Source organism: Helianthus annuus, chromosome 5 (assembly GCF_002127325.2).
Source record: "Helianthus annuus cultivar XRQ/B chromosome 5, HanXRQr2.0-SUNRISE, whole genome shotgun sequence".
In the NCBI taxonomy this organism is placed as follows: Eukaryota; Viridiplantae; Streptophyta; class Magnoliopsida; order Asterales; family Asteraceae; genus Helianthus; species Helianthus annuus.
In genome coordinates, this window is record NC_035437.2 from 80,776,004 (window position 1) to 80,848,092 (window position 72,089).

General features: G+C 38.7%; 2 protein-coding genes across 2 annotated transcripts; both read right to left on the bottom strand.

The window, feature by feature from the left end:
• Positions 1-40,966: 40,966 nt before the first annotated feature.
• LOC110943155 lies at positions 40,967-46,127 on the bottom strand. Its single transcript, XM_022184911.1, has 2 exons — positions 44,684-46,127; positions 40,967-44,625 (listed from the first exon to the last, which is right to left on the bottom strand). Exons 1-2 carry the CDS (start codon positions 46,125-46,127, stop codon positions 40,967-40,969), a joined length of 5,103 nt encoding a protein of 1,700 aa, XP_022040603.1.
• An 8,832-nt stretch (positions 46,128-54,959) lies between these two features.
• LOC110943156 lies at positions 54,960-57,492 on the bottom strand. Its single transcript, XM_022184912.1, has 2 exons — positions 56,034-57,492; positions 54,960-55,933 (listed from the first exon to the last, which is right to left on the bottom strand). The coding sequence occupies exons 1-2, from the start codon at positions 57,490-57,492 to the stop codon at positions 54,960-54,962; spliced, it is 2,433 nt and encodes an 810-aa protein (XP_022040604.1).
• Positions 57,493-72,089: the final 14,597 nt, after the last annotated feature.

Sequence of the window (72,089 nt, forward strand, 5' to 3'; positions counted from 1 at the left end):
CATTTGCTTCTAAAGTGTGGAATGAAGTTAAGACTATGGTTCAAATGGGTAATGTTGATAGCTCTTGGCAATCCATTATGACGTGGATGGAACGAAATGCAAGTTCAAAGAAGACGGATCATATTATATGCAAGCTGGTTATTGCGGCCTCGACTTACTTCATTTGGCAAGAGAGAAACAATTGCCTATTTTCCAATGTTTTGGCTGATCAGAAAGTGGTTATTTAGAAAATCGAGGAAGCTGTTCGTTTACGGTTAATGGGGTTCAAGTTCCGAAGACAATCAAGTATTGAGAGTCTCCTTAGGACATGGAAGATCGGGTCAAATGATACAAATGATCCGGGCTAGCTGATTTTGTTCGTTTAGTCGTTCTTTGTGTAGTGTTGGCCGTTTTTGTGTTAGCTATGGTTTATTGGTTGTGATTGTGGGTTGTGTTTTTTTTTGTCTTTTGTCCTAGGCGTTGGTATGTCAAGCCTAGTTGGTGTGTCCTTGTCGGGCATGCCCTTGTTCTTATTTTGGCATTTATAAAATTTACCTGGGGTAATCCCTTTACCCAAAAAAAAAATTAACTAGTTCTTGTCTCGTTTTAAGTTACTAAGGCATAGGTCCGCCTAAGTATGTCTTTTTTTTTTGGGTAAAGGGTTACCCCGGTGATTCTATATATTCACAACCAAAAAACACAAGTAGTGTAGAGAGCCTACACTAGTTCAATCATAGGACATGCCCTATGAAAGCGAAAACCAGAGACAAACCAGACAAACGACAACCAAAAAAAATGGAAAACAAACCACTAGGCTACAAACCTAGACTCAACAAGAAAAAAAATTACAAAAACATCCTCAGCCGCCATCATCGTGCACATCCGAAACTTCAATATCCCAATCCCTTAAAAGCTTTCGAACATTTTCGCACTTTTTCAACTTTGCTCCAATCAGCTTGTACCGCACTTGTTGTATAATGGTTTCACTTAAGGATTCCGGGGGCCTCACTTGGTTTCTAAATAATCTGGCATTCCGCTCTTGCCAAATGAAGTAGGCCGTAGCAGCCACTGACAGTTTAGCAACGTAAACTGACGCCAAGTTTGACTTAGACCGATCCAGTAACCAGTTAACGATGTCATCCCAATTAGCATGCACCGAACCCATACCCGCTTTTTGTCTAACCAGCATCCACACTTGTGACGAGTATTTACATTCAAAAAACAAATGCGTATGAGAGTCATGATTAGCATAGCATAATAAACAGCACATCATATTCATATTTTTCCTGCGCGATAAATCCCAACTCAAAATCTTATCTTGAGTAAGCAGTTTCCTTCTCATGATAAGCCATAATAAAAAAGCATGACGCGGAATACACTGACCAAACCACACAAGACGGCACCACTCCACCTCCACAGCATGATACCGAACCGAATCCCATACTCTAGACGACGAGAACACATGCTTTTGATTACCTTGACGCCACAACACTTTATCCGACTTATTCGGCTGCAAAGAAATACCATCGAGCTGAATAAGAACCGGATACAAGTCCCGCCACGCAACCGGCCATCTCCAAGACGAATCGGAATAGACATCGGACACCTTTGACTCCATATTAAAACCCGCGCTAGCAATCATCCGGGGAGAAAGGAACTGATCCAGAGGACCTATCTCACTCCAATTATCGTGCCAAGCAGAGGTAGCCGAACCATTTCCAATCTCGGACCAGAAAAACTTCCTAACAATCGGCCGTAACTGAAGAATCTTTCTCCAAGACCAACAGCAGGAAGCTGGAACTTTGCAAACCCAAAAGCTTTTACCTCGCAACCTATAAGAGTGAACCCACTCAACCCAAACAGAATGACGCCTCGTAAGAATGCTCCAAATATGATTTGTCATAAGGGCTACATTAGCATCACTGATTCGACGAATACCTAAACCACCCTCATACTTAGGAACACACACTGTTTTCCAAGAAACTTTGGATCGGCCTTTTTGAAACGCACTATCATGAGACCATAAAAAATTTCGCATCAAAGCCTCCAGCTTTTGAATCACCCGGTTCGGTAAAATAAACACAGAAGACCAGTAAATATGCATGGACGATAAAACCGAATTTATAAGTTGCAATCTACCTGCAAAAGAAAGAAGTTTATTGCGCCAGTGCATAATACGATTTTCAAGCTTCTCCAATAACAGAAGACAATCCTTTTGGAGCAATCGGGTCGAGATGAGCGGCACACCCAAATATTTCACAGGCAACGAACCTTCTTTAAAAGGCATTAAATTTAGAATAGCAGCTTTCACATACGATGGCACATTCGAGAAGAAAACAGTACTTTTCTGAACACTAGGTAACAAACCCGACATTTTAGAAAAAGAATCCAGTGCCTTCATAATACATCTAGCAGAAGCAATCTCACCCTTCGCGAAGATAAACAAATCATCGGCAAAACACAGGTTGACAATTTGCTGACGTTCGCATTTATTATGAAATTTAAACGAATTGTCAATCCTAACCGTATGCTGTAAGATGGCCGTAAGAACTTCCATGACTAGCGTAAATAAATAAGGAGAGACCGGATCACCTTGCCTCAGACCCCTACTACCCTTAAAGAACCCATGAACCTCGCCATTAACACACACCGAGTACGATGTAGTGGAAACACATAACATAATCCAATGAACCATTGTAGGATGAAAACCAAATCCCATCAAAATACCCTCCAGAAAGTTCCAATCGACCGTGTCATACGCCTTCTGAATATCCACTTTGAAGGCACATTTCGGCGGGCCAACATGACGATGATAGTTATGCATCAGCTCTTGAGTAAGTAAAACATTGTCCGATATTCTCCTGCCTGGCACAAAAGCTGATTGGTTGATACTGACTATATCATTCAGACCCACTTTAATTCTATCAGCAACAATCTTACTAATGCATTTATACAAGACATTGCAACAAGCAATCGGACGATAGTCCGTAACCACTGACGGGGAGGTCGTCTTGGGGAGAAGAACAATAAGCGTGTGATTCAATTCCCTAAGAAGTTTACCTGTCACAAAGAAATCAATCACAGCATTCGACACTGCACTACCAATGATAGGCCAGGCACCTTTAAAGAAACCAGCAGTAAAACCATCAGGGCCCGGTGCTTTATCTGACCCAATCGAGAACATCGCCTTTTTAACCTCATCATGCGTAACCGGACGCACCATAAGACCCGAAACTTCACTCGATAACCTGTTTGTGAATAAATCAGGAGCCGGACTAATCGAAATGTCACCTTGATTACCCAAAAAGTTCTCATAATGATTAACGAAAGCAAGCTGGACATGCTCATCCTCATACACCTTACCATTAGTGTCCCGAATAACACTGATGCGACTAAAATGAACTCTATTCTTAAGGGACGAATGAAAGAACGCTGAATTCATATCTCCGACCGTCAACCAGTCCACCTTCGACTTCTGTTTCGGTAAAACGCAATAGCCATAGCCAGAGAGAGAAAGAAAAGTCGACCATTACGAAGAGAATTAGGGTTTTCTTTACCATTACGAAGAAGAAGAAAAGTCGCCATAGCCAGAGAGAGAAAGAACGCTGAATTCATATCTCCGACCGTCAACCAGTCCACCAGTCCGCCTAAGTATGTCTTGATAAGTCCTATGCATCATCTCCTGAAAACACATGGAAAATAGGTACGTCAGCATAAAAATGCCTGTGAGGTACATAGTTTTTGTGAAAACGGAATTCATGACTTATGTTTGAGAAAATGTTTAGTCATGAACCTTGTAATTTGCTTTGTCTTGTAAATCATTTGAAAAACGGTAAGATCAGATGATATGTATAAATAAGAGAACAATGCATGGTTAACTGAATAACCATGTAAAATGAGTTTGTATAAGATATGTTGTTTGTAAATCAATGTCTTGTGAAAAGCATGTTATTTGTATAAAATGTTCTATGTCTCAAATTGAAATGATTCAAATAACGCTACGATATGTAATACCATACAAACACTTATATATAGGAAGTACCAGCGGCGTATCCACCATGCTTGTATCATATTACACATGCCTCGTTACTTAAATCACTTACTCAAACCAAACCATCAAGATGAAATGTTTAACAACGGTAGGAATGTTTATGTATAGTCAAATGTCTATTGTCAACTGTAAGTCATGTCAACGGATACAACTGGTTTACACGGTTCAATGGTTACAAACGGTTCATATAATCGAAGGGTTAAGACGGTTCACATAGTCAAATGGTTACAACGGTTCAAAATGTAGTATAATGTGTTCATATGCTGGATGAGCATATGCAACAGAAATGCAATGTGAAACAATGTACTACGTATGCACACAATGGGCGTACGTAGCATGAAATGTATTGTAGAGTACAACGGTTCAAAATGTAGTATAATGTGTTCATATGCTGGATGAGCATATGCAACAGAAATGCAATGTAAAACAATGTACTACGTATGCACACAATGGGCGTACGTAGCATGAAATGTATTGTAGAGTACAACGGTTCAAAATGTAGTATAATGTGTTCATATGCTGGATGAGCATATGCAACAGAAATGCAATGTAAAACAATGTACTAAGTACGCACACAATGGGCATACATAGCATGCAATGTAAAGCAATGTACTAAGTACGCACACAATGGGCATACATAGCATGCAATGTAAAGCAAATGTACTAAGTACGCACACAATGGGCATACATAGCATGAGATGTAATGAAATCGTGTACTATAATGTACTAACGAACATAGCAGGTATATGATGTGAAAACATGGAAAGCATGAAAGTAACAGGTAGGCACATGTGTTTCACCCCAAAACAGTTTGGAAAACAGTTTCGTATCTTCATATGAGGCATTCGTAGAAGGATATTCAAAAAGGTACTACCTTAAATCTTTATTGGGCTTCTACATGATCGTTAAGACCCTTGGATTGTATAGTACCACCCCACGATTCATAAGAGACCCTTTTAGTGGTCTAGTCAAAAAGATTGATTCAAAAATCTGGTTAAGAATGACATGTGATGGTATAAGCTGAAAAGACTCCTTGGTTGTCTATTAAAGTCATTTATTGATTTAATAAAAAGGGACCCTATGGTGGTCTAGTCACAATAATCACAGGCTCGTTCATTGTTTTCTTCCCCTACACATTTTAAGATGCACTACGTGACCATGCAAGGAATTACGTAATTATGGATGCATACATAATTACGAAGTTCAGTGCACGGAAACCACAGTAAGACTTATTATGTGTAAGAACCGATAGTGACAACCATACACTCGTTTCACATCTGGCTAGTTATTCGAAATAAGCTGAAGACACAGGATCGGTTATCTGTTTGGGAAGCGGGTAGTGCAACAAATTTAAATCTCATGTGTTGCCCTTTATGTTGTTTTAACAGGGACTCAAGAGATCATTTATTTTTTGAATGCTCCTTTGCGGCTCAGGTATGGAATGATGTAAGGAAGATGACTAATATGGAACATGTGAATGGAGATTGGTCCGAAATAATGGCTTGGATGGAGCAAAATGTGAGCTTAAAGAAACCCGATAATGTCATTAGCCGCTTGGTGGTGGCGGCTGCTTCTTATTTTGTGTGGCAGGAACGGAATAACAGATTGTTTACTCGGCGCCAGCGTACGGCTTCGGTAGTTGCTCAGGAGGTTATTACGACTGTCCGTATGCGAATTATCAACCTTAAGTTCAAACGGAGATTTGATAATAGAAGCTTGATGGAGAAGTGGCAGATTCCTAGAAGCAATATAGACTTGGAACCGGACTAGTGTAGAGTTTTCTATGTTTCCTGTTTGAGTCTTGGTCGTGTGTGGCTTGTGTGCGGTTGTGGCCTTAGTAGCCGTGTAGCTTTTTGTTTCTTTGGTCGTTTTGTTCTAGTCTTGGTATGCCAAGGCTATTAACAGAGTGGTAATTCAGCCACTCTCTTGTTTTGGTTTGTTTAATAAAATTCACCGGGGTAACCCTTTACCCAAAAAAAAAAAAAATAACGAAATGTGAACAATGTAATTGAGGTAAGGTGGACGCACCAATGACGCTTTATATACTTGTATATAAGTGTCCCTCTCACATTATAAGCATGATGTTATTGAAAAGTTACTAGAAGTTCAGGACGCTAACCAGTGTTGTTTGATCTTTTCAACTTCATGTTTCAAGCTCTCACAAGTTTCCTCTAAATAAATTTCGGGACGAAATTTCCTAAAGTAGGGGAGACTGTGACACCTGGGTCACTGCGACCATCAAACAAATACCAAACCAATGAAATATTGTATTTCATACTTGGGGTTTGTACAAATATGTGTATCATTTGCACATATCAATTCTTGTTCAATTTTGGTGTGACACCTGTGTCACTTTCACCATCAAACAAATGCCAAACCAATAAAATATTGTATTTCATACTTGGTATTTGTAAAAATATGTGTATCGTTTGCACATATAAATTCTTGTCCGATTTCAAGCTTTAAATCGCTTTCTAGAGGGTTATACGCGCACTAATGCGTAAATATAACCAGTTTAATGCAACAAACACTCCGGAATAGTGAAATAGGCTTAACATACCTTGAATAACCTCCACATAACTTAGAAATAAGTTTTGGATGGTTTGGTGTGTTGAAATCAAGTTTGTTCGATCGCAGGGACTAATTGTGTCAAACTGCGAAACTATACCGATTTGTATAGTAACGAACCTTCCGGAACTTGATCATAATTTAAACATACCCTAAATATCCTTTACATAGCTTAGAAATAGGCTTTGAGGGGTTCGGTATGCTAAAATAAACTTTATTGATTAATAGGGACTAAAAGGGTCAAAAAGTGCACAAGTTTGCATTTTCGCGCATATCTTACGTTCTGAATATATCCGGACATCCAAAAATTTATGTAAGCATTAAAATATTTTATTTTAGTGTTTGGCATGATAAAATTCCATTCGTCGCTTAATTTGGATCGTTTTTGCGTTCGTTACGACTTCCGTCGTAATTAAGCGAATAACGCAACCGTACGACCGAACGAACCGACATCCGGCATATTTTTGAGCATGTTTCATGTCCCCTATACTTTAACATCATTTTAGAGCCTTGAAATGAGGTTAACGGGGCTTAAACGTGCCAAAAATGTATCAAAACACATGTTTCTAAAGTTCAGGGACCAAAACTGCAATTCTGTAATAGTTGGCCAGGCGGCCCGCGTAAGACTACCTTAACTCTTACACGGCCCGCGTGAGAGGCCCAGTTCTGCAGAAAGTTGTTAACAGCCTGTTTCCAGCTGTTGCACCTAGTTTTACCTCTTGCAAATGGTATTTTGGACACCATGGGCTCATTCTAGGGGCTCTAATGGTATTACAAAACAAGGGGCACACATGGAGGGCTAGGATCGAGGCTCGTTTCCCGATAAATGATCCTAACGGTTCTAGATTTCCTATAAATACTCCTACCATTTCATTTCCCCACCTCACATTTGATCTGATTCTTGCTCTCGAAGTGGAAGTTTATGCTTCTTACCTGAGAGTGAATCGGGTCAAATCTTGCGGGGACCTTCTGTAAGTATTCTTTCGCATTTTTCATTCGTTTTTATTGTTAAAGTCAAACTGCGTTTGACTTTCTGCATTGACCAGTTTATGGTCAATGCGAAGTTCGTTTGAACTTCATAACGTGAGCGTAATCACGATGGTTATAGTCCCTAGTGACTATACCTACTGATTACCACGTTATCTAGGTGTAGTGACGAGTCGTAGTTTCGGCCAAAATACGTATTCTTGCGTATTTTGTAACCAAACTACTTTTAGGTATCAAAACCGTTTGTTTTGATATCAAAACTGTTTTCTAAATTCGTTAAACATAACATGTTTTGCTCGTCACTTTAGGTTTAGTGCTTATATATGGTCGTAAGGTAAGCGATCTAATCAATCGCTTATACTTCGAACCCGACCCGTTTGGTCGATCTTTAGGATCCGACCAAATACATTAGGTGACCATAGTTGTATAGGGAATAACCTTTCGAGGTTATACCTTATGGTCACTTCGTTTAAGTAGTTGTATGATAGGTAGTTTATATGCCTTAGGAAAATTACCAAAATACCCTTTCCATGCATAATTGATATTTAAGCATATGTAACCCAAACTTTTGTCATTTAACTAATTATGCAACATAATTAAGTATGTTAGGGCATGGACTAGTTAGATGGTCCAAACGCGTTGTAACAACTGTCACTAAAATCCATAATTAGGATGGTAATTAGCTATTAAGGAAACCCTAATTAAGAAACCCAAGTAATTCTGCACTAAACCCTAAAATTTCCAGAACAATCAGAATCAGGATCAGGGCCCCTAAAACTCAGGGGGGGATAAACCCTAGCCAACAATTATCTTCATAACTCTCTATCAAATTCGAAAATTGAAAAACTGTCGACACAGCAAGCCTAGTTACACACGTAGCTACCCTATGAACATAGGTTACCACTCGCGTAGCGCGACACCTATAGGGGGTACCCCTCGCGCTACGCGACGGTGTCAAATTTCGGGTATAAATAGAGGGGGTTGGGACTTGAATTCTGTCTTTGGAACGACGTAAAAACTCGTTGTGTACGTCGAGTTATGGCAGAAACAATACAACAAACACACACGATTCACGAAATGCTGCCTCAATCAGGGTATTAACTTGATCGCTATTACGATTCATTTCCGGGATCAATATATCCAAAGAATGTCTAAGTGCCGCCCACATTGGGCTATGCTTTGTCGTTTGTCGGTAATCCGATAAATGAGTTGAAGCATTGTACTTTGTCGTTTGTCGATAATTCGATAAATGAGTTGAAGTACTATACTTTGTCGTTTGTCATTTTGATAAATGAGTTGAAGTATTGCACTTGGGCGTTCATTGGGAGAATTTGATCTCGTAAATTATCGTAATTGTTGTATTGATCATTAACCCGGTTTTGTGTGCATCATTTCCTAAATTAGGATTATTAGTCTCAATACACTTACAATCAAAGTAGATGATAATTCTCAGAAGAATCTGAACCATAAAGCTTGTTAATTCAAATACTGCATGCTTATATTGTGAGTCATTCTCTTTTTATCAATTGTTTTACAATACTCCAAACCAATTTTTCAAAGTTATAATTACAGTGATTAAGTTTATGTAATCACCAAATTACAGCCGGTATGTGGGGTATTGTGCACAGTATTATTATTGTTTTAATCACATTAGGTGGGCGAGCCTAAAAGAAAGTGATATACGTCACTCATTGGGCCAGCCAATGGTGATATGACCACAGTCACAGAGCTGGTCTGTGACAAATACCTATTCTTGAATGTTGGTTGATAATAAACATATGTAAAAACTCTTAATACTGTGAATTATAACAAATGTGTCGTTTTCAGTAAAATGAATGAACTCACTCAGTATTTTCCGCTGACAAAACCTTTTTAAAACGCGTTTCAGGTAATTACAAGTAGATTGGAGTAAGGATTAGATCCAGCACTGAAAGACTTCAAGAAGTGGCTTATTTCATTAATTAAATCAAAATTAAGAAATATCGTTTTTATATTAAAAGCTACCTTTGTAAAACATGGGTTTATCCCATCTATTTAATAAATAAAATCCGGTGTTTTTAAACTCTGATATTTTTCCTAACTCACGGTCCTGATGAAATTTCCGCTGCAATGTTTTTCAAAATAATCACCGGTACCACTGGACTGCTCGCGACTTCCGATTCCGGCTAGGATGGGGTCGGGGGTCGTGACAGAAGGTGGTATCAGAGCTAAGCCATTGCTTTAAGCCTATAAGTGTTGTGATAATAATACTTAAGCTTAAAAGAGTTAGGAGATTGCTATTAACTGGTAGCACATCTGATAACATTTAGACTTGAACATAAGAAAAGATGCCTTAGTATAAGCTAAGTCACTGGTTTACACAATTAGATATTATAATAATACCTAAGTTTAAACGGAAAATTAGAAGCTTAATATTATCTGATAGCACTCCGGATAATATTTAGACTTGAATTTAAGAATTTTGCCTTAAATAAACTTTAAAGATAAATTACTTATATAAGTACAATATAATGGATATTGGTATTCCATAAAAATGACAATTAGCAGGCAATATCATTGCTTCTCGCTTATTGATATGATTTAGGGAAATACAAATTTCCTTGATTCTGGATAAAAGCCCTAAATGAAAAAGGCACTTTTAAAAATCTTGAAAAGATACTATTTATGGGAAATAGAAAACTTTCTCCGGCAAAACTGGGTGTAGAGTAGCAGACTCTCCAGCTTGTCCGGACATATTGAGATTACCGCTCCGACGCGAACCGGATAAGACGGGGTAAATGATATGTCAAATCAGTAACAAGATTTCCCTAAATAGTATCATGACCAAATACCTGAGTGGTTCTTGGAAATATGAATCTATTAAATACATTGACCTGATAAATGGTATGTTTATTTCAGCATATGAAATATGTGATTATATAGATAGGTATATCTATAAGAAAATCCAAAAACCATAAGGATTGACAATTTGAAATAAAGCACTAGCATCTGTGTCTAGATTTCTTTATCAGGAATCTCTTTTCCGATATCAAACATTTTTTTCCGTTTGATCAATTGTCTCGTAGCTCGTTTGACAATGGAAACCCATTAAGTCAGAACATCATTAAGAGTAAAAGAAATTCTAAAAAGAATTACCATATACGAATTGTGCTAATGCAAAAAGCACATGAAACTTATTAAATTATATGTCCACAAACGTCGAAATTTATCACATACGACTTCCAAGGCAAGACCTTTGGAAATTATAAATTGGGCACTATGACATTAATACTATTTCCGCCAGTAGAAAAACGACTAATTAGAAAGAAACACTCTTGCCACACGATTCTACAAACGAAACAAATATCACTAAGGTACGTTGTAACGAGATTTCACAAACATCGGTACACAGTTTAACCATAATCACACTGCAAAAAGGAATCACATACCTTTGTAAATTCTTTATTTTATTTTCGATATTCCATAATAACATCACACTAGTTATCACACGGAAATCCAAGTAAAATTTTTATATTATTAAAATTCTGACTTTTGCCTATAGTAAGTTAACTTTCGTGTTTCTACTCTTTCTAATAGGCATCATACCATGTGGATTTCTTTCATAGTAGCAAATTTTTCCATTTCTTGGTAAAACCACACGTTCATTGTACATATGGTTCATTCAAATTAGGAAGACCATAGGAAGACATTATACCAATTGTTGTTTTATCAAAAGTTCAAATATCATTTCGCTATAATTGATCTTTGCATAGTAAAACTTTGTTTTACAAAGCAATGACTCTTTAATATCAAATCAATTTCTTGAAAAAAACTCGATTTTCCAGGGTTTCTGTTGTAATGATGTCCGAACCTCCTTATTACAACTCGTTTTGTTCAAACCCAGTTAAATTGTTCGTAATTTGTATTCAATTCCAGGTCCCATATGATATTTTAAGCCATCATATTCAAATCCAAAATAATCCCAATAAGCACTTTGATTCTCTTGAAACTATAACATGTTTTTGGCCTTCGACTTCACTAAAATGTTTCTTTGATCACGATCACCCTCTGGTGACATTTCCACAAAATCTGAAGATTACGCTAATCTCGGATTTACTTATTTATTTATTTAAAATTATTTATATTAAATTTGTCTTATTAATTTATTCTATATCAGCAATTTTAAAACAATCATATACTCAAATAATGATACACAAATTCACCTCCTATTCCGATATACTCCCATTTAAGTTTATGATAGTTTCATTATTTGTAATAATATATCAGTATTTTAAATACTCTGGTTATTGTCAGGAGCAGATATTGAGTAGCCTAGCCTTATTTAGGCATGGACTGATCACCTATGCTTAAACAAGGCAGCACTAACCAATATCCAACCATAATAATAACCATTTAATGTATATAAATTAAGTTATCATACTTATTTATTCCAACAGTCAAAAAGAACATTGTGAGCATTTGCATGCACTCTTAACTTTGTTAAGAAAAGAGAAGTTGTACGCCAAATTCTCGAAGTATGAATTCTGGCTACAGGAAGTGCAATTCCTAGGTCATGTAGAAAATCACGAAGGTATCCATGTGAATCCTTCTAAAACTAGAAACAAATTACTAAATAGAGGGTTCTGCAAACAGCCATAAAAGTTCGAAGTTTTTTTAGGTTTAGATGGATACTATAGACAACTTATTAAATATTTTTCTAAGATAACTAAACCCTTAACTAAGCTAAACCTGTAAAATAGTTAAGTTTGAGTGAGGACCTAGACAAGAAGAAGCTCTTAAGATATTAAATCAAAGGTTAACAAGTGCTTCAATTTTAGCATTGCCAGAAGAAACTGAAGATTTTGAAATATATTGTGATACTTCAAAATTAGGAATAGAATGTGTGTTGATACAACGCAAAAAGGCAATTGCGTATGCCTTCAGGCACTTGAAAAAGCACGAGGAAAATTTTACAACTCATGATTGAGAATTAGGAACTATAATTTTGCCCTTAAGATTTGGAAACATTATCTGTAGATACAGATCACAAAAGATAAAGGTACGTATTTGGGCAAAACAAACTAAACATGAGGCAAAGAAGATGGATGGAAATCCTAAATGAGTACAACTGTGATATCCAGTATCACGAAGAAAAGCAAATGTAGTTGCAGATGCTTTAAGTCATAAGTATCATGAAAAGCAAGAGTGAGTCCATGCTCTTAGATTAAGATCTACAGTTAGATTTAATGAAGCAACTAAAGAAAGTTCAAGAAACAGCAATCGAATACGATGCTAAAGGAATGAAAGGACAAGCCAAAGAATTAAAACAAGGAAGTGATAGAATTTGGAGATTCCCTAAGAAAACAATTGGGTACCTAAGCAGGGAAAATTAAGAAATAAGATTCTAGATAGATCTAGGTATACCATGTACCCAGGTAACAATCAGATATACCAAGATTAAATAAATAACTTTTGGTGGATAGGAATAAAAATGGACATAGCCAGTCATGTATCTAAGTGTCTCACTTGTTCACAAGTTAAGGCAGAGCACTAGAAACCTTCAGGATTACTCCAACAATTAGAAATGCCTATATGGAAATAGGAACTCTTAACAATAGATTTTGTTACTGAGTTACCCAAAACCAGAAAAGGTAATAAAGCGATTTGAGTAATCATGGATCGATTTACCCAAATCAGCTCATCTTCTAAACTATGAAAGAAACCTTTAGCATAGAAAGGTTAACCAAGTTGTACATAGATAAAACAGTATCCTTACATAGAGTTTCACTCTCCGTTGTATCGGACAGAGATAGTCGTTTCACTTTTCCTTTCTGGACAAGTTTCCAAATAGCAATGAAAACACGACTAAATTTAAGTACAGCTTATCATCCCCAAACAGACGAACAAAGTAAAAGAACCATTCAAAACCTTGGAAGACATGCTGCGAGCATATGTAATAACCATTCAAGTAGGATAACCACTTACCCTTAATTAAATTCTCTTATAGCAATAATTATCATTCAAGTATCGAAACTGTCCCATTCGAAGCACTGTACAGACGCAAGTGCAAAACCCCAGTTTGATAAGCAGAAATAGGAGAAAGTTAATTATCAGATCCTAAAATTGTACAAGAAACCCCTGACAAAATAATTTAAATCAAGGAAAGACTGAAAACAGCTCGAGATCGTCAAAAGAACTATGCAGATAATCGTCGTAAACCTTTAGAATTTCATGTAAGAGATCGTCAAAAGAACTATGCGTTGTAACAACTGTCACTAAAATCCATAATTAGGATGGTAATTAGCTATTAAGGAAACCCTAATTAAGAAACCCAAGTAATTCTGCACTAAACCCTAAAATTTCCAGAACAATCAGAATCAGGATCAGGGCCCCTAAAACTCAGGGGGGGATAAACCCTAGCCAACAATTATCTTCATAACTCTCTATCAAATTCGAAAATTGAAAAACTGTCGACACAGCAAGCCTAGTTACACACATAGCTACCCTATGAACATAGGTTACCACTCGCGTAGCGCGACACCTATAGGGGGTACCCCTCGCGCTACGCGACGGTGTCAAATTTCGGGTATAAATAGAGGGGGTTGGGACTTGAATTCTGTCTTTGGAACGACGTAAAAACTCGTTGTGTACGTCGAGTTATGGCAGAAACAATACAACAAACACACACGATTCACGAAATGCTGCCTCAATCAGGGTATTAACTTGATCGCTATTACGATTCATTTCCGGGATCAATATATCCAAAGAATGTCTAAGTGCCGCCCACATTGGGCTATGCTTTGTCGTTTGTCGGTAATCCGATAAATGAGTTGAAGCATTGTACTTTGTCGTTTGTCGATAATTCGATAAATGAGTTGAAGTACTATACTTTGTCGTTTGTCATTTTGATAAATGAGTTGAAGTATTGCACTTGGGCATTCATTGGGAGAATTTGATCTCGTAAATTATCGTAATTGTTGTATTGATCATTAACCCGGTTTTGTGTGCATCATTTCCTAAATTAGGATTATTAGTCTCAATACACTTACAATCAAAGTAGATGATAATTCTCAGAAGAATCTGAACCATAAAGCTTGTTAATTCAAATACTGCATGCTTATATTGTGAGTCATTCTCTTTTTATCAATTGTTTTACAATACTCCAAACCAATTTTTCAAAGTTATAATTACAGTGATTAAGTTTATGTAATCACCAAATTACAGCCGGTATGTGGGGTATTGTGCACAGTATTATTATTGTTTTAATCACATTAGGTGGGCGAGCCTAAAAGAAAGTGATATACGTCACTCATTGGGCCAGCCAATGGTGATATGACCACAGTCACAGAGCTGGTCTGTGACAAATACCTATTCTTGAATGTTGGTTTTTTTGGGTAAAGGGTTACCCCGGTGATTCTATATATTCACAACCAAAAAACACAAGTAGTGTAGAGAGCCTACACTAGTTCAATCATAGGACATGCCCTATGAAAGCGAAAACCAGAGACAAACCAGACAAACGACAACCAAAAAAAATGGAAAACAAACCACTAGGCTACAAACCTAGACTCAACAAGAAAAAAAATTACAAAAACATCCTCAGCCGCCATCATCGTGCACATCCGAAACTTCAATATCCCAATCCCTTAAAAGCTTTCGAACATTTTCGCACTTTTTCAACTTTGCTCCAATCAGCTTGTACCGCACTTGTTGTATAATGGTTTCACTTAAGGATTCCGGGGGCCTCACTTGGTTTCTAAATAATCTGGCATTCCGCTCTTGCCAAATGAAGTAGGCCGTAGCAGCCACTGACAGTTTAGCAACGTAAACTGACGCCAAGTTTGACTTAGACCGATCCAGTAACCAGTTAACGATGTCATCCCAATTAGCATGCACCGAACCCATACCCGCTTTTTGTCTAACCAGCATCCACACTTGTGACGAGTATTTACATTCAAAAAACAAATGCGTATGAGAGTCATGATTAGCATAGCATAATAAACAGCACATCATATTCATATTTTTCCTGCGCGATAAATCCCAACTCAAAATCTTATCTTGAGTAAGCAGTTTCCTTCTCATGATAAGCCATAATAAAAAAGCATGACGCGGAATACACTGACCAAACCACACAAGACGGCACCACTCCACCTCCACAGCATGATACCGAACCGAATCCCATACTCTAGACGACGAGAACACATGCTTTTGATTACCTTGACGCCACAACACTTTATCCGACTTATTCGGCTGCAAAGAAATACCATCGAGCTGAATAAGAACCGGATACAAGTCCCGCCACGCAACCGGCCATCTCCAAGACGAATCGGAATAGACATCGGACACCTTTGACTCCATATTAAAACCCGCGCTAGCAATCATCCGGGGAGAAAGGAACTGATCCAGAGGACCTATCTCACTCCAATTATCGTGCCAAGCAGAGGTAGCCGAACCATTTCCAATCTCGGACCAGAAAAACTTCCTAACAATCGGCCGTAACTGAAGAATCTTTCTCCAAGACCAACAGCAGGAAGCTGGAACTTTGCAAACCCAAAAGCTTTTACCTCGCAACCTATAAGAGTGAACCCACTCAACCCAAACAGAATGACGCCTCGTAAGAATGCTCCAAATATGATTTGTCATAAGGGCTACATTAGCATCACTGATTCGACGAATACCTAAACCACCCTCATACTTAGGAACACACACTGTTTTCCAAGAAACTTTGGATCGGCCTTTTTGAAACGCACTATCATGAGACCATAAAAAATTTCGCATCAAAGCCTCCAGCTTTTGAATCACCCGGTTCGGTAAAATAAACACAGAAGACCAGTAAATATGCATGGACGATAAAACCGAATTTATAAGTTGCAATCTACCTGCAAAAGAAAGAAGTTTATTGCGCCAGTGCATAATACGATTTTCAAGCTTCTCCAATAACAGAAGACAATCCTTTTGGAGCAATCGGGTCGAGATGAGCGGCACACCCAAATATTTCACAGGCAACGAACCTTCTTTAAAAGGCATTAAATTTAGAATAGCAGCTTTCACATACGATGGCACATTCGAGAAGAAAACAGTACTTTTCTGAACACTAGGTAACAAACCCGACATTTTAGAAAAAGAATCCAGTGCCTTCATAATACATCTAGCAGAAGCAATCTCACCCTTCGCGAAGATAAACAAATCATCGGCAAAACACAGGTTGACAATTTGCTGACGTTCGCATTTATTATGAAATTTAAACGAATTGTCAATCCTAACCGTATGCTGTAAGATGGCCGTAAGAACTTCCATGACTAGCGTAAATAAATAAGGAGAGACCGGATCACCTTGCCTCAGACCCCTACTACCCTTAAAGAACCCATGAACCTCGCCATTAACACACACCGAGTACGATGTAGTGGAAACACATAACATAATCCAATGAACCATTGTAGGATGAAAACCAAATCCCATCAAAATACCCTCCAGAAAGTTCCAATCGACCGTGTCATACGCCTTCTGAATATCCACTTTGAAGGCACATTTCGGCGGGCCAACATGACGATGATAGTTATGCATCAGCTCTTGAGTAAGTAAAACATTGTCCGATATTCTCCTGCCTGGCACAAAAGCTGATTGGTTGATACTGACATCATTCAGACCCACTTTAATTCTATCAGCAACAATCTTACTAATGCATTTATACAAGACATTGCAACAAGCAATCGGACGATAGTCCGTAACCACTGACGGGGAGGTCGTCTTGGGGAGAAGAACAATAAGCGTGTGATTCAATTCCCTAAGAAGTTTACCTGTCACAAAGAAATCAATCACAGCATTCGACACTGCACTACCAATGATAGGCCAGGCACCTTTAAAGAAACCAGCAGTAAAACCATCAGGGCCCGGTGCTTTATCTGACCCAATCGAGAACATCGCCTTTTTAACCTCATCATGCGTAACCGGACGCACCATAAGACCCGAAACTTCACTCGATAACCTGTTTGTGAATAAATCAGGAGCCGGACTAATCGAAATGTCACCTTGATTACCCAAAAAGTTCTCATAATGATTAACGAAAGCAAGCTGGACATGCTCATCCTCATACACCTTACCATTAGTGTCCCGAATAACACTGATGCGACTAAAATGAACTCTATTCTTAAGGGACGAATGAAAGAACGCTGAATTCATATCTCCGACCGTCAACCAGTCCACCTTCGACTTCTGTTTCAAGAACCGCTCTTCATCCAATAAAGCTTCCTGATAAGAACGGCGAGTAATAGTTTCCTCCTCACTAATTGCCACACTAGCCGGATTACTATCAAGCTCTCGCTGAATCTGATCAAGTTTCTCACGTAAATCTTGCACTTTTTGATGCAAATTACCTTGCTGAAAGAGTAAAACCCGAAGAGGAGACTTTAACATCCGCAATTTCTTCACAACCGAGAACTGGAACACCCCTCTAACATCCGTCTCCCAAATACGCTTCACAATGTCTAAGAATTGAGGCTTATGAACAAGAAAATTAGCAAACTTGAACGGCTTATGTTTAACTTTCCCAAGAACCGGAATTTTGAGAACACTCGGACTATGATCCGATAGCCGAGCTGGGTAAAAAACAGCCACCGCATTCGGGAAAATGGTTAAAAATTGCGAATTCCCCATGACTCTATCTATCTTCTTCATTAAACCAATCCCCTTCTTTGGCTTTTGACTCCATGTAAATTGTAAACCGGACTGATTCAAATCCAGCATCTCAATATCATTAACACACGCTTGAAAGTCTCTCATGCTAGCCGAGACCGACGAACATCCCATAGACTTATCATCAAGGTACAACGCTGAGTTAAAATCACCTAGCATCACCCACGGATCATTACGGACAAGCGACTTATGCAGGCCGAGATGATTCCATAACTCCCTACGAGTGATATAATAGTTTGCAGCATAAACGATTGAACAAAAGAGCGTTTTTTTCTCGTGCTTAAAAAACAACTGCAAATGCATAACCTGATCCGACTGAAAGAGCACCATAACATCAAACACTAACGGATTCCAACCAACGATAATTCTCGTACCTTTGTTACAAAGAGACCCATTAGAAGTCCAACTCCACGACCTAAAGACCGCCTTACAAACTTTAGAAAGGTTACTCGGATCAATGTGAGACTCAAGAATAGCACATAAGCTTAAATTAACATCTTTGATAAGTTGCCGAACCTCAGCTTGCTTAATGGGGCGGTTCAAACCCCTAACGTTCCAAGAAGCTATACTAACCATTAATAACCGACGAAGAAGGAGTGCTTGCCCCTTTACTATTAATGCTTTTAACCGTATCTTGCTGTAGGTAATCATCGAGCTCATACTCGCCTCCTTCAACGAACCCCTCCTCCACCTCATTCTCCTCCACATCTACAGGAATCTCACCCGAGTTATTGCCAGCCTCATCCTCATTAACACTAGGGTCATTTAGAACCTCAAACGGATTAGCCGATTGAAACTTGGGCTCAGACGACCCATTACCCGAAACATGATTCTTCTTAGAAACCACAGGCCGATATTCAAACTTTGGTTTTGGCTTGTTGACCGGGAACCCCGTCTTCTTAGCAACCTTCTTACCATGAACTCCCGAATAACCCTCGTCATCAACCACAGGTTTTTTTCCAGCCCTTGTATCATTACGAACATTACCCTGCTGCTTCGGTTGATTAGGACACGTTTCGTTAGAATGCCCAAAAACACAACAATGGCCACATCTCAACGGTGACCATTCATACTCCACCGACATCGTCTCCTTAACAAAACCCTCCCCCTCCGGTTCAGGAATCGCTAACGTTATTTGATCCCTTAAATTCTTCTCAGCCGAGACTTCTATTAAAGCTCTCGCATAGCTACTTCTTCCCCACATATCCGAACACATCGACGACGTATAAGAATCCAAGACTTTCGGCTCCCCAATCGTGGTCGCAATCATGCTTAGCCCATCCTCCGTGTAAGCCGCAATCGGAACATCATGAATTTTAACCCAAATCTGCACTTTCTTTACTTCCTTTTTTTCCAATTTTGTAGTCGGCCTCCAAATATCTAGAAAAAGAGGCTGCGATCGAATAATCCACGGGCCAGCTTTCAAAGCATTAAGCATACCTGCCTCCTCCGAGAACTTGAAGAAAAAAAATCCGTTCGCATTCATCATAGATTTCTGGACCCCATACTTCTTCCAGTTATTACGGACAAAATAATCAACAACCGGGTATGCTACCCGATCTCCCAGAAAGTAACCATACAGGGTATTAGCCATTTTGTTTTGAACTACCCGCACAGATTCCCTAGGAAGAACAACATCACATCCCTCCGGGATCCTATCACTAGCAAGAGCACGAAAATTCAGCTTAACATTCTTATTTGCAAGTAACGAATCAGCATATGATTTAGTTTTCAAACCGCTGCCATTATCCACATTACCCTCTTTGACGTTATTATTCAATAGTGACTCTGCATATGATAGAGGTTTCGTGTTACCCATACCAGCTTGATTTCCCCCGATCACATTCTCCTCACCACTATTTGACGATGACTTTTCCCCAGGTTCAACCGGAACCGTAACTTTCAGCAACTCATCAATCACATTTATGTAGGTTCCCTCAGATTTCTCATTAACGACTGATCCTCTACGTGGAGCAAACGATATCCCATCAGAAGGACCAATTCTGTTCGCAAAACTCTTAAAAGACAGACTAGGGTTTTGAAAACCCTCGCGCTGAATATTGTCACCATCTACCTTATCCCGATTGCCCTTAGAAGGGTTACCAGGTACTGAACGGTTCTCCATTGAAGCAAAGAACAGCAACTCTCTCGATCAAACAGTAAACGAACCAAGCATGCACACAAAATCAACGTAGACACAAGAGACCAAGATACCGAAAAAATAAAGAATACCAGAAACCCTAATCTAGCTAGACGGCAAAACAAAAGAAAACCCTAGAATCTGAACAATCCTTACGCTAACTAGTTCGAATCAGTGATACTAATGAATTAGAACACCGATAATCAGACTGTTATACGTAAATCATGAACAAACCGAGGTTACGAAGAAGAAGAAAAGTCGCCATAGCCAGAGAGAGAATTAGGGTTTTCTTTACCATTGCGTTTTATTCTTGAATGTTGGTTGATAATAAACATATGTAAAAACTCTTAATACTGTGAATTATAACAAATGTGTCGTTTTCAGTAAAATGAATGAACTCACTCAGTATTTTCCGCTGATAAAACCTTTTTAAAACGCGTTTCAGGTAATTACAAGTAGATTGGAGTAAGGATTAGATCCAGCACTGAAAGACTTCAAGAAGTGGCTTATTTCATTAATTAAATCAAAATTAAGAAATATCGTTTTTATATTAAAAGCTACCTTTGTAAAACATGGGTTTATCCCATCTATTTAATAAATAAAATCCGGTGTTTTTAAACTCTGATATTTTTCCTAACTCACGGTCCTGATGAAATTTCCGCTGCAATGTTTTTCAAAATAATCACCGGTACCACTGGACTGCTCGCGACTTCCGATTCCGGCTAGGATGGGGTCGGGGGTCGTGACACGCGTTCTACGCGCGCGACGCGTTAAAGTAGCGTAAGCTACCTTAACGGGTCATAATGGGTCGTAAGCACTTAGGTTAGGTTTCCTTTTAGTATGTAGGCCTTGTTAAACCATATCATATGAGTTCCCACACTCATTTGGTTTACGAGACCTCATACTATCCGATCTCCCGATTTAGGTCCGGTTTATTTATATAGTTATCAATATTAGGTGCCGTTTGATTCCGTGCTCCCTCTAGCTTGCTTGGTAGTTGTTCAAGACTTCTAAGCACTCTCAAGTGAGTACATAGTCCCCTCTTTTACTGTTTTCAACTGTTTTGGGGTGAAGCATGTGTACCTGTCTGTTATTTTCATGATTTCAAAGTATAATTGCTTATACATGTTAGTACTTATCTTTTGACAAACTAAATGACTATCTATGGTGTAAACACTGATTTTTTCAAAGATTATAAAATTAATTGTTGGAATAGTACTTATTTTTGTTCACCAGACCGGTTGGTAGTATGATATAGCGCTATAGGATTTGACACCCCATTCCTGTTGTCATGGAATGTCTGAAACCAATTTGTTGCTACATCCAAAGAGGGATTGCCTTTGTGGTATTTCTATAGTCTCAAAGGTGTATTTTGATGCACTAGGTTTGAATGAATTCATAAATCACATTATTTTTGTATACTGAGTTATACTCCCAAAAGTATAGTTTGATATGCTCTCATATGGGATATTGTACAAAAACCAACATATATTTTGTTAATCATTAAAACATAGTTTGATATGTTATTCTCATAATCCAAAGCATAGTTTTAATATGTTATTTTCAAACCAAAACATAGTTTAATATGTTATTTGTAAATTCAAAGTATACTTTTGATATACTACTGAAAACTTATTTATTTTACCAACTAAAGTATGGTTAATATACTATTTACTTAACGACTGGTTTTTGGTTAGTGTTTAGATAACGGGACGGGTGTAATGTGATGAAAACATGGTAGATACGCCGCTGGTACTTCTTATATATAAGTGTTTTCATCGCATTACATACCGTGGCGTTATTTAGTACACTTGGGTTAACGGTTTTGAACTAAAATATATTTTAATATATTACTTATTCAATTTTCTTAAAACCAAAGTATATTTTTATATATACTATGAAACTTTTTATCAAAACATTGTTTTTCAAGCAATACATTTTTATACAGACTTATTCTATTTACTTATTCAATTTCCTATGCATTATTATTATCTGATTTCTTACAAATGATTTATAAAAGAAAACCTTTTACAAGGATCATGACTACTTTTATTAAAAACTTTTTCTTAAAACTCATAAGTCATGAATCCTAAATACAATAAAACCTATGTATCTCACATGCATTTTTATGCTGATGTACCTATTTTTACACATGTTTCAGGTACTGCTCTGTGATGATTGATGACATATGCTACACATAGGATGGACTCGTGCTTTAGCGACTATAAAACTTGCAAGATAATAGTTGTACTTATTTGATTGTATTAAAACAATGAGTTCATTTATTCAATAAAACAAAATTATTTATTCCATGGTTGTGAAACAATGATTCTGTTACAACACTCCCCGACGTTTCCGCCACGTTTTGTTGTTTTACATGGTCGGGGTGTGACATTTGGGCTCTAAATCGCTTTCTAGAAGGTTATACGCGCACTGATGCGTAAATATAACCAGCTTAATGCAACGGACACTCCATGTCACACCCTCAATGTGACAACTCGAATTTCCAAGATTCTATTTCGCATTTATTGCACGTTCTTGTAGTATTTAGTTGTTTGCTTGCACAATTGATTGTCATGAAATTTTATATGTTTTAATTGTGTGATTGTGCATGATTGTTTGTTAATGGTGAAATTGGTAAATATATGAACATGGTGGTGGAATTGTGAAATTGTTAGGGGATGGTGTACTTGTGTAAAATATAGAAATTGAGGGTGTAGGGTGTAGTTAGTGAAAATCAAACTATACTTAACCCTAATCTCTTTTGCTAATCATTCACTAATCATCACAAGAATCAAAAACACGTACCCACATTCCCTAATCCTCTCTACAACCACCTTCTTATCATTCTTGGATTCACAAGCCTTTCACATCAAGTTTGATTGCTAATCCAACTAGAATCGAATCAAGGTAATGGTTTAATCATCGTTGATGTTAATTGTTGATTGATTGTTTGATCATTATCAATTCTTGATTTGTGTAATCTATATAAACCCTAGCTCTCATATAATATTCCTGTAATTTTGATTTGATTTTGGATAGTTGTGATAATGATGTGTTTAGTCGTTCAATTGATAGCTTGGCAATGTAGAATCGTGATATGTAAGAATGTATGATTGTCGAATTGTTTGCTACGGTTCAGATACGTAACTAGGGTTTCTTAATCTTGAAAACATGAAAATGTAACTGTTACGATCTCAATGAACGTAGGAGAAATTGTTTGTCTGAGTTTTGTGTATGATTGTTATGCCTGAGTTTGTAAAAATCAACATAGTCCGAATTTATGATCACTACCCTAGCCCGACTTTTATTAACTTGCATTGTCTGAGTTTTTTTTTGGAATGATAAAATGCCCGACCTTAAGCTTGAAGACTGTCCGAGTTTATTAAATGGAATGGTGGCCCGAATTTTATAAGGAACAAAGGGACCGACTTTTAATTAACCTAAGGGAGTCCGAGTTTGCAAGGGGTGTTGGTCCGAGCATTCAAGGACTTGGAGTCCGAGTTTAAACTTGGACACCCTTGTCCGAGTTTAATGTATATCACATGTGGTCCGAGTTTAATGACCACACCCACCCGAGTTTATCTTTGGCCCGAGTTTAAGACCATAAGGCTCATGGTCCGAGTTTAATGTATATCACTTTGGTCCGAGTTTAATCTAATACACCTCTAGTCTGACTTTGTTAGAATAAGCATGGACCGAGTTTAATTGATGAACACATGCCCGAGTTTATTTGATGAACACATGGACCGAGTTTAATTGATGAGAATATGGACCGAGTTTGTTGAACATTACATGTGGTCCGACCCTTATATGCAAGGGGGATTGGCCCGACTTTCTTGATATATTGTTGTTGTCCGATTTCATTTAAGCATAAAAAGGGTCCGAGTTTGTGACCACTTCCCATGTCCGACTTGTAACCCCCTCCTTAGTGTCTGAGTTATGTTCAATGTATGCATGCTTAATTTTGTTCGTCAGCAAACACGTTAAGTAACAGTTTTGTAAACAGTTAACTCTATCATCATACGCATGGAAACTTGTTAAGCATGTAATGTAGTTACACATGTAAATCGGGATAAGTGTAATAGTTCTGCGAAATTATGTTATTATGTTGAGCATGTTGATCCTGTAAACACGACTAATCTGCTAACTGCGTTACTGAGTAACCTTATTTGTATCAATCAAGAACTGTATTGTATGTGATGCATGATATTAACAGTAAAACGCTCTATGCTGTGTATTACCTGCGTATTAATACGAACATGAACTGATTCATTACACGTGCACACAATAGGACTTGACTGATTACTTGTGAGTGCATAACCTAGCATACCGAGCAAACCAAGGTGAGTTCACACCCTTACTAAGGCATGGGATTCCCAGGGCACGGGAATTGGGATTGATGGATTGTGATTGAATAGAACTGTACTTACACTATTACTAGACTACCATACCATCGTCCTCAGTTGTGCAGGACATGTACGTGCAATCTACGTACACATACTAAATTACTATCCTCGGTTGTGAAGGATACCTATACTAAATTACTATCCTCGGATGTGAAGGATACTCACGTAAGACCTACGTGAACTTATACTTACTACTATCCTCGGTTGTGAAGGATACTTATACTTACTACTATCCTCGGTTGTGAAGGATACCTATACTTATTACTATCCTCGGATGTGAAGGATGCTTATGCTTATTACTATCCTCGGTTGTGAAGGATACTTATGGTTACGAGTAGTCTAGTGGTTATACAACGTGGGAAGCCCCCACCTATAGAACGTATTCACGGCCCAGTAGAGCCACCTGTTACAAACGAACGTACTATTACGCATTTACTTTCTGTGAACTCGCTCAACTAGTTGTTGATCCTCTGTTACATGCCTTGCAGGTCGTTAGGTATATGGAGTTTGCACATGGAGGAGCGGGTCGTTGTGGGCTTGGATCGTGATTATCTAATTAAACACTTATGACATTTCGTACTTACTTATGTTGGATTTTGATTATACGCTTCCGCTAAACAATGATAACTTACTTATGTTTTGGAAACACCTTTCATATGGATTTTGGTTTGGATTATATTGCAATTGCTTTTACTTTGTACAATGTTCTATATGATTGGTGGCTTGATCCTGGTCAGTCACGCTCCCAAGCGGTGATACTCCGCAGGTGGATTTTGGGGGTGTGACAGATTGGTATCAGAGCCATTGGTTATAGAGAACTTGGTTTTAATATGGGGAAAAACGTTTTTATTAAAACCAGACTATAACCAGAACAGTGCTCTTAACGATCCACAACGACGCTTCGCTCCACGTGCAAGACTCGACACCCTAGGTAATAAGGTTTATGTTTATTACCTGCTTGCTAGAATTGCATAGAACTTTGCTCGTAGTATGCTTACATTACTTTGCTCACTACTTGTTATTGCTTGAGAACACCTACGTGCTTACACTTTTCTGTCATCGCCCTACTCGCGAACCACTCTCACTTACATTACTTTTACTATGAAGATCATGTCTGGAAGAATTAGCATGACACAAGCCCAGCTAGAGGCTTTCGTTCAAGCTCAAGTTGCTGCGGCAGTCGCAGCAGCTCAAGCAGGTCAACACGCGCAGCAGCCTGTCTGCACTTTCAAGAACTTCATGGACTGTCGTCCAAATTCTTTCAGTGGCACCGAGGGGGCAGTGGGACTCCTCCATTGGTTTGAAAAGCTAGAGTCAGTATTCGAAATGTGCGAGTGCCATGAGGCTCGCAAGGTCAAGTACGCCACTGGCACTTTGGAAGGAATCGCGTTGACTTGGTGGAACACGCAAGTACAGATCTTAGGGTTGGCAGCTGCTAACGCCACATCCTGGAACGATTTTAAGGAACTTATCAAAAGGGAATATTGCACGCGTGAAGATATTCACAAGTTGGAAGATGAGCTGTATAATTTGAAAATGGTTGGGTCAGAGATCGAAGCGTATACTAAACGGTCGAATGAGCTGGCCGTGCTGTGTCCAACTATGGTAGACCCTCCGTACAAGCGCATTGAGATGTATCTCAAGGGATTGGCGCCAGAGATCCAGAGCCATGTGACATCGGCCAACCTTGACAACATTCAGGCTATTCAGCGCCTCGCTCACCGTATTACAGATCAGGCAGTGGATCAGAACAGACTGCCAAAGCGTGTCAAGGCTACTGCTACTGCTGTCACTACTTCTACTACTCCCAGTGACAACAAGAGGAAATGGGAGGGGGATTCCAGTAAGGGATCGGTTACTGTTCAGTCTCAGCAGCGCAAGACAAATGACTACCAGAATTCGACTCAGCAATCATCAGGCAGCCGCGGATAGGGGGGATATCGAGGAAACCTCCCGAAGTGTAACACCTGCAACAAACACCACGGTGGCCAGTGTAATAAGGGTCGCTGTCAAAGATGCCTCAAGATGGGTCATGAGGCCAAAGATTGTAGAAGCCCTCGACCTGCGAACCAGAATCAGCAGCAGCCCCAAGCACAGCAGAATCAGCAGCAGGGCAACAAGGGGTGTTTTCATTGTGGTGCAGAGGGTCACTTCAAAAGGCACTGCCCTCAGCTGAACAGGAACCAGAACAACAACAACCACAACAACAACCAGGGCAACGAGAACAACAACAACAACAACGGGGGAAACAACAACAATGGCAACGAGGCAAGAGGTCGAGTTTTCGTGTTAGGAGGAGGAGACGCAATGAACAATATTTGAACTTATAACTTATCTTGGGTTTTCATTATTATGTTTACGCTACTCAAACAAAGTTTGGTTTGAACATCAATTGTATTGGGTTTTATGAATTATTTTAACTACTATATTTTATGTTTGATATGATGGATGGTTTGATATTATTGAGCGCACCTGCCGTATTTATGGACCTCATGAACAGAGTGTGCAAACCCTATTTTGACAAGTTCGTCATTGTTTTCATCGACGACATTCTGATCTACTCCAAGAGTCAGGAGGAGCACGAGCAGCACTTACGTCTTATCTTGGAGCTTCTTCGAAAGGAGCAGTTGTACGCAAAGTTTTCTAAAAGCGACTTCTGGTTTCGTGAAACCCACTTCTTAGGCCATGTGGTGAACAGGGATGGGATGCATGTTGATCCAACCAAGGTAGATTCGATCAGGAACTGGCCTGCACCGCTTTTCAGTACCTTAAAGATAGACTTTGCAGCGCACCTATTCTCTCACTGCCGGAGGGCACAGATGACTTCGTGGTTTATTGTGACGCTCGATACAGGGTCTTGGTTGCGTATGGATGCAACGGGATAAGGTTGTTGCTTACGCTTCGCGGCAACTCAAGATTCATGAACGGAACTACGCGACGCACGATTTAGAGCTGGGAGCTGTTGTTTTCGCGCTTAAGAAGGAATTGAATATGCGTCAACGGAGATGGGTTGAACTACTGAACGACTACGAATGCGCCATCAAGTATCATCTAGGCAAGGCCAATGATGTGGCTGACGCCCTTAGTCAAAAGAACACCCTACCTAAGCGCGTGCGAGCGCTACATCTTACTACTCAGTCCGGTCTTCCTGCACAGATACGAGCTGCTCAGATAGAAGCATTGAAATCCGAGAACGTCATGGCTGAAGCCTTACGCGGTTCAAGGCAACGAATGGAACAAAAGGAAGACGGCGCCTACTATGTAACGGGGCGTATTTGGGTCCCACTTTATGGCGGTTTACGAGAGCTTGTTATGGACGAAGCACACAAGTCTCGCTACTCGGTACATCCAGGGTCGGACAAAATGTACCACGACATCAGAGCTACTTATTGGTGGCCTAGCATGAAGGCCCACAATGTTTGACTTGTGCGAGAGTCAAGACAGAGTACCAGAAACCCTCAAACTTACTTCAGCAACCCAGGATACCGCAATGGAAATGGGAAGAAATTTCCATGGATTTCGTTACAGGCCTACCCAGATCCCAGCGTGGGAAAGATACTATATGGGTGATCGTGGATCGACTCACCAAGGCTGCACACTTCCTGGCTATAAAGGAAACAGATAAGTTCTCAACTCTCGCAGACGTCTAACTTAAAGAAGTTGTTTCGAGGCACGAGGTGCCCACCTCCATTATTTCAGATCGGGATGCACGATTCACGTCAGAGCTATGGCAAGCGATGCACAAATCCTTCGGCTCACGATTAGACATGAGCACAGCGTACCATCCTCAGACCGATGGGCAGTCTGAGCGAACAATCCAAACTCTTGAAGACATGCTTCGAGCATGTGTCATCGATTTCGGCAACGGCTGGGAAAAGCACCTCCCTTTGGTGGAGTTCTCATGCAATAACAGTTATCATACCAGCATACAAGCCGCTCCATTCGAGGCATTGTACGGGCGTAAATGCCAGTCACCTCTCTGTTGGGCAGAGGTGGGGGGGGATAGTCAGATCACGGGTCAAGAGATTGTAGTGGACGCCACAGAAAAGATTGCACAGATACGACAACGCATGGCGGCAGCACGCGACCGTCAGAAAGCCTACGCGGATAAGCGTAAGAGGCCATTGGAATTTCAGGTCGGGGACCGGGTTTTACTTAAAGTCTCACCCTGGAAGGGTGTGGTTCGATTTGGTAAACGAGGCAAATTCAATCCACGGTATGTTGGACCGTTCGAAATCACTGAAAGAATAGGCCCAGTAGCCTACAGACTAAACCTACCAGCTGAACTCGGTGCAGTTCACAATGTATTTCACGTGTCTAATCTGAAGAAGTGCCTGTCAGATGAGACCCTCATCATTCCTTTTAAGGAACTCACTATCGATGAGCGGTTGCAGTTCGTCGAGGAACCAGTTGAAATCACGGACCGGGATGTTAAGGTCCTCAAACACAAGAGAATCCCTCTTGTTCAAGTTCGTTGGAACTCCCGACGTGGCCCAGAGTACACCTGGGAACGCGAAAACCAGATGACAGAAAAGTACCCCCAGTTATTCGAAACCAATGCAACCACTACTGAGGCTGAAGCTACTACTACTGAATTTCGGGACGAAATTCCAAATCAACGGGGGGATGATGTGACACCCCAGGAAAACCAGTGAACAATACAGCTTACCTAGCTTCCTCAGTGAGTGCGTACCAAATTTCGGGACGAAATTTCTTTTAAGTTGGGGATAATGTGACAACTCGAATTTCCAAGATTCTATTTCGCATTTATTGCACGTTCTTGTAGTATTTAGTTGTTTGCTTGCACAATTGATTGTCATGAAATTTTATATGTTTTAATTGTGTGATTGTGCATGATTGTTTGTTAATGGTGAAATTGGTAAATATATGAACATGGTGGTGGAATTGTGAAATTGTTAGGGGATGGTGTACTTGTGTAAAATATAGAAATTGAGGGTGTAGGGTGTAGTTAGTGAAAATCAAACTATACTTAACCCTAATCTCTTTTGCTAATCATTCACTAATCATCACAAGAATCAAAAACACGTACCCACATTCCCTAATCCTCTCTACAACCACCTTCTTATCATTCTTGGATTCACAAGCCTTTCACATCAAGTTTGATTGCTAATCCAACTAGAATCGAATCAAGGTAATGGTTTAATCATCGTTGATGTTAATTGTTGATTGATTGTTTGATCATTATCAATTCTTGATTTGTGTAATCTATATAAACCCTAGCTCTCATATAATATTCCTGTAATTTTGATTTGATTTTGGATAGTTGTGATAATGATGTGTTTAGTCGTTCAATTGATAGCTTGGCAATGTAGAATCGTGATATGTAAGAATGTATGATTGTCGAATTGTTTGCTACGGTTCAGATACGTAACTAGGGTTTCTTAATCTTGAAAACATGAAAATGTAACTGTTACGATCTCAATGAACGTAGGAGAAATTGTTTGTCTGAGTTTTGTGTATGATTGTTATGCCTGAGTTTGTAAAAATCAACATAGTCCGAATTTATGATCACTACCCTAGCCCGACTTTTATTAACTTGCATTGTCTGAGTTTTTTTTTGGAATGATAAAATGCCCGACCTTAAGCTTGAAGACTGTCCGAGTTTATTAAATGGAATGGTGGCCCGAATTTTATAAGGAACAAAGGGACCGACTTTTAATTAACCTAAGGGAGTCCGAGTTTGCAAGGGGTGTTGGTCCGAGCATTCAAGGACTTGGAGTCCGAGTTTAAACTTGGACACCCTTGTCCGAGTTTAATGTATATCACATGTGGTCCGAGTTTAATGACCACACCCACCCGAGTTTATCTTTGGCCCGAGTTTAAGACCATAAGGCTCATGGTCCGAGTTTAATGTATATCACTTTGGTCCGAGTTTAATCTAATACACCTCTAGTCCGACTTTGTTAGAATAAGCATGGACCGAGTTTAATTGATGAACACATGCCCGAGTTTATTTGATGAACACATGGACCGAGTTTAATTGATGAGAATATGGACCGAGTTTGTTGAACATTACATGTGGTCCGACCCTTGTATGCAAGGGGGATTGGCCCGACTTTCTTGATATATTGTTGTTGTCCGATTTCATTTAAGCATAAAAAGGGTCCGAGTTTGTGACCACTTCCCATGTCCGACTTGTAACCCCCTCCTTAGTGTCTGAGTTATGTTCAATGTATGCATGCTTAATTTTGTTCGTCAGCAAACACGTTAAGTAACAGTTTTGTAAACAGTTAACTCTATCATCATACGCATGGAAACTTGTTAAGCATGTAATGTAGTTACACATGTAAATCGGGATAAGTGTAATAGTTCTGCGAAATTATGTTATTATGTTGAGCATGTTGATCCTGTAAACACGACTAATCTGCTAACTGCGTTACTGAGTAACCTTATTTGTATCAATCAAGAACTGTATTGTATGTGATGCATGATATTAACAGTAAAACGCTCTATGCTGTGTATTACCTGCGTATTAATACGAACATGAACTGATTCATTACACGTGCACACAATAGGACTTGACTGATTACTTGTGAGTGCATAACCTAGCATACCGAGCAAACCAAGGTGAGTTCACACCCTTACTAAGGCATGGGATTCCCAGGGCACGGGAATTGGGATTGATGGATTGTGATTGAATAGAACTGTACTTACACTATTACTAGACTACCATACCATCGTCCTCAGTTGTGCAGGACATGTACGTGCAATCTACGTACACATACTAAATTACTATCCTCGGTTGTGAAGGATACCTATACTAAATTACTATCCTCGGATGTGAAGGATACTCACGTAAGACCTACGTGAACTTATACTTACTACTATCCTCGGTTGTGAAGGATACTTATACTTACTACTATCCTCGGTTGTGAAGGATACCTATACTTATTACTATCCTCGGATGTGAAGGATGCTTATGCTTATTACTATCCTCGGTTGTGAAGGATACTTATGGTTACGAGTAGTCTAGTGGTTATACAACGTGGGAAGCCCCCACCTATAGAACGTATTCACGGCCCAGTAGAGCCACCTGTTACAAACGAATGTACTATTACGCATTTACTTTCTGTGAACTCGCTCAACTAGTTGTTGATCCTCTGTTACATGCCTTGCAGGTCGTTAGGTATATGGAGTTTGCACATGGAGGAGCGGGTCGTTGTGGGCTTGGATCGTGATTATCTAATTAATCACTTATGACATTTCGTACTTACTTATGTTGGATTTTGATTATACGCTTCCGCTAAACAATGATAACTTACTTATGTTTTGGAAACACCTTTCATATGGATTTTGGTTTGGATTATATTGCAATTGCTTTTACTTTGTACAATGTTCTATATGATTGGTGGCTTGATCCTGGTCAGTCACGCTCCCAAGCGGTGATACTCCGCAGGTGGATTTTGGGGGTGTGACACTCAAATTACCACCTAGGGAGTGTCCCTGTTAGGCGTGTGACGACTAGCAATGAGCCACCAATTACATTGAATCACAAGTTTAAAATAAAATTCCATTGTTTAATAATATTGAGATCCCAAACATAAGTTATCCAAAACCATAAGTTCAGCGGAAGCGTAAATAATTCATAAAGTAAGTACTAAACGATCATAATAAATAAGTGTTTGATAAATCAATCCTCAGCATGACCATGACCACTCCTGCTCTCCAGCCAACAAGCTCCTATTCCAATCACCTAATGACCTGCGAGCATGTAACAAGTTTATCAGACAAGGCTGGCGAGTTCACAGTTTTAGAAAACGTTTGTTATCAGTTGTATGTTAAACAGTTCAATAATCAATGCAAGTAATATTGTTAATATCTCAATTCCGAACAAGACGGCTCCTGAAATACATGACTGCCCTTCCCACGTACTCCTATCTAGTACTGGGCCAGACTGGGTCATTAGTTCACCTCCGTCCTCTACAGGAGCGGTGTGAGGGTGCCAAACCTAAGTAGCGCTACTAACTAATACCGGATGAGGGACTTACAAAAGATGATAGGTGAGAATATTAACCAATATACCCGTTTTTACCCAAAGACTTATCCCCCTATGGGATACCCACTGACTGTCCCCAACCACTGGGACACATGCTCGAATGTAGTGAACTCACCTTTGTTTTGCTCGGTAAGGTTAGTTACTTGATTAGCGGTCGATCAAACACGTCCTATTAAAGTTTACCGATAACCATCAGTTCTATGTTCACGTTGCACCACATATGCATTTACACATTTCACACATCGCATTTATGAGCATTCACAATTCTCTAGCACATAGCGTCTGGAAGTCGTATATTGCACATAAATCATTTAAGTGTTTATCCAGTTCATGAACCACACCAATCCTACGAGTAACCATCAATATACAACGCACCATTTATCACAGATTTACTAATTTATACATGCTTCATGTATTGAATTGTTTTCCTAGCACATGTACCACTAATAAACTGTATATGTATACACTATTTGTTACTCGGCCCAACCTTGCTGGCCCAAATTAACCAAACAGTTTCACAACCATTATGAATTAGTGATTTATATGGCCCATTATCAACAAAAGAGAATGGGTGTGTGGGTTCGGCAATTGTGCGCGACCCACATCCCAACCGCCCATCTAAATGCCATCCAACTTTTGTACTATCCACCTTATTTACTATTATACCACAACAGGACAAAGAGGTCATAGTTTGATTTCCCATGTCAGACATAAAAAGCATACATATGTTCACATGCATCAACCTTCAATTGTACACACATGTAAAGCTTACATATTCCTATGTCATAGTTTGACTTGATTGATCACAACAGTAACACATGGGCTGCCATTAATTACAAGGTTATCACATTCTATCTTCCATTTGACTTAAATTTTATAGGGCCAATCTACTACTGTATGTCAACATATATTATCACCCATAAGATTGTCACATGCACTTGTCAACATCAAGCATCCATATTTATTCAAACTAATGATTCGATCCATACATATATATATATATATCTAGATATATAGCTATCAAGATGAATCCTAGGAATCCCCAACACACTACACAATCATTTGGCTTTACATAACAATCATCGAGGGCCTTTTGTTAGCAAGTTTCATGCAATTCATGTAATATCTAGCACAACCCTATCATTGCAAATTTTAATACTGTACATATCACATCAACCAAATTATCAATGCAATTTAACAAAAGGAATTACTAACTCACAAGGCTCTATTGGCTGAGATAGTGCTTCGAGATGGGTTGTCTCACTGCCGTCGCAAGTAGAGAGAAATAGGGTTGCAAATGATGAGGTAAGGAAGACGGTTACGTACAATTAGGTTATAAAGCCTATGTCTCAATGAGTGGGCCGGTTGTAGTTCGCAAATCAAACTATGATGTGGTTGGGCCGATCGTTTCTACAAGATCAAACAATGACTTGGGCCGGTTATTCGTAACCACGCATAGCCGTATTTCGGGTCTAGCCCAACCGTTCATTAATCGGTGTCGCATGTCAAGTTCGGGTTGAGTTCAATCCACTTTGTTACTCGCGACGTTTCTTAGTCCAACAAACACACACACACACACACACACACGATGCACAACTACTAAAATATGTTAGCACGTTCAACGGGTTACGGGTCGAATAAATAAATTAAAACAAGAATGAGGATATCACAAATCGGAGACACGGAGACACTAACCTTGAAATTTCGGGTTGTCACATCATCCCCAACTTGAAGGAAATTTCGTCCCGAAATTTGGCAAGTAGGTACGAGAGAGTGAAGTGACAATTCAAGATTGTTGCGGATCCTCCTCAGGTGTTACATCATCCCCAACTTGAAGGGGAATTTCGTCCCGAAATTCTCTAGCTTTACCAAGTTTAGACTTGTCTTTAGGAAAAAGGTGTGGATACTTAAGCTCCATCTGATCCTCTCGCTGCCACGTGAACTCCGGTCCACGCCTTGAATTCCAACGGACCCTAACAATCGGAATTCGACTATGTTTACGCACCTTGACTTCCCGATCCATGATTTCAATAGGCTCTTCAACAAACTGTAGCTTGTCATTGAACTTGAGCTCTTGGAATGGCACCACTAGTGTCTCATCGAACTTGAGCTCTGATACCAAACTGTCACACCCTCAAATTACCACCTAGGGAGTGTCCCTGTTAGGCGTGTGACGACTAGCAATGAGCCACCAATTACATTGAATCACAAGTTTAAAATAAAATTCCATTGTTTAATAATATTGAGATCCCAAACATAAGTTATCCAAAACCGTAAGTTCAGCGGAAGCGTAAATAATTCATAAAGTAAGTACTAAACGATCATAATAAATAAGTGTTTGATAAATCAATCCTCAGCATGACCATGACCACTCCTGCTCTCCAGCCAACAAGCTCCTATTCCAATCACCTAATGACCTGCGAGCATGTAACAAGTTTATCAGACAAGGCTGGCGAGTTCACAGTTTTAGAAAACGTTTGTTATCAGTTGTATGTTAAACAGTTCAATAATCAATGCAAGTAATATTGTTAATATCTCAATTCCGAACAAGACGGCTCCTGAAATACATGACTGCCCTTCCCACGTACTCCTATCTAGTACTGGGCCAGACTGGGTCATTAGTTCACCTCCGTCCTCTACAGGAGCGGTGTGAGGGTGCCAAACCTAAGTAGCGCTACTAACTAATACCCGATGAGGGACTTACAAAAGATGATAGGTGAGAATATTAACCAATATACCCGTTTTTACCCAAAGACTTATCCCCCTATGGGATACCCACTGACTGTCCCCAACCACTGGGACACATGCTCGAATGTAGTGAACTCACCTTTGTTTTGCTCGGTAAGGTTAGTTACTTGATTAGCGGTCGATCAAACACGTCCTATTAAAGTTTACCGATAACCATCAGTTCTATGTTCACGTTGCACCACATATGCATTTACACATTTCACACATCGCATTTATGAGCATTCACAATTCTCTAGCACATAGCGACTGGAAGTCGTATATTGCACATAAATCATTTAAGTGTTTATCCAGTTCATGAACCACACCAATCCTACGAGTAACCATCAATATACAACGCACCATTTATCACAGATTTACTAATTTATACATGCTTCATGTATTGAATTGTTTTCCTAGCACATGTACCACTAATAAACTGTATATGTATACACTATTTGTTACTCGGCCCAACCTTGCTGGCCCAAATTAACCAAACAGTTTCACAACCATTATGAATTAGTGATTTATATGGCCCATTATCAACAAAAGAGAATGGGTGTGTGGGTTCGGCAACTGTGCGCGACCCACATCCCAACCGCCCATCTAAATGCCATCCAACTTTTGTACTATCCACCTTATTTACTATTATACCACAACAGGACAAAGAGGTCATAGTTTGATTTCCCATGTCAGACATAAAAAGCATACATATGTTCACATGCATCAACCTTCAATTGTACACACATGCAAAGCTTACATATTCCTATGTCATAGTTTGACTTGATTGATCACAACAGTAACACATGGGCTGCCATTAATTACAAGGTTATCACATTCTATCTTCCATTTGACTTAAATTTTATAGGGCCAATCTACTACTGTATGTCAACATATATTATCACCCATAAGATTGTCACATGCACTTGTCAACATCAAGCATCCATATTTATTCAAACTAATGATTCGATCCATACATATATATATATATATATCTAGATATATAGCTATCAAGATGAATCCTAGGAATCCCCAACACACTACACAATCATTTGGCTTTACATAACAATCATCGAGGGCCTTTTGTCAGCAAGTTTCATGCAATTCATGTAATATCTAGCACAACCCTATCATTGCAAATTTTAATACTGTACATATCACATCAACCAAATTATCAATGCAATTTAACAAAAGGAATTACTAACTCACAAGGCTCTATTGGCTGAGATAGTGCTTCGAGATGGGTTGTCTCACTGCCGTCGCAAGTAGAGAGAAATAGGGTTGCAAATGATGAGGTAAGGAAGACGGTTACGTACAATTAGGTTATAAAGCCTATGTCTCAATGAGTGGGCCGGTTGTAGTTCGCAAATCAAACTATGATGTGGTTGGGCCGATCGTTTCTACAAGATCAAACAATGACTTGGGCCGGTTATTCGTAACCACGCATAGCCGTATTTCGGGTCTAGCCCAACCGTTCATTAATCGGTGTCGCATGTCAAGTTCGGGTTGAGTTCAATCCACTTTGTTACTCGCGACGTTTCTTAGTCCAACAAACACACACACACACACACACACACGATGCACAACTACTAAAATATGTTAGCACGTTCAACGGGTTATGGGTCGAATAAATAAATTAAAACAAGAATGAGGATATCACAAATCGGAGACACAGAGACACTAACCTTGAAATTTCAGGTTGTCACACTCCAGAATAGTGAAAAAGACTTAACATACCTTAAATAACCTTTACATAACTTAGAAATAAGCTTTGAGGGGTTCGGTGTGCTAAAATAAATTTTTGGGTCATTCAGGGACTAAAAGCGTCAAAAAGTGCACAAGTTTGCACTTTCACACATAACTGACGTTCTGAATACATCCGGACATCCAAAAATTTATGTAAGCACTAAAATATTTTATTTTAGTGTTTGGCAAAAGACCATTCGTCACGCCATTTGGATCGTTTTTCGCGCTTATGCGCATTCCGTCGTAATTAACCGAACATCACGATCGTGCGACCAAACGAACCGACATCCGGCATATTTTTTAGCATGTTTCATGTCCACAATATTTAGGCATCATTTTAGGGCCTTAAAATTGGCTTAACGGGCCTTAAACATGTCGGGAAAGGCTTTAAACACCAACAGGGACTGAATCTGTCATTTTCCAAAGTTGGTTGCAGATCAGGACACCCAGGCGGGGCGCGTAAGCCCTGTCTGAACCTTACGCGGGCCGCGAGGCCTCCCCAGATATGCAGAAACTCGTTTTCACTGCTGTTAGCAGCCTTTCAACACTCCAAAGGGCAATGCCTCTTGCAAATCTCTGGGGTTGGGGTCATATTGTGATACCATAACATTTCGACACTTGTACGGATGAGATTCAAGCACGTAAATCGATAAACGATCCTAACGGTCTTGCATATCCTATAAATACCCCCCCCCCCCATTCTTGCAAAACCCACAAATCTGATCTAAACGCTCTAAGTTGAAGCCATTGCTTCATACATGGGCTACTGGATCAAGATTAGCTTTCAGGGACCCTTCGTAAGTGTTCTTTCATTCTTTTATCGCTTTTCAAGTCCGAAAGTCAAACTTTGTTTGACTTTCTGCATTGACCAGTTTATGGTCAATGCAAAGTTCGTTTGAACTTCATAACGTGAGTGTGATCACGATGGTTATAGTCCCTAGTGACTATACCTACTGATTACCGCGTTATCTAGGCTCAGTGACGAGTCGTAGTTTCGGCCAAAATGCGCATTCTTGCGTATTTTGTAACCAAACTACTCATAGGTATCAAAACGGTTTGTTTTGATACCAAACCTATTTTCTAAACTTAGTTAAGCATGTTTTAACATGCTTAGCTCGTTACTTTTAGTTTAGTGCTTATATAGGGTCGTAAGATAAGCGATCTAAACAATCGCTTATACTTTCGAACCCGACCCGTTTGGTCGATCATTAGGATCTGACCAAACACATTAGGTGACATAGTTGTATAGGGAATAACCTTCCGAGGTTGTACCTTATGGTCACATCGTTTAAGTAGTTGTATGATAGGTAGTTTATATGCCTTAGTTAAATTACCAAAATGCCCTTTTTACGCCAAAATCCATATTAAGCATATGCAACATAACTCTTAACATCTAAACTGATTTGGTAACAATATTAGACATGTTAAGGTATATTTTACTTATCATAGGACTAGTTAGGCGTTCCGAACGCGTTTTACGCGAACGACACGTTAAAGTAGCATAAGCTACCTAAACGGGTCGTAATGGGTCGTAAGCACTTAGGTTAGGTTTCATTTTAGTATGTGGGCTTGGTTAAACCATATTACATGAGTTCCCATACTCGTTTGGTTTACGAACCCTCATTCTATCCAATCCTCCGATTTAGGTCCGGTATATTAACATAGTTACCTATATTAGGTGCCGTTTGATATCCGTGATCTCTAGCATTGTTTGGTTACACAAGGACTTCTAAGCAATCTCAAGTGCGTACATAGACCCATCTTTTACTGTTTTCCAAACTGTTTTGGGGTGAAACACATGTGCCTACTTGTTACTTTGGTGCTTTCCTGTTTTCACATCATATACTTGCTATGCTCATTAGTACACTATTAGTACATCGTTTTACATTACATTTTATGCTATGTATACCCGTTGTGTGCAAACATAGTACAACATTTTACATTACATTTTATGCTATGTATGCCCATTGTGTGCATACTTAGTACAACATTTTACATTACATTTTATGCTATGTATGCCCATTGTGTGCATATTTAGTACATCATTTTACATTACATTTTATGCTATGTATGCCCATTGTGTGCATATTTAGTACATCATTTTACATTACATTTTATGTAATATATGCCCATTGTGTGCATACTTAGTACATTTATTCATCACATGCTTACATTTTGGTATGACATTTGGTTTGTTTAAATAAGACAATGTACATTCATTAACACCGATCATGCCGCTCGTTAGTAGGTAATGGTGCCATAGGACTTGACAACTCCCGTTCCTGAACCCTAGGTTTGTTTGGGTGGAAGGAATGACCGAATTCGATATACATTTACACAAGATAGACCTTTAAATTCGTTTAGGGGTTTATCGCCACAGTCACAAGGCTTGGATATATGCATTTTCACAATACCACATAGATGTTTATATCAGTATAGCATGCATTTGTTCCACAAAACATAACTTTGATTTAAACCATGTTTTACTTCAATACCTTGTTTTTGTGCATTTTACATATGGTTTAGTTGATATTTAGCTTACCATACATGATATTTTGGATACACATTACATGATTTATATTAGACATAAACATTTTGACATTCATATACACAATTCATGATTTACATTAGACATAAAAATTTTGACATTCATATACACAATTCATGATTTACATTAGACATAAACATTTTGACATTGATATACACAACTCATGATTTACATTAGACATAGACATTAGACATGGTTTTTCACACAAACATTTTGACATTTGATTATACATAAACATTTTACAATGGTGGTTTGGTTTGAGTAAGTGATTTAAGTAACGAGGCGTGTGTAATATGATACAAGCATGGTGGATACGTCGCTGGTACTTCCTATATATAAGTGCTTGTATGGTATTACATATCGTAGCATTATTTGAATCATTTCAATTTAGACATATAATATTTTTTACAAATAACATACTTTTCACAATACATTGTTTACAAACAACTTATCTAATACAAACTCATTTTACTTGGTTATTTACTTAACCATGTATTATTCTTTTATACATATATATCATTTGGTTTATTTATCACTTTTCAAATGATTTACACGACAAAGCAAATTACAAGGTTCACGACTAAACATTTTCTTAAACATAAGTCATGAATCTTATTTTCACAAAACCTATGTATCTCACAGGCATTCTTTTATGCTGACGTACCTATTTTCACATGTGTTTCAGGATATGATGCATAGGATTTATCAAGATACACTTAGGCGGACTTGGGCCTTAGTGACAATAAAAGATGCAAGACTAGTTATTTATGTTATATTTCTTTGATTGTCAAGACATTGTAACTCTTTTATTCAATAAAACAGTATTTCAATTTCCATGTGTTATGAAACAATGATTCTGTTACAACACTCCCCGACCTTTCCGCCATGTTTTTTTTGGGTAAAGGGTTTTACCCCGGTGAATTTTATTAAAAAGAATAAAGAATCACGCAAGTGTACCAAAAGTAGCACACAAGAGCTAGACTTGGCATACCAAGACTAGCACAACCAAACAACCACAAACAAAAACAACCAACCTACAAAAACCAAAACAAACACACCAACTAAACACAAAACAGCCCGAAGCCAAACATTGGCAACTAACAAAAAAACGCTAGCTCAAAAAACTCTAGCCCGGATCAATACTTAGCGCCTTCACTTGGAACTTCCATCTCTCTAGCATCAGCGGGTGTTTCATACTTTTCCCAGCCTTGAAAGTCATCAGCTTTAGGCGAACTGTATGAAGAACAATGTTTGCGATCACTGTAGCATTTCGCTGTGTTCTAGAAAACAGCCTGTTGTTTCTTTCTTGCCATATGAAATAAGACGAAGCCGCAACCACCAACTTACTGACAATACTTTTCGCTGAATTATTAATAGCATGTTGAGAAAGCCAAGCAATAATGGAATCCCAATTTTCATCAATCGAATCCATATAAGCCATATCCTTCACCCGATTCCACACTTGCAAAGCATAGGAGCATCGAAAAAATAAATGGTCCCGAGAATCCTTACCCTGATTGCACAGAGGACAGCACATTAGATTTAAATTAGTTGCACTTCCAGCATCCCAAACTCCCATTCGATCCTGGGTTTTTAGCTTATTCTTAATAACAAGCCACAAGTGGAAAGAATGTCTCGGAATACTCTGACCGAACCAAACCAAGCTAACCCAATCCACCTCCTCACCGCGCACCCGAATACTCTCCCAAGCCTCACTAGCACTGAATTCTGAGACGTTGCCCTGCCTATTCTTCCAAACGAGCTTATCAGGAACATTATGAACCATACTCGGAGGCATTAAATTAATCAAAACTGGATAAAGGTCAAACCAAGCAATCGGCCACTTCCACCCATTATGAGTATCAATGAGATCTGACACTGAAGATCGCATGCTAAACCCCGCCCCATGAATTCGTCTAGGGGTAATGAAATCCCGCAAAGGGCTATAAGCACACCAGTTGTCATTCCAAGCATTAGCCTCCGTACCGTCACGAATCAAGAACCAAATGAACGGACGAATAGAGGACCGGATAGATAAGATTTTTCTCCACCCCCATGTCATACTACCACGAAAAGGAAGCTCCCAAAAGTTTCTCCCTTTGATCCTGTACGAATGAACCCATTTTACCCAGAGAGAATCCCGCTTAGTAAGAATACTCCACACATGATTAGCAAGAAGCGCTTTATTCGAGTCATGAATTCTTCTAATGCCCAGGCCGCCTTCGGATTTTGGAAGGCAAACATTCTTCCAAGCAACTTTCGGAGTAGAACCCTTAGCCACCCCACCACTCCAAAGAAAATTACGCATACGCTTTTCAATGTCTGTAACTATACGGACCGGAAGCATAAACACAGATGCCCAGTATACATGCATAGCCGAAATAACCGACTTAATTAACTGGAGCCTTCCTGCAAGAGAAAGAGACTTGTTTAACCACTGATCAATTTTCTTGTCAACCCGATCCACTAGAATTTTGCAATCCTTCGAGGAAAGCTTGGTTGAAATCAGCGGAACTCCCAAGTACTTAACAGGGAGCTCTCCCTCTTGAAACGGAAGAAGGGAGCAAATCTCTTGCTTCATCTGAGACGAAACATTGCTGAAAAAGACTGTGCTTTTCGCTAAATTCGGGTTAAGACCCGAAGTTCTCGTGAATAACTCCAACGCATCCCTCATAATACGAATGGACACCAAATCCAGATTAGCAAAAATGAACAAGTCATCAGCGAAGGACACATTAATAATCTTCTGAAGTTTACACTTATCATGGTACCGAAAAGCAGGATGATCATCAGCTGCCTTATGTAATAATAAAGAAAGAACCTCCATGACTAAAGTAAACAGATAGGGGGATATAGGATCACCCTGTCTAAGCCCCCTCCTCCCTTTGAAGTAACCACAAAGATTCCCATTAATGCAAAGAGAAAACGACACAGTAGAGACACACGTCATAATCCATCCCACCATTTTAGGAGGGAATCCAAACCTGGTTAGGATAGATTTGAGAAACTTCCAGCTGACAGTGTCGTATGCTTTCTGGATATCAATTTTGAAGGCACACCTCGGCTTCCCCTTATGTAAATGATAGTTGTGCATAAGTTCCTGCGTAAGAAGGATATTGTCCGAGATTTTTCTGCCAGGAATAAAAGCCGATTGGCTGATGTCAACCAAGCTACCCAAACTACCTTTAATTCTCTCCGACAAGATCTTACTTATGCATTTAAGAATGACATTGCAACAGGATATCGGTCTATACTCCAAAACCGAAGCAGGAGTAGAAACTTTGGGAATCAAGGCAATTATTGTATGGTTTACCTGCTGAAGCAGTTTACCATTCTCAAAAAATTGAAGAATTGCAGTCGAAACTTCATCACCAACTACATCCCAAGCTTTCTTAAAAAACACCGATGTATATCCATCAGGACCCGGGGCCTTGTTATCAGCAATACTGAACATAGCCGCCTTGACTTCCTCACGTGTCACTGGCCGAATCATGTGATCAGCAAGATCCGGATTTACGGTGTTCACAAAGAGGCCTTCCATGTTTAACTCTTCCACTTCAGCTTCAATACCCAAAAAATTAGCATAGTGGTCAACTAATGCTTTCTCAACATCCACTCCTTCATGCTGAATACCATTAGCATCTCGAATCAAGTGGATTTTATTCCTGGCATTCCTACTTTTAACAAAATTGTGAAAGAAAGATGTATTGCCATCTCCCGCACTTAGCCATTCCAGCTTAGCTTTTTGTTTTAAAAAAGATTCCTCATCATAAGAAGCAATATGGAACTTTTTTATAAGTTCAGTTTCGTTTTCCCGAAGCGTAGCATCAAACGGCTTAATATCAATTTGACGGTGGATATCATCCAGCTGCAATCTCAACTCTTTGACTTTAGTATGTAAATTACCTTGATCATGAAGCAGCTTCCTTAACGGGGATTTAAGATTCCGAAGCTTTTTTACCACAGAAATCATCGGAATGCCCTCTATACTTCTACTCCATTCGGAAACAACACAAGCTTTGAACTCCTCTTTGTTGGCTATAAAATTAGCGAATTTAAACGGCTTGGGTTTAGGACGGCGAACTTGATCCAGTTTAAGAATACACGGCGTATGGTCCGACACCCTATAAGGGTGATAGAGCACATGAGCATTAGGAAACACATCCAAGAAACTAACATTCCCCATAACCCGATCTATCTTCTTAAGGATACCAATCCCTTCCTTTGGCTTTTGGTTCCACGTAAAATGGAGCCCATGCCCGGGGATATCAAGAAGCTCCATCTGTTGAACACACTCAAAGAAGTCCCTCATTCCTATTGTCGGATTAGACGAGCCATGTAAAACATCATCCAAGTAGAGGGCCGAGTTAAAATCCCCTAGCACAATCCACGGCTGGTTATTAACAACCAACTTATGCATCATCAAATCACGCCATAATTCCCTACGCTCCTGATAAGTATTCTTCGCATAAACAAAAGACACAAACACACGAGTGTCCAGAGCTATTGACTTGAGTTTAACATGCACGACCTGATCCGTTTGGGCCAGGACCATAAGATCCACCAAATCATTGTTCCAACCTATTATGATTCGAGTACCTCTATTACAAACACCACCATTTGAAGTCCACTCCCATTGTCTGAAAACTCTATTGCAAACCTTAGAAAGCTTTGACACCTCCACATGAGATTCCAGAATGGCACAAACACTCAACCGATTATCTTTCACTACTTGCTGAACCTCTCTTTGTTTCAGGGGCCGGTTCAAGCCCCTTATATTCCATGCTGCAATACTATCCATAAAAGCCCGTATCACCGGGAGTGCTTGCCCCCTCAGAATTACCCTTCTTCTTATTCGCTGACATGAAGGATGAAATTTCCGGCTGACATGGGTCTATTAATTCTTCATCTCCCTCCAAGTTCGACTTCTGATTATTTGAATTCTTATCCTCTTTACTTGTTCCATCCACTGCATTGTTTTTCGGCTCTGAAGAGCTCCGGCCATTTAGATTACCTGAATTGGAACCACCCTCTCCTAGCATATCGTATTTGTTATGTAAACTCACAACCGGTTCAGCTTCTTTTACGTCTCCTTGGTTTTTGGTACCCGAAGTACTAGCACCTGCCGTGCTTTGCTTAGGTTTGTAAACAAACTTCGGCTTTGGTTTCTTTTGTGGAAAGCCATGTTTGGCAGTCTTTCTTTTATCCATTATGAAACCCTCATCATCAATTATTACCTGCTTTGCTTTTTCCTTAGAAGCCCTAGGGCATGAGGACATAGTATGGCCAAATAAACAACAAGTTTCACAACGGAGAGGTTTCCATTCATATTCAACTCTAACTCTTTCCATCACGAATCCTTCTTCATCCATTTTAGGGATAGCAACCACTACATGAGATTTTAGCTCCTTATCAGCATTTATCTCAACCATTGCACGTGCATAACTAGTTCTACCCCAATTCTCGATGCACATATCCGCCGTATAACTATCTAACCTTTTCGGGATCCCCACCTTAGAGGCTAACAAACTCAAACCATCATCTGTGTACACGGCCAAAGGAACATTATGTAACCTGATCCATACTGGAACCGACTTAATACCTTCCTTCTTTAAACTTACAGTCGGACCCCATACGTTCAGAAATAATGGCACTTTTCTTATCAGCCATGGGCCATTCTCAAGAACCTTAAGCATACCCTCCTTGGAATCAAATTTGAAAAAGAAAAAACCGTCTGAATTCATCATAAGCTTAACGAACCCATACTTTGCCCATACATTCTTGACATAGTAATCAACAACGGGAAAAGGCAATCTATCACCTAGAAAGTAACCGTAAAGAACATTTTCAAACTTCTTTTGTACCTGACGTACTGCTTCCTTAGGGATAACAACGTCTGCCTCCTCCACACTCTCTAACGATTCAAGCAGCCTGAAGTTTACCTCACGCTTAACTGACGTATTGATCTTCACTCTATCCGCATATGAGCCTCGGAAACCCTTGACATTCTCTCCCTCCTCAGGATTTTGATCAGGTTGAGAACACTCCTGATTCTGCCCATCGTTACTATCATTAGTAGATATCACTAGAGGAACCTGAACTGTCACTTTTTCCAATTCATCAATAACATTGATGACTTTCTGTTCTTGCTGAGTAACTCCACGCCGAGCCAACAATGGGTAACCATCAATATTCAGTGGTTTGCTGAATAATGAAGGTTTATCACGTAAATCCTGCATATTCAACGGCTTTGATCCCTTCGAAGTAATAAAAACATCCCCATGCATCTTTTTAGAAAACGATTGGAACCCTAGGTCGTCCAACCCGTTATCCCGATTCCTCTCCTTTCCGCCATGTTTTGTTGTTCCACATGGTCGGGGTGTGACATTGCACCTTGAGATTATCTGTTGTATCTTCATATTTTTGTCATACAAAAATATATAAAAGATGAGAAAAAAGCCACCTCCTTTTTGCCCAATCAAGAGGCTTCTTCCACATGCAAAAGTATGTAAGATAATTGGCCAAAATATTTAGGGAAGACCACACAATGAAAACACATGCAAATGCATGAAATACTATTGGACCAATTTCTTTGGTTAGAGAGAAAGGGGGGCCAGCCCCATGTGGGTGTTTTTAAAAAAAATAATCAAATTTATTTTATTAAATAAAGTCTTGTTTATTTTATAACTTTTATAAAATAAAACACTATATGTTTTCAAGACTTTATGCACCCTTTTAAAATTGTTATTTGACCTATTAAATAACAAAATAAAATATTCTCTCATAATAAATTATCCACATAATTTATTGGTTTCTCAAGTGTAATTATTTAGAAAACCAATTTCTAAATATTGTAAGTGAAAATATTTATTTCTTTGATCATATCACAAATAAATAATAATAGTGTTTGTCTAGCTTGCATTTGGGTATGACTCGACTTGGATCATAACGTACTAGCCACATCAATCTAATCTGTGTCTTGGGCATATAGACTTCAACATGCGGAAGCGTGGGTTTATTTGGTGTGATTTCTTAATACCATAGCTTAATCACAACCAAGTTATATGAAAGTAAAACCATGAAGATCATCCATTGATTCAAGTTTTAAAATAAAAATACCACAACATTGTTTTAAAACGTCGACACATGCAACGGGATTACAACATAACAAAATAAAAACATTGTTCATAAGACACAACCACAAACATGAAATAGACCCAGTTTAAGACTTGTGACTCGTCCAGGTAAAAGCCACAACCCCTAAACTTGGATGACCTCATTTCCCTTATGCAGCGTGAAAACGTAGCATACCTCGCCAGATCCCTAATTCCCTGAAATACATGTAAGTTGAAAAATCAACAAAAATGTTGAGCGAGTTCATGTGTAAGTGAGTATGTAAAACCTTTGTAAGTATAAAATTCCCTGGTATGTAGCAAATAAGGAAAAATGAGATCACCAATGGTTTGCAAGGCCAATGATATGTGTGAAGTGCAGTAGGAAGACTCAAACCTAGCAGATTTTTGCGTCGGGTACAAAGTCACCCCGAGGTCCATTCTGTTGGGCCTGGAGTTTGGCTCGCTACACCCAGATAGATCTACCGCTAATGACCCTCGGTCCTACAATGAGGATTAATGGCCTCCAGTTCCCGCCTACCCACTCACATGATCTAAGTAGTAACCCTCCTTACGCTAACCATACCATGTAAAAAGTATTCGTAATCATAGTAACATGTATTTCACCCCCGAAGTATAAAAACTGAAAACAGTTAAGAGAAAAGGGGGACATGAACTCACAGAAGTGCGTCTCGAAATAGTAATCCCAATCAACCTGCTGCGTGACGACCTACACGTACTAACTTCTATTAGACGGACGGCCGTGCCTTGGCTTAAGGGTTAAGTTTTTGGGAAATAGTTAGGCAACTATTTCGTATTTACACTTCTTAATTATTTTGTAAATATATTCCTTCCCAAGGATGGGGGTTTTAATACATGTGCGTTTTTTTGAAATTCCAAAAAATATATTATTAAGTCTCACTTAATAAAATATATTTTAATTCATTTGTCTAAAATATTCTATCTCCAAAATATACATATTTTTCCCGAAAATATTATATTTCATTCCATACAATTTCCAAAATAATACTTTTATCAAAATACGCATTTAAGAGTATTTTTCCGAAAATACATAAGTTACATTTAAATTTCGGGTAGTAATAATAATACCGGTGTAACTTAGATATTTATTTGTAAAGGCGTTGGTATTATTTTGGAGGTCGTAACTTCATTATATTTTCCAGGTTATATTATTTTTACTCTAAAAATAATATATAGTTCACAAAATAATCATAAAATCACACAAGTGTTTTACTATGAAATATATGTTCAAAATATATATTTAACAAGTTCTATTTACGAAAATCCATCTCCGACACTTGGTAATTTTGTAATAAAAATCATGGTGAATTTTATTTGGAAAACAAGTTAAAAATATATTCATAAACACTTGTCAAAAATATTTCTAAGTGTTATTTTCTGGAAAAATTTCGCCAGAGTTTCCTCTGTAACTGCAGGTGCCACGCTTACAAGCGTATCATTTTCTTTTAAAGATTCAACCAACAACTTTCAACCATCAATATTCAATATTCAAACATCAACTAGTCAAAAATAAGTATAGATCGCAACACATGAACTTGTAAGTCGTGTAAAATTATGTAGTAACCTTCCAACATTTTTAGTAGATCTTTCTATCTTTAAAAATAACATCGGTTTCTTGAAATACTTTATTTTAAAGAAAATGTAACTTTACAACTTCTAGTCCAAAAATTACGAAATTATTCCTTTGTTAACCCTTTTGTCACACAAGTGTTTACACACTTGTTTGTTTGCAAAAATGCTTTTAGTTGTGTAAGATCCGGCTTTTAACCAAGATTTGCATCTTACACTTGGTTCTTCGAAAATACCACTTGTAGATCTTTAGATCTACTAGTTTAAAACTCTATTTTACAAGAAAAATCACTTTTACACAAGTTCATGTTCATGTGTGGGAGGTTTCATCATCTTGTTACTTTTACACTTAACAAATTGCTAGTTCATGTTCCATGAACATGATCTAGCATGGTTAGATGACGATCCGTTCCACTACTAGCCACTAACAACATAAAATAATCACAACAAAACAAGATTCACAAGTTTTACACCAATAGTTACTCTTTATCCATCAAGTTTATCTTTCATTCAAGGCTTTTAGCTTTGATCTTTAGTGTTCTTGATTTTTATCCGTTAAATCTCTTGTTAACCACTTTAAACATGAATAAGAGAGTGTCTAGAAGCACTTACTACTAGCTCGTGGCTAGGGAAGAATCAAAGCGAAAACAAGGTGGATAAAAGTAACGTAGTGAGGTTCTTGAGATTCCGAAAGCACCGGGTTTGCTTGAATGATACCTTGCACCTTTGTATGTAAGTGGTTTAGCAAGATCAAACTTGAATGATGGTGAGATGGTGGGTGTGGGTTTCGGCCGATCCAAAGGAGAGAAGAGGGAGAGAGCAAATTTTTGTTTAAGTGTTTGATGTGAATGATAATGTGATCCTTAGGTTATATTTATAAACCATTTTAGTGTACTAACCATCAAATAATATGTTCTCTAGATCTTAGACTTAGTCAAATAAAATATTTAAAAATGTAAGGGGTACGTCCCCTCTTGGGAGCCGATCGGTTGGGGGGGGGGTTATATGGTTAGATTTTAACCAAATAGTTAGTAACTAGTTATGTTAGTTAGGTATTCAAGTTAGTTATTAGTGTGTTATGTAATATAACGGGTGTTAGGGTGTTCTGAGACCCTAACTAGTTCAGAAGAGGATAAACAATGTCATTGACAATATTTTTATGTTCCGGGTAAAGTCCGGTTGTTCGGTTGGATATTGATCCGTTAAAGTGCTAATTAAGCATTTAAAGTGCCTTTAATATTATTTTTAGTGACACAATGAATTCCCGACACTTTGGAAAGTGTCTAGTATTATTTTCCCATGTTTTTGCGCTTTACTAGTTAACTTAAATGTTGAATTTTGTAATAAAGTGCAGGATTTTGTAGTTAAAGCATGTTTTAGGCACATCCGGTCACTATAACTAACACCTAGTGACGCAGTTTTACAATCCTCACCTCCCTACACTCCCTACTAGTGTAGTAATCTATTCTCGGCTCATACTGGCCTTAGAGACAGTGTCTGTCTAGTGCTGGCTATGTCAGCATGTTTACTGGGTTATCCTTTCATTGTGCTACTGTGCTTTTGTGCATCAAGTTCGTCACTATAGTTCTGTGTAATAAATGGAGTGACAGTAATAATGTATGATGCATGGATATGTATGTATCACAAATCAAGTAGCAGTTTAACCACAACTGTAAGCAAGCACAGTAATTAAGCATTAATTAAATATTAATTAACTCGTACGGATACCTGATTTGGTGAGGGTTGTCACAATGTTCGGGATTGCAGCAGTCATTTGCTGCGTAATGACAGCTGCCAGCTCTTCAATAGGTACCTGATTTTCGCGTCGTGGAGGCATTCTAAAAAGGGGAAACAAGAGAGAAAACAAATGAAATATCATTGGGTAAGAATAGGATGTTACAATTACCGACCAAAAATCATGGGTGATGGTCATTTGTTTGAACCACGAAGCAAACAAAGACATGCTCGCCTATAAGTGGACACTCACCCCAAGAGTTCCCAGGTAAGAGTGACTGGTCCGATATTGCGGATTTGTACGAACACTCTAGCCTTAGACAGAAAGCTCAGGGTACAGGCACCCACCCTTCCAGTTTGCACGTGTTCACATTATGTGGCCCTAAACTTTGATGAGAATTTGAAAACTTTGAAGGTTCGAAACCTTATAATAAATCATCCTAGAAAAGATGATTAGTTTTCAAAGCAGATTCGAATTTTGTGTTCTTATTGTGGTTGCTGCCTAAAGATAGGCAACGGTATTGTTTTATGACTAAACGCAAGTAAACTCGCGTTTGGGTCCTAGGAGGGTTATAGTCTAGGTCAAAGCATTACTAATAACCTAATTCCCTATAACCATTGGCTCTGATACCAACTTTTCTGTCACACCACGACCACGTAAAATAACAAAACGTGGCGGAAACATCGGGGAGTGTTGTAACAGAATCATTGTTTCACAACCATGGATTAAACAGTTTTGTTTTATTGAATTTAATGTATTACATTACATTGGAATTAGAAACAAAACATGAACAAATAGACATTCATTGTTATTAAGTCACTAAGGCCTCGTCCATTCCTATGTGAGCGTACACAAATATCATCATCAAACATCATCAACTATGGTACCTGAAACACATGTGAAAATACGTCAGCATAAAAATGCTGGCGAGTACATAGGTTTTATGTCAGTGTCAGATTCATGGCTTGTTTTACATGTTGCAATACTTATTTAAAACCCTTTTTTTTTTGAAAAGTATAGTATTGTGACATAACTAACCAAATCAAATCAAGTTGGATATGATTTATAAAATCTCGTAGCCATGATTCTTAACTCCAAAACATTTGTTTTATGAAATCAAATTGTAAAATATCTCGTAGAAACTCGGTAATAAAACTTGTATGGTTTATATTATTAAGAAAACATCATTGTGTGACATCATTTCAAAATCGTGTACCCAAGTGATCTAGATAAAGCAACGATATATAATGTGTTAAAAGCACTTATATATAGGAAGTACCATCGGCGTATCCACTATGCTTTTAACATATTACACCCGCCCCGTTACCTAATCACTTCCCTAACCCAATGGTTCAGACAGTTACAAATGGTTCACATATATCAAATGATTACCAATGGTTCTCAAACATCAAATGGTTACAAATGGTTCGAACAGTTCAAAATTTAAAGCAATGGGCTAGTATGTTAAGTGAACATACATACCAAAACATAATGAAATCATGTACTAATAGTGTACTAATGAACATAGCAAGTATATGATATGAAAACATGGAAAGCATGAAAGTAACAAGTAGGCACATGTGTTTCATCCCAAAACGTTTGAAAAACAGTAAAAGAGGGGTCTATGTACTCACTTGAGGGTGCTTAGAAGTCTTGAACAGCAACCAAGCAAAGCTAGAGGGATCACAGAATCAAACGGCACCTAATATAGGTAACTATGTAAATAAACTTGACCTAAATCGGAAGATCAGATAGAATGAGGTTTCGTAAACCAAATGAGTATAGGAACTCATGTAATATGGTTTAACAAAGCCTACTTTCTAAAAGGAAACCTATCCTAAGTGGTTACGACCCATTACGACCCGTTTAGGTAGCTTTTTTTTGGGTAAAGGGTTACCCCGGTGATTTTATATATCAACAACCAATAAAAAACAAGTAGTATGGGGAAACCCATACTAGTTCAAACATGGGACATCCCCCCATGAGAGTACACCAAAAACCAATAAAAAACAACCAAGGACTACAAAAAACAACCCAACTAGACTAACATCTAGAGCAAAAACAAATCAGGTCAGCCACCTTTATCGTCCAAGTTGTTGTAGATTTCCCAAGCTTCCAAAAGTCTTCGCACCCTTTGACACTCCTTAAACTTGACACCAACTAGCTTATATCGAACTGTTTGCAAGATTAGGTTGGCCAACGCATCTGGTGGTCTCGTCTGGTTTTTGAAAAGCCTAGCATTCCGCTCCTGCCATACGAAGTATACAGCCGCAGCAACTAGGAGCCTGCTAATAAAGTTAATCGCTGACTTAGAATTAGCCCTAGCCCCCAACCAATCAATAATAGCGTTCCAATCAGGACCAACTGAGCTCATCCCTCCTTTATCACGAACCTTGATCCAAATTTGAGTAGCATAATTGCAATCAAAGAACAGATGGTCGTGAGAATCAACATTAGCATAGCACAAGAGACAGCACATCATATTCATGTTCTTCCTTCTCGCGAAATCCCATTGAAGAATCTTATCTTGTGTCAAAAGTTTACGACGCATGACAAGCCACATGAAAAAAGCATGCTTGGGAATGCACTGAGGGAACCAAACAAATTTAACCTAATCAACCTCTTCAGCTCGACGCCTAATCGAATGCCAAACCTGGGATGAAGAATGCTCAACTAAGTCATTACCATCTTTCCACATTAGACGATCAGGAGAATTAGGTATCAAACGAATATTATCCAGTTGAATTAAGACTGGAAACATATCCCTCCACGCCGTTGGCCAACCCCAAATCCCATCGACTTGAATCTCCTGAACCGAACTGTTAAGAGAGAACCCTGCATTAGATATAGTTCTAGGAGTCAAAAAATTACTCAGCAGCCCCAACTGACTCCAGATATCAAACCAGGCTGACGTGCTTCTACCATTACCGAGCTTGGACCAAACATACTGTCTCATATACGGTCTCAGCTGTAAGATTTTCCGCCAACTCCAACAACTATTCGCCGCCAACTTACAATTCCAAAAGCTATTTCCTTTAAGCCGGTACGAATGAACCCACGCCACCCAAAGAGAATCACGTTTCACTAGGATACTCCAGATGTGAGAGGATATGAGGGCTTTATTAACATCTCCAATCCTGCGAATACCAAGCCCCCTTTCATACTTCGGGACACAAATAGCATTCCAAGAAACTTTAGCCTTACCCTTATGGAATGAACCATCAGACGACCACAGAAAGTTTCGCATTCTAGCTTCCAGCTCAAGAGTAATACGAACAGGAAGAATAAATACCGAAGACCAGTAGATATGCATGGAAGAGAGAACAGAAATAATAAGTTGTAACCTGCCCGCAAAGGATAGAAGCTTATTCTTCCAGTTAGAGATCCGTTGGTCCAATTTTTCAATAAGCACACTACAATCTTTGTACACAAGGCCTGAAGAAATGAGAGGGACTCCCAAATACTTAACCGGTAACGAACCTTCAACAAAAGGCAAGAAGCTCAATATATGATTTTTGACATGATCTGGCACATTGCAAAAGAACCCCGTGCTTTTTTGAATGCTAGGCACCAAACCGGACATGTTCGTAAAATTTGAGAGAGAATTCATAATACACTGAACCGAATTAATATCCCCTCTAGCAAATAAGAACAAGTCATCCGCAAAACACAAGTTAATAATACGCTGCTTCTCACACCTATTATGGAATCTGAAAGAGTTGTCAAGACGAGTAGCCCGCTGAAGAATGCATGTCAGAATTTCCATTACAAGCGTAAAGAGGTACGGAGAAAGAGGGTCACCCTGGCGAAGACCCCGCTTACCCTTGAAATAACCATAAACATTCCCATTAACACATAACGAGAAGGTAGTGGTCGAAACACACATCATGATCCATTCCACCATCCTTGATTTAAAGCCAAAACCAAGCAAAACATTTTCAAGAAACACCAATCAACCGTATCATAAGCTTTCTGAATATCCACTTTAAACGTACATCGAGGGGGGCCTGAATTACGATGATAATTATGCATAAGTTCTTGGGTAAGGAGGATGTTGTCAGTAATTTTCCTACCCGGAACAAAAGCAGACTGATTGATACTCACAACTTGATGAAGTACATCCTTTATTCTGTCCACAATAATTTTACTGACACACTTGAACAAGACATTACAACAAGCTATAGGCCGATAATCTGTAACTGCTTGCGGAGAGAGCTTCTTCGGAACAAGAGCAATAAGTGTGTGATTAAGTTGGCCAAGTAATTTACCTGTGTTGAAGAAATCAACAACTGCTAGCGAAACATCATTCCCTACAATCGGCCATGCAACTTTAAAAAACGCAGCCGTAAAGCCATCCGGGCCTGGGGCCTTGTCATTACCAATAGAGAACATAGCTTTTTTCACCTCGTCTATACTAACCGGCCGGATCATGTGTTCAACATCAGCGGGGTTTACACACTTAGTGAATAAATCAGGAGTAGGGTTCATAGTAAGCTCGTCTTGGCTCCCCAAAAAAACTTCATAATGTTTCACAAAAGCAAGCTGAACCGAATCACCTTCATACACCTCGCCATTCACATTCGTAACCATTTGAATTCTGCTTCGATGGTTCCTACTTTTCACAGCAGCATGAAAAAAAGCAGTGTTTGAGTCACCCGCTTTCAGCCACTCCATCTTAGACTTTGTTTCAAGAATCTTTCCTCATCAAGAGAAGCAACCTGTAACTCAGCATTTAATTTTGTCTCGATGGTGCGCAAATCAGCATTCATTGGATCCTTATCAATCTTAGTCTGAATATCATCAAGATTATCCCTTAAGTCAGCCACCTTTTTATGAAGATTACCCTGATTAAATAATAAAGCACGCAACGGACTCTTTAGGCATTTCAGCTTTTTCACAACTCGGAACTGGTGAACCCCATTAACATTCATCTCCCAACCATTCTTTACAATGTTAAGAAATTTAGGTTTGTGAACCAAAAAGTTCGCGAATTTAAAAGGCTGGCGTTTAGTGGCAGCAGCTTTTTTAATCGTGAGGACACAAGGCGAATGATCCGACAACCTGTACGGGTAAAACACAGCCATAGCATTAGGGAACTCAGTAATAAACGGCATATTACCCATCACACGATCCAGTTTCTTGAGAAGACCTACACCCCTCTTCAGCTTTTGATTCCATGTGTAATGAAAGCCTGACTGATTAATATCCATGACTTCAATTTCTGAAACACACGCTTGGAAATCTCTCATACCCGTTGATATGGAAGACGCACCCAAAGATTTGTCATCTAAATGCAAGGCCGAGTTGAAATCACCCATAATGATCCAAGCTTTATCACCAACCATCTGTTTATGCATAGACAACTGGGACCATAAGACACGCCGGTTTATGTAATAGTTAGCTGCATACACTACCGAGCAAAAAAACCACTTTTTATCCTCTTTCAGAAACAATTGGAGATGCATCACTTGAGGGGTTTGAGCCAAAACCATAAGATCAAAAACATCCGGGTTCCACCCTATGATAATACGCGTTCCCTTATCACAAATACCTCCATTCGATGTCCATTCCCAACGACAGAAAACTGAATTACACACCTTCCTAAGGTTATTCACATCCACATGCGACTCCAGAACTGCACACAAGCTAAGGTTACGTTCTTTAAGAATCTTCCGAACCTCTTTCTGTTTAAGAGGGCGGTTCAACCCCCTAACATTCCAAAAAGCTAAACTAACCATTGGAAACCCCTTGAGAAGGAGTGCTTGCCCCTTGTTTTTTTTGCGGATTAGTAGTACCTTCCATGATAAACTCATCTGTTTCATTATAAACTTCAATAACTTCTTCATCATCCGACAATTGGTTTTCACCACCTCCATCTTTACTAGATTCCCCAACTTGGAAATCATCAACACTATTTAGCACAGAAAACGGGTTGTGAGAAAATACTGAGTTAGTCGACTCCGGTTTATTGCTAGCTGCCTTTGGTTTTGGACCCACCGGTCTATATTCAAATTTCGGTTTTGGCTTGTTGATTGGAAACCCCGCCTTCCGAGCCACTTTCTTCGGCTGAACACCCGTATATCCTTCCTCATCAACAACCGGGCGTTTGTCATAACGTTTACCAGCATCAAACGGCTTATTTTGCTTATCCCCATTGTTTTGTTTAACCATCTTTTTAGGTTGCCTGGGGCAATGATCATCTGCATGGCCAAACACACAACATAGAGAACACCTATGAGGGTTCCATTCATATTCCACGTACATACTCTCCTTAACATACCCTTCCCCTTGAAGATCCGGTATAGCCATTGTGATTTCCTCTTTGAGATCTTTATCAGCCGACACTTCAATCAAAGCCCTAGCATAACTGCTTCGACCCCAAGAATCTAAACACATCGAAGTAGTATATGAGTCAAGCAACTTTGGTTCACCAATTGCTGTGGCAATCAAGCTAAGGCCATCCTCCGTGTAAGCAGCTAACGGAACATCATGAATTTTAACCCATAATTGGACTTTTTTCACCTCCGACTTAACCAGCTTAGAGCTTGGATTCCATTCACATAAAAACATCGGTTGGGATCTAATAATCCATGGACCCTCCTCAAGAACAGACATCATACCTGACCGATCAGCAAACTTAAAAAAGAAAAACCCGTTAGCGTTCATCATTGATTTTTGCAGCCCATATTTTTTCCAGTTATTCTTCACGAAATAGTCAACCACCGGATAAGCAATCCGATCTCCCAGGAAATACCCATATAACGTATTAGCAAGTTTGTCCGTGACAACCCGAACGGAGTCTTTCGGTAGAACTACATCACAATCATCACGTCGATCAGAACTAGCAAGTGATCTAAAGTTTATCTTCCGATTATTAGCATTGATCAGCGATTCAGCATATGACACAGGTTTAGTCACATCATCGACCTTGTTTAAATTCGGAACATCATCAGAGTTATGCTCACGATTAGCACTTCCCTCAGTAACTGGAACAGTAATTTTAGTCAATTCATCTATCACATTAAACTTACCCTGCTCGTTATTAGTAGCCGGAAAGAACCCCCGCCGCGGCACTAGGGTTTTGCCATCAATATCAACAACTCTTGACGCTAAACCCTGGAATGAAGCAGATGAGAATGGCGGCTTGTAACGACCAGCATGCACATCCCCCTCCGATTTCTTACGTTCATCCATGCTAATAAACACGATGGCTTCTCTCTGGTCTCCTTGGCGATTTTGGCGACTTCACTAAAACCCTAGCTTGTTCTTGATTTCTTCCTTAATATCAATCGATTTGGGTTAGGTATTGGGGTGTTGTCGTTCCTTCTGAGTAGGGTTCTAGACTTCAATCCTGGTTTCTAATCTTTTGAAGTTGTTATTAGGGTTTTTCGTTTCTTTTCTACTAGGGTTTCACGTCGTTCGTTATTGCCGTCGGATTTTTTTCTTGTGTGTTATTCGTGTTGCATGTTATTTCTTCTGGTTACTGTTTTCAATCGTTTGCATGGAGAATAGTCGCGATAAGAGTTTGGAGGAATTAGGGTTTCGGTCTTTTTCGGAAAGAATGCATGAGGATGTGTTTATTACGTCAAAAGGTTCGATGAACGTCCAGGATATGTTTAACAAGCCGGTGCGGATTGATGGGAATCCATTGATACCGCGTAGAGGTGTTGTGCCGAAAGATCCTAGGGTTATCAATGTGATTGATGAGTTGCAGAAAATCACGGTCCCAGTGCAGCCGGTGATGACCGGTTCTAATAGTCAGGACAATCAACATGGGAAGTCGTCCGATCCGGGTTCATCTGCTGGTACGGTAGAGAATATATTTGCGGATAAACATAAGGAGGAGCAGGTTTCTTATGCGCAAAAGGTAAAAACGAATGCTAAACCTGTGCGTGAAGTGAATTTCCGGAAAATGCATACGATGGAGTCTCATCAAGAAGCTGATATCGTGATTCCGAGGGAAGTGGTTAAAACGGTTCGGGACAGGTTTGATAATGTTTTATTTGGCTATTTTCTGGGCAATAGATTGCCATTCCCGGTTGTTGAATATTATGTCAAGAATGTATGGTCGAAATTTGGGTTTACTAAAATCATGATGAATGCGGAAGGTTTTTTCTTTTTCAAGTTTGATTCTAAGGAAGGAATGCATAAAGTTCTGGAGGGTGGGCCGTGGATAATACGAAAGGTTCCTTTGTTTCTTAACATCTGGTCTCCTTCGGTAAGCTTGAAAAAGGAGGGAATAAAATCGGTGCCTATTTGGGTTAAATTTCACAATGTTCCCATATCCATTTACACAGACGATGGGTTGAGTTTATTGGCTTCAAAGATTGGGAGTCCAAAGAGATTGGATAGCTATACCGCAGATATGTGTGTGGAAAGCTGGGGTAGAAGCAGTTTTGCTAGAGCCTTGATTGAAGTTAGTGCGGATGAAGTTCTTCGGGATCATATTGTGGTGGCTATTCCGAATCTTGATGATGATGGTTTTATCATGGAGAAGGTAACAGTGGAGTATGAATGGAAGCCGCATCGTTGTGCTACATGCTGTATTTTTGGCCATAATGACCAAAATTGTCCCAAAAAGGTTAATGTTACTCCGAAACACGTTGTTGTGGATGAGGAGGGGTTTATTTCGGACAAGAGGAAGGTGGCTAAGTTTGGAGTGGGAAATAAGAAACAGAAGCAGAAATTTATTTACAGGACAAAGATTACTAAGTCGGGTGCAAGCACGTCGGGAACAAAGAAGGATAACAATTCGGGTTCCAACCCTATTAAAACAACCAATGCTTTTGATGCTTTAGCAGATGAGGATAACAAAGAGGAAGAACGCGTAAGTGAGAACAAGGATGAGCCGTATGATAAGTCTAAGCGGATTTCAAAAGGAGATAGTGAGATGCTGGAGGTTACACCAACGGAAATGGCTGATTTCATGGCAAATGAGACGCACCAAAACAGTTCTGAGGGGGCAAGCATTCCCGGTATGCATGGTTTAAATGGGTAGTTTCATGTCTTGGAATATAAGGGGGTTGAACCGTCCCCTGAAACAAAGTGAGGTTCGTGAGATTGTGGCTGAAAATAAGTTAGATTTGTGTGCTATTCTTGAATCGCATGTGGAGGTTAGCAAGTTGGCTAAAGTATGTAAGTTTGTTTTTCGGAATTGGAATTGGACTTCAAACGATAGTGCTTGTAGTCGTGGTACGAGGATTATTTTGGGTTGGAACGCTGATAATATAGATGTTATGGTTATTGCCCAAACCGATCAGATTATGCACACTCAGGTGATGTTTAAAGCGACCAAAAAAGTTGTGTTTTGTTCACTTGTTTATGCTGAAAATAAATACCAAGATCGTAGAGTACTGTGGGAGGATATCTGTAAACATAAGGCGTTGTGTCATGACAAGCCGTGGGTAGTCATGGGGGATTTCAACTCGGTGCTGAATTTTGATGATGCGCTATATGGTACATCGAAACAAACTATTGGAATGCGGGAGTTCAATGATTGCGTTCAACAGGCTGAATTGATGGACATTAATGCTCATGGTTTGCAGTATACGTGGAACCAAAAACCAAAGAGTGGAGTGGGTCTTTTGAAGAAGATAGATCGTATAATGGGTAACGTAAATTTCTTGGATCAGTTTCCGTCTGCATACGCGATGTTCCACCCTTTTAGAGTCTTGGATCACACGCCTTGTATTCTAAAAGGGCTGGGTTCCAATGTGCATCGGCCAAGACCATTCAAATTCCCGAATTTTATTGCGTCAAAACCGGAATTTAAGGAAGCTGTTCAGATGGAATGGATGAATAGAATTGACGGGATCACTATGCTCTCGGTTGTCAAGAAGCTGAGAAATTTAAAGCCAAAGCTGAGAAAAATCTTATTTAACCAAGGTAACCTGCATGATAAGGTTAACGAATTGCGTAAAAAATTAGATGATTTGCAGATCCAGATGGACCGTGATCCACTGGATGGTCAGCTGCGCCAAGTGGAAGCCCAATGTTTGAAAGATTTCCAACAAGCTGCATACGACGAAGAATGCTTTCTTAAGCAGAAGTCTAAGGTAGATTGGTTGTGTGCTGGGGATTCTAATACAAAATTCTTTCATAACATCGTGAAGTCCAAAAATGCTAGAGTGAAAATTCATAGCGTAGTGGATTCTATGGGGACGAGGCACGAAGGTGATGGTGTAGCCGAGGCTATGGTGTTACACTACGCAAATTTTTTAGGGGTGAAAGCTCATGTGGGTACGGGGTATATGGATAATCTGTTCTCTAATGTTTTGAGTAATGAGGCTGCCGAGTACATGGTTCGTCCGGTCACTCGTGAGGAGGTTAAGAGCGCCATGTTTAGTATTGGAGGGGATAAAGCGCCAGGGCCTGATGGGTATACTTTGGTCTTCTTTAAGCAAGCTTGGGAGATAGTGGGAAATGAAGTAACTGATGCGGTGCTTCAATTTTTTGAAAATGGTAAACTTTTGAAACAAATTAATCACACTATTCTAGCTTTACTCCCGAAAAAAGACGTTCCGGATTCGGTTTTGGACTATCAGCCGATTTCTTATTGCAACGTTCTATATAAATGCATCAGCAAGGTTATCACCAACCGGTTGAAAGGAAGCTTGGAAAATCTAGTCAGCATAAATCAATCAGCGTTTGTGCCGGGCCGGAAAATCTCGGATAATATTCTCCTTACTCAGGAACTGATGCACAATTATCACCTTAACAGGGGCCCGGCTAGGTGTGCTTTCAAAATAGATATTCAGAAAGCGTATGACACAGTCAGTTGGGAATTTTTGGAGGATATTCTGGTTCGGTTTGGGTTTCATAGTCGAATGGTGAAATGGATTATGACTTGTGTGTCCACTGTTTCTTATTCGCTGTGTATTAATGGTGAGTTACATGGTTATTTCAGAGGCCAACGGGGGTTAAGACAAGGGGATCCAATGTCCCCTTATTTATTCACTTTGGTAATGGAGATTTTATCGTTACTACTTCGACGAGCAGCCACCATGTCCTTTTATTATCATGCTCATTGCGTTAAGGAGAAGATAATTAACGTTTCTTTTGCGGATGATCTCTTCATATTTGTTCATGGGGATGTGGGTTCGGTCAAAAAGATAAAGGAGGCATTGGAGATGTTTACTAACATTTCTGGCCTAGTTCCAAGTCCAGCGAAAAGCACGGTGTTTTTCTGCAATGTTCCTCAGGAGATCAAGCAGGAGATTCTCAACATTATGCCTTTTCAAGAGGGTGTTCTTCCGGTACGGTATCTGGGGGTTCCTCTTATATCATCGAGACTTCTTTATAAAGATTGCAGAATTCTGGTTGATCGTATGGAGAAAAAGATTGTTAATTGGGCTACTAGATCTTTGTCGTTTGCGGGCCGATTACAACTTATTAATTCAGTGCTGTCTTCTATGCATATCTATTGGGCGTCGGTTTTCATTATTTCGGCTCGTGTTATTAGCGAGTTAGAAAAAAGGATTCAGAGGTTCTTATGGAATGCAGGATCAGAAGGTAGGATTCGTGCTAAAGTTGCGTGGAAGTATGTTTGCTTGCCGAAAAAGGAAGGGGGTTTGGGTATTCGAAGCATTTCTGATGTAAACAAATCGCTTATGGCAAACCACATTTGGAGCATTATTACCAAACGGGATTCTATTTGGGTGCGATGGATACATGATTACAAGCTTAAAGGTCGGAGTTTCTGGGAAGTTCCATGCAGAGGGAGTATGATTTGGGGGTGGCGAAAGATTTTGTCCATCCGTCACATCATTCGGCCTCATGTTTGGTCTTCTATTCGGAGTGGGGCTCAAACTAATATATGGAGTGACATGTGGTGTTCGCAAAGTCCATTGAGCTCGCTGATCACGCCAAGGGCAATCGCTAATGCGGGCTTTTCGTTAGGGTCTACGGTTGCGGATATGGTTGATCACAATGGTAACTGGAGATGGCCTCAGGCTTGGCTAGATCTTTTTCCGGTGTTAATTACAATTTCGGCTCCTTTGCTGGTGCCTAATACTATGGATAGATTGGTTTGGAAAAGTTTGGAGGGAAAGCCGTGTGATTTTCACTCGTCAGTGGTTTGGGATACAATTCGGAACCGTGAGAATCAGGTGGTATGGGCTGATATGGTTTGGTACTCTCAATGCATTCCGCGACATTCATTTCACTTATGGTTGGCATTTAGAAACAAACTAAAAACGCAGGATAGGTTGGCAGTGTGGGAAGCGGGTAGTCACACCAACTGGAACCTGATGTGTTGTCCGTTGTGCTACTTTGATCGTGATAGTCGGGACCATTTATTTTTCAGGTGTGCTTTTGCGGCCCAAGTCTGGAACGAGGTGAAAAAGTTGGTTAGTTTGGGCAATGTTGATGATTCGTGGTCCTCGGTTGTATCTTGGGTGGAACAACATGCTAAATCCAAGAATGTGGACCACATTGTGTGCAAGTTATTGATAGCGGCTTCTTCATATTATATATGGCAAGAGAGAAACAACAGGCTTTTTGTGACAACTCGAATTTCCAAGATTCTATTTCGTATTTATTGCATGTTCATGTATTGATTAGTCGTGTATTTGCACAATTGATTTCCATGGGATTATATATGTTTTGATTATTGGATTGTGCATAGTTGTTTGTTATTTGTGAAATTGGTAAATATATGAACTTGGTGGTAAAATTAGGAAATGGTTATGAGATGGTGTGCATGTGAAAAATATAATACTTAGGGATGTAAATGGTAATTAGTGAAATCCTAAATACTTAACCCTAATCTCAACTTCACTAATCACTTTTCACAAAAAAAACCAAAGCACGTACACTCATTTCTCTAGCAATCATCATCACCATCATCATTGGCAAGATAATCATCACTTTCGATTTCTCTATTTCTCTAGAATCATCCAAGGTAATTGTGTTATCATTTGTTATTAATCGTTTGATTGTTAGCAATGCTTAATTCTTGTAATGCGTACAAACCCTAGTCTTCACATGATGCTTCTGTGTTTTTGATGGATGTTGATTGTTGTGTTATGAAGATGATTAGTCAGATAATCAATTGCTTGATGATTGTGACGCGTAAGATGTAGACATGGTGGTCATTGCTTTGATCAGTGTATTGCAGACGTATGAATTTAGGGTTTCCTGTTCAAATGATAGCAAAACGTAACTGTTATGATCCCAATGACCGTAGGAGAAATTGTTTATCTGAGTTTATTCATGATTTGATAGTCTGAGTTTAATGGTTTTTTTATATGCCCGAGTTTGTATGATAATTCGTGAATGTCCGAGGTACCTTATGACCGAGTTTAATGGATATCCTTTGGACCGAGTTTAATGTGATTGTGTGGTCCGAGTTTAATGTTGATTGTTTGGACCGGGTTTAATGGGTTGCCTTTGGACCGAGTTTAATGGATCACATATGGTCCGAGTTTAATGGATCACATATGGTCCGAGTTTAATGGATTACATATGGTCCGAATATAATGTTTACATATGGTCCGAGTATAATGTTTACATATGGTCCGAGTTTAATGGATTAATAATGGTCCGAGTTTAATGATGTAAATGGACCGAGTTTTGTTGAATGGGTAATGGTCCGAATTTAATAATGTTAAATGGACCGAGTTTGTTTAATGGTTAATGGTCCGAGTTTGTTGATTGGTTAAATGGACCGAGTTTGTTTAATGGTTAATGGCCCGAGGTTATTGAATGGGTATGTAGTCCGACTTTCTTTGTTGAACCTTGCCTGAATGTGTTAACATTTGAGTTTTACCATCTTTGTACTGTGTGATACAATAACAGCATGTACTATGTTCTGTTCTGCATGATATGATGCCTATGTTGCTGTAATTGTGGTATATTACTGTGTTTATGTGCAATCCATGTTAGATGAGTATGTAATCGATTATCACACACAGTTGATTGAACGCCAAGATTTGTAAACCCTAATTGATAATTGATTTCAGACACTTACATCGAATCATGTGCAATATATCCTAGGTCGTGTGTAACGGACTTAGAGATTCATAAACCCTAGAAGCAATAACATACCGAGCAAACCAAGGTGAGTTCACACTCTTACCAAGGCATGGGATTCCCGGGGTGTTGGGAATGGGATTGAAAGGATAAGGTTGAATAGATACACTACTGATACTATGACTAGACTACCATATTACTATCCTCGGTTGTGAAGGATACTTATACTGATCACTATCCTCGGATGTGAAGGATACTTATACTGATCACTATCCTCGGTTGTGAAGGATACTTATACTGATCACTATCCTCGGATGTGAAGGATACTTATACCGATCACTATCCTCGGATGTGCAGGATACTTATACTGATCACTATCCTCGGATGTGAAGGATACTTATACCGATCACTATCCTCGGATGTGCAGGATACTTATACTGATCACTATCCTCGGTTGTGAAGGATACTTATACTGATCACTATCCTCGGATGTGCAGGATACTTATACTGATCACCATCCTCGGTTGTGAAGGATACTTATAGTTACGAATAGTCTAGTGGTTATACAACATGGGAAGCCCCCACCAATAGAACGTACTAACGGCCCAGTAGAGCCACCTGATACAAACGAACTTACTATTACGCATTTACTTTCTGTGAACTCGCTCAACTAGTTGTTGATCCTCTGTTACATGCCTTGCAGGTCGTTAGGTATACGGAGCTTGCACAGGGAGGAGCAGGTCGTTGTGGGCTTGGATCGTGATTATCTTATTAAACACTTATGACGTTTTGTACTTAATTATGTTGGGTTTGATTATACGCTTCCGCTAAACAATGATAACTTTCTTACGGTTTGGGACACCTTTCATATAGAATTGGTTTGGTTTAAATGACAATTACTTTTATTATATGTATTGTTCTGTATGATTGGTGGCTTGATCCTGGTCAGTCACGCTCCCAAGCGGTGGTACTCCGCGTGTGGATTTCGGGGGTGTGACACTTTTCAAGAGTATCAAGAGGACGGTAAATCAAGTGGCCGAGGTGATTAAGAATACGGTTCGGTTGCGGCTCATGGGCTTCAGATTCCGGACGCCGTCTACGAAGGAGAGAATTCGTAGAACATGGAAGATCGAAGATACAGATATGGATCCGGGCTAGAGCCTTAATTTGATGTTTTTTTGTTTCTTAGTTGGTTGTTTTCTGGTCGAGTTTTTTTGTGCTTGGTTGTTATTTAGTTGGCTGTAAACGTTGTTTGTCCTAGGCTTGGGTTGTCAAGTCTAGTAGGTGTGTTGCTTTGACACACCCTTGTTCAGCTTTGATTATTAATAAAATTCATCGGGGTAACCCTTTACCCAAAAAAAAATAAAAAAAAATAAACACACCTCTCTCAAGAAAACAAGTCAGAAAGCAACCATGCACGAAACCTTAGAAGAAACCAGACGGCAAACAACCAGAAGACGAAACCCTAATTCCTATAAACCCTAGAAAGAAACCTGAATCCTTAACCGATTAAACCTGAGCACCAATCTAGCTAAGTTAATCTCAGTTAACCGCAATCAGTGACTACCAGTTTAATAAATCAGGGTTCTTGAATCAAACTAGAGCAGCGATTTCAAGAAGAAACGAAAAAAAACCCTAGTTCTAAAACGATTCCTCGTGCTAACGAGTTCGTTATAGAGTATTGAAAGATCAATCCTCTAATCACAGACTGTTATACACAAGATCACGAAGAAAAACTTAGGATTCATGTAGAACAAAGAAATCGCCTATAGGGAGAGAGCATTAGGGTTTCCTCCAAAAGCCTGCACTAAGCGGACTTAGCGAACACCACATATCACTCCCCGTTTAGGTAGCTTACGCTACTTTAACGCGTCGTTCGCGTAAAACGCGTTCGGACCGCCTAACTAGTCCTATGAAAAGTAATATATGCCTTAACATGTCTAATAATGTTACCTAATCAGTTTAGATGTCAAAATTTAGGTTACAAATGCTTAAAATGAATTTATGCGTAAAAAGGGCATTTTGGTCATTTACTTAAGGCATATAAACTACCTATCATATAACTACTTAAACGAAGTGACAATAAGGTATAACCTCGAAAGGTTATTCCCTATGCAACTATAGTCACATAATATGCTTGGTCGGATCCTAATGTGTGACAACTGGCACCAAACCGGTAATTTCCGTACACTTTAATTGTTATTTAACGACTGTAGTTATGTGCTTAAAAGTCAACATTGTCTGATTATATACTATACAAGTGAATTCATGCATGTTTTATACTACAAAATATTGCTTTATGCATTAATGAAAAGTGTTGCGCAAGAAATACTAGTAAACTCACCGGTAAGACACATTGTGTCAACAATTCTGCAGAAAGTAGTCAGACAAAAGAATTGGAGCCTAGGTGTAGGTCCAATGACAAGAATACATAAAAAACCCTAGAATACATACAAGGGTTTATATATAGACCATCCGGAAGCTAAAATACGCACTAAAAAGCACCCGAAACGCACTTTAAGTGCAGAATTTCATTAAATTCAGCTCAAATCAGCTTTTAAACATATAAATATCATGCAGAATTTACGTTTTATTATCCAGAATACTTCCCTAAGGGTCGGGAATTGAAAGGGTCACAAAAGGATACATAAAGGACACTAAATGGTATGATTTAGCACCTTAACAAACCGGTACTTAACCGAACAACCGGACTTTACCCGGAACACAAAAATATAGCTAAACTCATTGTTTTTTATTTTTGTAAGCTAGTTATGGTACCCGAACACCCTAACACAATATATACTACATAGCACACATAAACCTCTAACTAAATACTTGGAAACTAACTAAATTCCCTAATCACCACCCAACTAAACACCCCCCCCCCATACTTATGGTTACATGTGGGCCCCCACATGTGGATTTTATGTGATTAAATAATAGATCTTGTCCCCATCTTTAGTAAACATATGGACCAATGGATGAAGGTGTGTTGGAAGTAAGTTTATATTAACCACAAGACCCTAACATAACATTCTCATTCATCACAACCAACTCCATCTTTCTCTCCTTCTCCTTCTTGGTCTCGGCCGAGAATCCCCACAACCATATCATCACCATCACTTCACTTTCATGCAATCTACATACTCTCAAGGGTGTTAGAGATCCTACAAGGAAGCTTGGTGGCCTTGGAAGTGGAAGGACCTCTCTTATCTTCTTTTATCCACTCATTTTCTTCACTTGAAACATCCCTAGCCTTGTGCTAGTGGTAAGAGTCTTGATCTATCTATTTCACATCTATTCTAAGTGGTTAATGATGAATCATGTTCAAAAAATTCAAGAACACTAATGAATCACATGAACAAAGCATGAACATGAGCTTGCTAGATGAAGATATCTTGATAAAAATAAGTTGTTGTGTTGTAATTATTGATTGTTGGTGAAAAAGATGTTGATCATCATGTAGTCTTGCTAGATCATGATTAAAAACATAATCTAGCAAGATGTAAGAAAAGAAATTGTTGTAGGATGATAGGTCATCCACATAAAAACCATGAACTTGGAAGACCACTTTGTTTTCTTGAAAAATAATGATCAAAGTGAGTAGTAACACTTGTAGATCTAAAGATTCATGGATAATTTCCCAAGAAACCAAGTTAAAAATACAAGTTTTACTTAACCTTGGTTCTTAAACAAACAAACCTCATTTTTGGTGGTTAATAAAGTGTAGAAGTATGTGAGTAACAAGAAAAACCCATGAAGAAACATTTTTTAGAAAATATCAGAAGTTGTAAATGACTAGATCTTTTAATAAAGTGTTTTACAAACAAATAACCATGTTTTTAAGAGTAACTAAACCTACTAAATAACATGGTAAGTTACTACATGTTTTTACAAAAACTTCAAGTTCATGATATAGTGTGATTTACATGATTTTGGCTTGTACTAAGACTTGAATGAGTTGTTGATGCTTGTTGATGATTTTAAAAAGAAAATAAACACATGTTTTGAAAATATGGGAAACCTCCATTTTTAGGGGAAACTCTGTCAAAATTTTTATAAATTTTGACACTTAGAAAAATATAAGTTTCTAAGAAACTTAATCCCTAAAAATGTATATCAAGGCATTTACCAAGGTTTCCCTATTTTTTGTGTTAAGAAATGATGATTTCTTCAAGATTAAAAAAAAAAGATATTAAGTATGTATATTTTTGAGGAAAAATATATGTATTTATTGATCACCAAATTTTGTGCTAAGTGTATATGTAGTATGTATTATAAGTGATAGTGTATTAGGACTTGAAAATACGCTAAATACTCCTGAGAAGTAAAAACACCAAAAATATACATACAACATATAAGATACATAATTAGGATGCAAAATACAAGAAACTTATATTTATTGTTGAGAAAATAATATAAGTAAGACACTTCGTTAAAAATATAAATTATTCTTAACACAATAATACATATACAAAAGATAGTGACTTGTGCTTGTGCGATACAAGTCTAGTGACTTACGACAACACGTTTAGGCCGCGACGCATTATAAGCAAAACCGGTGAAGTTTACGACGCAAGGAACACAAAGTTGTGAGTTCATGCTCCCCCTTTTCCTTTAACTGTTTTTGGTTTTATAAACTTCGGGGGTGAAATACATGTTACAAATGTTACAATGTTTACAAATAGTATGACATTAAAGTGAAACATTCTAGACCATGTCCTGAATAGGGTACCATAAGCACCATTAATCAACGTATATATTCAGACCGCGGAACAAAAGGTTAGATTTAATGGGTTTCAGGCAACCCCACTCTTGGCCTACTTCTACCAATGAGTGCTTTTGTGTCTCAGTCAAAGTCGACAAAAATGCCTAGGTTTGGTGGCTTCCGATGTCGTGACACATGTTAGTGGCCTTGCAAACCACTAGCGATCTCACACATTCAAACAGTCATAGTACTCAGTTACAGATACGTTTTACAAGTTACATTCAAACATTCTACAAGTTTCATACTATGTTTTCATTCAAGTATTTAAACATTCAAAACAATCACTGCATGAATTCACACCAACATTATGTTGACGTTTTTCCAAAACTTACATGTATTTCAGGTAACTAAAGGTGGATGTGCGCGCGGTCTTACTCTGTCACACCCCGAAATTATCAGAGCTGGCGTGACTGGACTGGTATCTTCATTGCACAGCGGAAGCAAATAAGCTAAGACTTCTAGAAAATGAACGCCCACTAAGTACTCGTATCTCCAGTGGTTCTCCTATTCCAACCATGCCTTGACTTTGAAAGGCAACCTGAGAAAGAAACATGTGAAAAAGTCAACATAAAGTTGTGCGAGTTCATAGTTTGTTTGTAAAAGATTTAAAATAAATCTTTTGAATAACCGGTTTGTGAAATATATTGAGAAAACGAATTTAAAAATCATTTTCTTGTCAAGTTTTATAGAAACTTTGTATTTGCAACGCATTGTGTTCGTAAAACCATGTATTTGTAAACTCTTGTATTTGTAACGTATGTATAATCGTCAATGCCCACCCTGACTTTGAATCTATGCCCGTATAATCCTATACTTTGAATTTGTATAAAACATGGTATTTAGTTTGTATAAATCAAGCATTTTGTAAGAGTGTATGATAAAAATCCCTGGTATGTAGCAGTAACGAAAAAGAGATAACCACTGGGTTGCAAAGCCACTGGTATGTGTGAAGTGATGCAGGAAAACTCAAACCTAGCAAATTTGTACCGGGCCTCGGCTGTAAGACACAGTCACCTCTATGGGTCTCCCTGACCTCACGGGTGTGGGCTCGCTACACCCAAATAGATCTATCACTCTTGTGTCCCTCGGTCCTAACAACGAGGATTAATGGCTTTAAGTGTTGTACCCACCACTCACATGATCTGAACGTCCCAACCCTCCTTAAGCTAACCATACCATGTATAAAAATGTACTAAATAACTGTAACATGCATTTTACCTCAGCCTCTAAGGCTGAACCTCCCCAGCCTCTGAGGCTGAACCTCCTAGCCTCTAAGGCCAACTCCCTAGTTATGAAAATCACTCACATTTCGAAAATACGCATTTGTTTTGTAAAAACCGGTATGTTTAGTATAAACCTTTCGTAAATCATTTGAATTCCTCGAAATCCATTCGTAATATGATTTAGAAATACGAGTTTTGCGTTTGTTCTAAACTTTGTATGTTCTTGCAAAACGTGCTTTGTCTAAAATTATACAGTCTTTGTTTATCGAAAACTTTGTATGTTTCTGAAAATCGTGCATGTCTGTCCACCCCGAAAACATTTACAAAAATGTAAAATCGTAAAAAGGTGGGGTTATGAACTCACCTGAATTTTCCTGTGCAAAGCTAGCTATATACGACTTTGATGATGTCGTTTCCAAGACGTGACTCGCTAGCGTGCATTCTACAATATTCCTAACACGGAATGTCTTATAAGTTTCTAAATAAACGCAGTAACTAAACTACGTGTCATCGAGCTCTACCGAATCGTTAACCGAACGATTCAACAGTAATTATTAACTTGAAGGAAACGAGGAAGTTGTATCCGTTAAGTTTCGTCTAAGGTCGGTAATTAATAAGTCTTGGAAGACTTAGTTCTCGAGAGATTATTAAAGTATATAAATATTTATAAAAATATACAAATATATCGTTATATTGCGTTAGCCGTCTCGAGTAGTCGTAAGTGTATAAAAAGAATATTTATATGAAAATATCATATAACAGACTCGTACCATATATTACGTCTCATATGATATTTATCAAAGTATATGTATATGCCGATTAGGCGTTTAAGATAAATATAGAAAGTTATATTTATTCTATAAAGTTGTCATCGAGTTGTTGTGTTCGAAAATAAATATATACTATATTTATCCTTGTAAATGAGTACGAGTTGTTTGAGGTTCCAAATAAACACAAAACTATATTTATTTTTATGAAAGAACTCGTATTGTTTGATACGCAAAATAAATATACGAACTATATTTATTTTTATAACGAATTCATGTCGTTCGATAATTGAAACAAATATATAAACTATATTTATTTTGATAAAACGAATTCGTGTCGTTTGAACTTTGAAATAAATATATAAATTATATTTATTCTCATAAAAGAATTCGTGTTGTTCGACATTTGAAATAAATATATAAAAATATATTTATTTTATAAAAGAAGGCGTGTTGCTTGTTATTCGAAAAATATCGACTATATTTATTTATAAAAGGATTTGTTTTGTTTACTATTGGAAATAAATATATAACCATATTTATTTTATTTATTTTTTTATAAAACGAGTTCATGTTGGATATTTGAAATAAATATAAAAATTATATATTTTTTTATAAAAGAATTGTCGAAATCTCGTAATTTAGAATAAGCCCAATAACTACACTTATTATTGTAAGTATAATCCGAATCGTCGTTTTCGTATATCATAAAGTGTTACGAGAATTATACACTTGTTTTTATAAAAAGATTATTTAAATCCGATAACTTGGTGTTATAATAAAACTAAATTATTTTACGGATTTTCTCGAAAAACGGGTAGAGTTTCCTCTGTTTTTGGACGCCCCGGACAACCAAGTTGTCGTTATTTTATCAAGATTCAACATTATTCAATCAAGATTCAACTAAACTATATATGTAATTTCGGCAAAAATATATATATCTCAAATGTAAGTTATAATTGGTCGGTTCGAGCTCGTTATCACGTGATCCATTTTAAATTATAAAACGACAAAAGAATCATGCCATTATATTTTACCAATATCTTGTGTCGAAAAGGACTC

Coding starts and splice junctions, on each gene's coding strand:
- LOC110943155 (XM_022184911.1), bottom strand. CDS start 46,127: ATGCATGGGGATGTTTTTATTACTTCGAAGGGATCAAAGCCGTTGAAT. Junction 44,626..44,683: donor GTCAGCGAATAAGAAGAAGG/GTAATTCTGAGG, acceptor ATAGTATTGCAG/CATGGAATATAAGGGGCTTG.
- LOC110943156 (XM_022184912.1), bottom strand. CDS start 57,492: ATGGATGAACGTAAGAAATCGGAGGGGGATGTGCATGCTGGTCGTTAC. Junction 55,934..56,033: donor TTCTCAAGGGGTTTCCAATG/GTTAGTTTAGCT, acceptor GCTTGTGTGCAG/TTCTGGAGTCGCATGTGGAT.